At 38.9% G+C, this 58,861-nt stretch overlaps 1 protein-coding gene across 2 annotated transcripts; it reads right to left on the bottom strand.

The window, feature by feature from the left end:
- Positions 1-2,730: 2,730 nt before the first annotated feature.
- On the bottom strand, positions 2,731-52,039 carry CCDC93 (CCC complex scaffolding subunit CCDC93). Of its 2 annotated transcripts, XM_075757155.1 has the most exons (23): positions 51,882-52,039; positions 50,607-50,720; positions 48,810-48,904; positions 46,145-46,256; positions 41,958-42,056; positions 40,503-40,559; positions 36,177-36,277; positions 31,763-31,802; positions 30,464-30,556; positions 29,947-29,997; positions 28,911-28,997; positions 23,099-23,215; positions 18,713-18,775; positions 18,441-18,514; positions 17,808-17,889; positions 16,445-16,516; positions 15,358-15,429; positions 14,990-15,098; positions 11,573-11,655; positions 7,080-7,117; positions 5,564-5,648; positions 4,158-4,271; positions 2,731-2,931 (listed from the first exon to the last, which is right to left on the bottom strand). In XM_075757155.1, the coding sequence occupies exons 1-23, from the start codon at positions 51,921-51,923 to the stop codon at positions 2,878-2,880; spliced, it is 1,854 nt and encodes a 617-aa protein (XP_075613270.1). In that variant the 5' UTR covers positions 51,924-52,039; the 3' UTR covers positions 2,731-2,877. The 2 variants fall into 2 exon arrangements, with proteins under 2 accessions (XP_075613270.1, XP_075613271.1); XM_075757156.1 differs by lacking the exons at positions 2,731-2,931; positions 4,158-4,271 and having other exon boundaries at positions 5,564-5,670.
- Positions 52,040-58,861: the final 6,822 nt, after the last annotated feature.

Raw genomic sequence — 58,861 nt, 5'->3', positions numbered from 1 at the left:
AAAAGACTTCAAATCTCCAGCAAAGCCATGGTACACATTGAAGCTTATTGACTTAAAGGAAAATAACCACTTTAAAGCACTGCCCTCCTTTCTTTGAAAACTCCACTCAGAAGTGACACTGCCCTTCACCTTGACAAATAGCTGTCATCCTTTTGCTGGAAGTCAAAATTCTACTTAGTGGGACTGTCCTGTTCAGAGTGTCAAAACATCCTGGAAACGGTTCCCAAAAATCACCTTCCCAGGAGCAGCCATAGCACGATGTATACTTCTTCCTCCACACTGGGGACAGCCAGCCTGATGTCCCGGGGAAGCCTGACGCCCACCGAGTTCATCAGGCCACTAGAAGTGCCTCTTGCATTTTGATTCCTCCCCAGGTACCAGGAGAAACAGTTCCCCCAACATAGGCAGCCTCCGACAGAAAGCAAGGAACAGCTGATATAACTTTCTTCGGACCTCTCCAGCCTCCTTCCTCTCATCTTCACACAGTACCTGAAAGCAAAGACAGTGTCTGTCTGCCCTGGTTTTCAATCTGTCCTAGAAATTAATTGATCCTTACAGTGAATTATAATCTGGACTCTGATTTATTTCCTCTGGGCAATAACTGGATCGTCACAAACCCCAGGTTTTCTATCTTAGTCAACATCACTAGCTCCGAGCCAGAACAATAGCTCTAGTGTTTTTATATTGCATGTTGAAGTTGCCAGGTTACTGTGTTTGCAACAGGTCAGTATAACTTTAAACTTTATGCTTAACAAATAATCACATCATTTGTTCTACGTGTAAGTTCATTACTTACCCTACCAAGGAAATTTTGCTTGATACCAAAGCAATTTTGATGAAAATTGTAAAACCCAAATTGAAATGCCCATTCAAGTTACTGTTTTAGAAGTGCATGGTATGCAAATATGTCACAGCTTGAATTCACAAACAGGTTATCTTGGTGCCAAGGTTACATAATTTGATTTACAAATTAGAAAGAGAATTACTGTTTTTATAGAGGGCAAAATTTGTAGACATAAATAATGTCTCCTAATATCAAAGCTGACTAAAGAAAGTCTGTAAGTGGCACTCAATGCAAATTTCCTTTGAAGGAACTCTGAATGTAATTTCTTCCTTCTTTGAAGGTACCTAGAATGTAATTTTGCCTTCATTATTTCACTAGCTCTAGGAAGACTGACTCTGAATACATACAAGCAGAGCAGCCTGTTCCTATGCAGTCACTCACTAGGATGGGGGAGTAAGGTACAAGCTGGCTCCGTAGAAAGGTTTTCTTTCTGTTTGTACTGAAAGAACAGGAAAAGCATTTCAGGTTGTCACAAGCCCTGTCTCCTTAATGAGACAGTACATCCCATGGAACTTGCGTACCACAGCTCTGGTAGCTCACTACGCTTTACCTGGACAGAACATCAACAATGTCCCCGTGCACAGTTTAACAAATGCCCACACTTCTCCATTTCCAGTGCTACAGTTTGCATGAATTCACGTGCTCATATCAAACCTTCCGTTGTATTCAAAAGGAGTGGAATCGGGGATAGTTTGTGCCAACTCCCAAAGCACCAAGCTTACCAAAAGCAGCAAGAGAAAACAAAAAGTTACCGGTTGCTGTGTGACACATGAAAACATCTGTGTAAGTGCATATGAAGACACTACAGTGACACAATTCATCTTTTAATGCACTTGTAATTCAAAAGCATACTAAGGCTTCTAAAGCAAATGCCACCTTAAAAACACAATAGCAGAAGGTCACTGGATTCCAAACATTCTTTATTTTATATTTGCTGCCATAGAAATAATCGAATAGCACTGTCATCAGTGTTATTGGGGAAAAAAGAATATGGTTTTGCTTCTCCTGAAGATGTTATGTACATTAAGAAGTCAGTCCAAAATCCTGATGTTAAGTACAAAAAAGCATCTGTTTGAATTATAAAATACTGTACATACAGATATAAAAATGTTTCAGAAAGTGTTCCACAAAGTTTCTAAACTTTCAAAGGCAAATCTTCAGCAGGGTAAATAGGTTGTTGTCTTCAAAGGTGACCAGCAGTTCATTTGAGCAGAATGTCTGAATCTTTATCTTCCTTTATTAGAGGTGACACAGACTTTGACTGTCATCCCAGCTAGGGATAACATGATGGTCCTAGTGATTAACACCTAAGGTGTTTTTCCTGGAGCTATTAATTTAACAAGTACACTCTCTATATATAAAAATGAAATTTCAAAGAAATTTATACAACAGCTAGACTTTATAAAAATATAGATCTATAATTTTACACCAGGAATTATTCAAGGTAAGTTTCCATTCTTTTATGTCTTAACTGTTAGAAATTAATTCTTATTCTTTGGAATTTTATCTATGGCTAGAGTGTAAATTAAAAGAATGTGAAGTTGTTAGCTGGTGAAGAGACTTTCAAGAATCTCATTCTGTGGGTTTTTTTTGGCCAAAATTAACAAACCACGGCACACTGCAGTGCTCATTTTGTGGTACTGGACATATTACACGTACATACCAACTTATTTATTCCAGAATCTTGACCTAATTCAGTATTAAAACCCAAATAAAAAACATCCCTATTTTCCTTACTGTTGAAAAAAAAACAAAACCAAATAAATAAAATTAGACAATATTTCTATTTTGCTGTACTGCATTAACTTTTTACTGTGTAGTGGAGGCAATAAGGAATAATACAGCCACGTGATGAAGGAATGTAAAACTGAATACATACTGGAAAAAAAAACCCAGACTTTTACAGCTGTGTGTATATATTTTTTATATATATATATCTCTATATATATCTACATTGCAGTTATAACTGTCACCTCACAAAAGAGATTCAACAGACTGAACAACCATCTATGAACTTCACCAGCCGGAGTTCTTCAGGAAGAACTCGCTTTCAGCTTGGACAGCAGCATTTCATTCTTACGGCATTCCTGTTAACAGAAAGCAGACAGATAAGGAGGTAGTTGCTCTCAACTCCACTAGTTCTGTCTTCACATCAGCAAAACCAAACTCTTTTATTCTGAAAGATCTCCAAAATCCAAAGTAGTCTGGCGTGAGTGATGAGCTGAAGATAATTCTGATTCATCCATAATGATATTCCAATGGTAATATTCATTAAACTTGATGACATTCAAGCCAAAAGGAACACTGCTTGACCATTCATCTAAAGTTGTTACAAGTAGCTAAAGCAAATCCACTTTTTTTACTTATAAATTGAATAAACCTGAAATTGAAATTACTTCTAGGTGATCTGGAACTTCACAAGACAGTTTGCAAAAACGTCAGTGTTCAGGGAACAGCTCTAGGTCAAGAAATATATTTACATAAGTACATACCACCTGTTTTCAGCACCACAACTGTGACTTCATTTAGTCTTAAGGACAGCAAGGTCAAGTAGAAGTTCCCTCACAAGGCAGTGGAAGAAAAATGGCTTATTTATGCTTCCACAAAAAAATAAAATAAATTCCACCTGTCTTGTGTAACTAGGACGTAAAATCCCGTATGTCAGAAAAGCAGCTGAACAATCCCTGTCGTTCTCCCAGAGTACATTGTCCAAAACAGGAAGGAACTGTCTCCGAACAAAGCAGGACAAGTTACAGAAAAATATTTTTCCTCAGACATCTGAAGCCAAATGAGTTTTGCCTGACGGCACTACTTTGTCATTCATTATCATGGAGACAGTAATTAACAGAAGCACATTATGATGAAAAGCTCAGGAAAAGCTAAATCAATGAAGCGTTAAACAGCGCTTTTGGAGTGGTTAGAAAACAAGGCTGGTTCCTAAAGGTATTTGTAACTAGTGAGACTCAGGATGCCCTCCCTTATTCACACACATTTCCACAGCCCTCTCTGCTCCAACACCTAACTGCTCATAGATCTTCAGGAGATTCTGTGTGGACACCCAAATATACAGCTTGCTCAGTAACAAATTGTCCTTCCCCTGTAACACAGAGGGGTGCCGGTCTATCAGTGAAAAAAGAACTTCCAGAATCAAATTCCAAATCCAAGAATCATGTGGAGATAACCACCAAGAGACATTGTGAACATGGTGTGAAAAGCATCATATTAGGAATTCTTGTGCGTATATTAATGCACAAGTCAAGCCAAAATGGCTCACTGAACACTTCCCAGTTTACATTAGCAAAAATGTTCTTACCTCTTTAAATTCTTTCACTGTTTTAAAGTAAAGCCTCTGTTTCTCTAGAAGCTCTAAGTATTCATCATTCAACTGGTCCCTTCGCATTTTGTTTTCTTGCTTTTTCTTTTCCATCTGTTGGTAAACAGGAAGGATAAGAGATCATATACTGTATAAGGAATACACACACACACACACGTATATACTGTGTAAGAACAACTATCCATAAGACAAAATGGGAGACAGATGCTTCACAAATGATACTCGTGGCTTGTGTGTTAAATACAACAAATGTTTAGGTCAGCTCTTAAGAAAAAAAATAAATTAAAAAGCTAATGCTGAGGTCTCGGTGTCAGTGGCACTATAGGTAGCATTCAGAATTAAACTAAGGCTCGCATCTCTGCAAGCCAGGAATCTTGCTCACGGAACAATCCTACCTCAACAATGACACAGTGAAATTACTTAACAACCCCCCCCCCAACAAGCAAACAAAAAGGTTTTTGATGCACCACTGAGATCTTGATTTGGTTGTTTGTGTTAGTTGTATATAAACAGGGAGGGCAGGAGACGTCTTTACCTGCCTATGCAGTGCTGTACTTGCTCAAGACCCACAACATAAGAAATCTCTTTTCTCCTCGTGCCAAAGTTGTGATGAACGTGACTTAAGACCCCAAATACGAAGAGGATGGGCTAATTATAGAACAGACTGCCTTCCCTCTCAGGGGGAGTTCTAATGAAGTTCTTCCATCACAGCATCACACCCACGTTTAGTGCTAGTCTAGAGAGTAAATTTTCCCTCCCTCCCTCCCTCTGGTGCTATGGTACAACCACATTAAAAAAGCCCTGTTGTATTCCTCTCCCCCAAAATTATTTTTGCATTCTCTTTGACAGAATTTCAGCTCCTAAAGTTTGAAAATAACAAAACCAATAAAAAACTACCCAAGTAGATTCAGCAAGGTGTCAGATGAGCGCTGCAACTGGGAGAAGGGAAGCTGATGGCTGGGCCTCCGTGAGGTGCTGCTGACCCTCTGCAGCAGCAGAAAGCAGCTTCCACCAGCACCGGCTGCCTGTGAAACGGTGCCCGAGGCACAGTGCCCAGGGCACAGCTCTGACTGCGGCCACGCAATCCAATTGCAAAAATGCTCACTGACTCAGGTGACATACAGCTGTTTCAAGCATCTACACCATTCCACTGCCAATAACAAAGTTAAGGGGTATAAGCTTCCTGCCCAGAGAGAAGTGTTGTAATACCTCTGTTCTACTCTATTCATTAACATTTCAGTGGTGAGCAGTTTCTTAGGGGTGTGAAAAGAAGTAATACTTGTTAGTTGCTTTCTTAATTTGCACCTCACGTAATGGATTACTCCAAGAGGCTTTTCTGTAAAAATTCCCAGGTTCTAGCAAAGAAAGTGAGAAGAGTCTCAGACCTTCATCCGATTCTGTTTGATGCCTTCTACAATCTGCTCCATCTGCCGTAAAAACTGCTCACGAGAACCAGAAGATGCCATTGCTCTGGAAAGAAAAAAGATAACAACTGACAGGGATGTGGGACAACATGTCTCGTCTACAGTTGTCTAGCATATTTACCCATGTCCAAGAATTCACATTGCTTAGTGCCCTATGGAAAAATTCATCTTTTTAAGCACCGATTTCAGGTAACAGTGCAGCTCTTTGGCTGGTATAAACTATCGAAGAGATGGAAACAGAGATGGCAGAGCTCAGCACAATTGTTCTCCCTGTTGGTTCAAGTCTGTTCCCTTCTCTCACATGTTGTACAGAAATAAATTGCTATTAACTAACCAAAAGCATAAACTTTTAGGAAAAGCAGCTGTTGTGAATATTAACAAGGTAAGTAGAGGTCTAGTAGATAAGTAAATATTCTAAAAATAATTTCACACCCTAATAGGGAAAGCCCGGAAGTAATTTTAGACTTGTAACGTATCTTAACAGATTAAGAAAAATAAACCAAAGAAGATACAGCCACCGCCCCGCACACCCACCCAACAAAAAACCCCAATCCAAACGCCAGCAGTCAAATACAGCATTGGTTTCTACTGACTGGACAGAATCAAAAAAGTTCTTATCGCTGAGCAACACAGAGCTACAAGCCTGGCTGCAAAGGAAAGCATCTGAAATACTTAATTCCTGGGGTTTTGTTGTAATTAAAAGTTTAGGATATCACAACAGGAAAAAAAAAATCATTAAAAAAATAAAATCAAAGTTTCTGACCAAACAGAGATAAACACAAGTGATAATTTAGAAATTATCTCTGGAAAAAATTTTCTCTGGAAAAAAAAGCAGCTTATAATTTCACAACAGAATTATGAAAAGATGTAATAGGAAGAATTGTTTAAAACTATTAAATGGCCATCTCCTCCCTCATAAATCTACTGAACTGTACTGCTGTGACAAAATTCATACTAGAATTTTTTTTGTGAAGTCAAAAAAACATAGACAAAAAAAAAAAGTCAGCTGCATCATAGACTGATATTTGACCGCAAAGTTCCAAGGGAACTGTGATTTTACCTAAAGACTTCACACTTCATCAAAACCTTTAAATACAGAGTTAGTCTATAATAAACATGTCTGAAATATGTCTGAGTTTAATGTTTTGTACATAATGTAATAACCACAACTTCACAAAATGGAAAAGAATATTTAAATTAATGCCAGGAAAATTATGACTGAATGATTTCTTTCCACAACTGCAACTGAAGAGCCAGATATTAAAAACATATGTTGGCTATAAAAGTTAGGTAATTCCAAGTCTTTGATTCCCCAAACATTGGCTTAAACGGAATTAATAAGCTATTCTATAAAACAGTTTACGTAAATAAAAAATTCTAACAATTATTTAGACTCCATAACTCATGCCCACTCCCATTTTTCCAACCAGCCATGCTACTCACTTCAACTCTCAAGAGAAAAACGATCACTACTTACTGCTGAAAGTTGTCATGAATAGAATTCAGTAAGTTAACCTGTGAATTAGGAGAGAAAAAAAAAAAAGAAATTATACATTTGTTCTTTCTGGTACGAGTTTTCACAGAGAATAAAATGAAATTCAAGTTAAAAAATTTACTATATAGATGTTGCTCTGAAAAGCAGTCAGCTATATGAAAATCACCATGTCTTTTGGCAGAGAAACCATGATCCCACTGTATTAGCAAAATCTATCCCGGTGGAGGAGCCACAGAAAGCAGAAGCAAGTCTTGTACCATAAATGCAATTTTAAATTACTGATGCCCAGTTATACCACTGAGAGGTTTCCAGCATGACAACTTTCCAAACAAAAGCGATGAAGTAAAACAGCATATACATCTGTTCAACATGTGTTGAAACTTCACACACAAGTAACTCACAGGTTACTTATCTGGTGTTCAACAGTGACGGCGCACAAGCACATACTGCGGCTACGTTAGGTTCGCATCATTAGTCTTGTAGCAACAAAGCAGAGCGAAGTTTCACTTAGGCATATCTCTGACTATGCTCACAAGCCAGGCAGGACAGTAAATGAAGAAATATCTTTTTAAAAAACCCCACCAAGCAGTTACTCCCCACCACCCAAACAAAAGAAACCCAGATTGTATTAACAGTATTAAAGATGGAGTTGTTAGCAGCATCGCTCTGTCAAGAGGCTGCAACTTAGCTCACCAGCATGAGCAAAGCATTGCATCAGAAACAAAACCAAACAAACAAAAAACCCCAAAAAAAACACCAAAAAACAAAAGTGACAAACCCCTGCTTTTGCTCCTGAGACTGGAACCAGTATCTCCACCCAATACTGTGAAGACTCATCAAACACTGCCTGAACAGCAGGTGAATTTCTGCACTGCTTTCACTGCACAGGTGAGTTTTACGGATTTCTGAACAAGCCATGCATCGTTACTCACTTTGCTTATATGTATTTTACAGGCTGTTAAAAGACGAACTTCAAAAAAATACAGAATGGCATTTCACATGCATGGCTTCTATTATAAGATACTAACATTGCACTGAATCAAGACAGAGATAGAAATTTATACCAACATCACAGGAATATTTTGTTGCTCTTGGTACAAACTCCACCAACTAATTAAACTATACATTGAATATTTTCTATGCAACCACCTTTGACTTTTTTCTTACTTTCTACATATTGCTGAGAGCACTAAAATTCACCCAGTAGCAATTAATGCAATTCTCTCTCTTGGCTTTGAATACTTCTTGCAAGTCTCCTGTGGTTAAACCTTCCAAGCAGTTTCTCCTTTTGATGAATATTTGAAATTGTTCTGTACTAAACAAACTTAAGTGTTGCAAATGGAATCACTTGCTTCACTGCTATGGAAAGCTAAACTGATCTCTCCCAAATCTAAAATCTTCCATCCGAATGAGACAACAATAAGCAGATGCATGGCAGAATCCACAGTTGTTTCTGACCCTACTTTGAAAAATTCAAACAATTAATTTCTGAACAGACTCCAAAACAGCTGCGATACTTAAGAATTCCTCTTACTTAAAGGAAAGGAATTATTGACCGACTCATCAACATTTGCCAAGTTCACATCTCTGCCTCAAGATATTTCCAATAAGCATGTGTTTAAGAACATAATTAGAGTTTATACCGCAAAACTTTCAAGTCATGAAACACATTCACGACTTGAATGTGTCACAGCTATTGCATAGTAAGAGTGCTGGTATGTTACACTGCAGACAGTAAAATCAGTGTATAAACCCCCAAAATCAAAGATGCTATGAAAAAATGAGTTTAAAAGCATTTTAAAAATTAATCTTTCACAAAATATGATTAAAATATGAACCATATTCACAGAGACCTTTCATGGCACAACTATAACCTTTATAGCCAAAATTTCACTGCATACCAATTCCTGCTATTGTTACTTTAAAGCAATTATTATCAGCATATGTTATTAAAGGGTTAGTTTTGGGGGAAGAAAAAAAAAAGGGGGTGGGGGGACAGGCAAGAAGAGGCACGAGCATATTCCAGAAATCTTTGTGAGGCACAGATGCCAACAGCATCTTTTGTACATTACTAGACAATATTTACTTGCTGAAACCTTGGTTCTAATATTAAAAACAACACAAGGAAACCTCAACTATATAATACATTTAACAGTTAAGACTGCATCGGAAGACATTCAGGCCTCTCTCTCTTGTGACTGACACCAAGCTAAAAGAAACCCTTGATCAATTTATTTGCCATTTGAAATTACATCCATGTAAGTGAAGCTTGGAACTGAAAAAAAAAACCCAAAACTCCCCACAAAACAACAACAAAAAAATCAACCACCAACCCAAACTGCCCAAAATGCATTGAATTATATTGGCAAGAATATTCTCAATTTATACAATTATGAAACACATCTGCTCTGTATTGTCAGCTGGTTTTTATGTGTCCATTTCAAAAACAATCTCTGTGTGCTTTTTAAATTTGCAGGCTTGCCCTCAAAATAAAAAATAAGTAAATCTGTATTAAACTCTAACCTAGGGAAGAAGTAATATGAATACTATAGCTGCTACTTAACATAGTATTTTTAAGTCTGGCATATTGTTATCTGCAACCTGTTGTATTATATATTATGAACACATTTCACCATTGGGAATAAGAAAATAAAAACAATGAAAGACTGCAGAGATGCAAAGCATGTGATAATTTTCTTCCTGACTTAGGTAAGGCGTTTGCCAGTCCCACTGGCAGCCGTTGCACACCTACTCTTGCGCAGGGATGCAAGTTTTGCAGCTAGAGTTCCCAAGCATCCAGTCTGTAACTGACATCACGTGATATCATCATTCCTGGTTTCTAAGAAGTTGATGTTTGAAAAACTTTCCAGGAAAATTCTTAATGGTGTTTTCAAGAGATGAGAAGGTAAGTTACACCACTAATTCCAAGATAATTATTCTACCTGATGGTCCCTAAGATCCTCAAATAAATTTTTAGAATTTATTCTCATGCTAAACTGAAACCTCTCCCAGAAATTACGTATTTCTAGAGCACACTACAATCATCATGGCAGGTTAAACTTTGTTAAGATCCTGCTTTGTATGCATCACTGACCTAACCCCCTCTCTCTCTCTCTCTCTCTCTATATATATATACACACACACCCCTTAAAAAAGCCATAAGGCTCAATTCAGCACAGAACTTGAGATGTTTTCGCATATATTATTTACGTGTGTTGTTAAATCACTAAGTTACAGAAGTGACTTTTAAATTTACTGTGATACAGCTTGGATTCTGACAACATTCATAGAGCAGCATTAATACTTTTCTGCCACAGAAAGTTGGGTTCCCCCCCCCCCCCCAGTTACCATGCTCTTGGACATGCCTAACGTTATTCTAACCTGAAGGGCTGCTGCTTGCCAAAAGTTCCCCTGCTCCCCATCTCCCTCTCCTCCTAGCTTTACCCAGGTGCAGTACGTGCAGCATAGGTTAATTGTTAGAGAATATTTCTGTATTTAAATCTATTCCTTCAGTTGTGTTGTACGGCAAGCAATGGTCAGGATCAATGCCCCCTAAAAAGCTACATAAATTACTGACTTTTCTGAATTGAAAAACTGAAAACTATCTAGCACATGTGTTAGAACCAGCTGCCTAAGGGGAGGAAATGGTTGCTCATCATCTTCAAAAACAGGAGATGAAGTGTCTTTACACAGTCTGCAATTTGACTACTGCTTTTCTCACAAACTAAACAAATATATTTAAGTAATGCAAAACTAACTAATCTGTTTTTATTTTATTAGAATAAACAGAGAAGCCTCACATATCATACGATTATATACTTTTAAAGTAATGTCATCATTTTCATCAAGTCTTGACTGTTCCTATTTCTCCACCTTTACTGAAATCACATGCTTGTCATTGTTAAAAAAAGAAAGTGGAAATCACTTGATTAAGTCATCCCCAAGAAAGAACCAAACTCTACATAGTGGGGAGAGAGGGGAGGGCAAAACCCAAGTCGCCTTCATGAAAACTAGTCTTCTAATCCTGATCCAGTAAAATCACCAACGACCTCAGCGTAGGCAGGCTCAGACCCTGAGAACTGACTCTGATGTTGCTTACAGCAGCTGGAATTCGCTCTCCAAAGGTACCAACTGTAGCATTGGTTCATAATAAAAGATGTTGACCAAAAAGAGAAAAAGAGGGCAATTTTGTCCTGTGATACCAAGATAGAGATATTTCCTAATCATATGTTACTCATGTTCTGTGAGCACAGTGAGTAGTTTAAACATGCTGCACTAATAGCACTTCTTTTACAACACACACCATTTCCCCCTCAACATTAGACATATTCTTATGAATCAGGTGTTGCATTTTTACTTACAAAGACTGTTAACTCTGCTCTGACACGACTGAATATGGTGAAAGCCAAGTAAAAACACTTTATCTCCTTCTCCACAGACTGATTATTTAGAAAACAGTAATAACATTTTCTTACCTCCTTTTCCAAATATACTTTCTTATCATCCAGTGTATTATAAAGAGTAAAGAACTGCTTCGTTTCTTTGTGAGTTGCTGAGACTGCAAACAAAAAAAGGGTAGAATAATAAAAGAGCAGTGAAACGGAATCTGTAATAATACTTTGTGAGCTTTATATAACGTACTTTCCACCATCAATAATGGAACACACTTTTTAATACATTCTGAAAGAGTATTTCCTCTGCACGTAAATCTCCCGCAGGGTTTGCAGCTATCAGATTTTTACAAGAACACCTCAACTCAGTGTTTAAATTAAGCCTCAACTGCTGACCGTCCTTTCTGCAAACATATGCTGGCACGATCAGCTGTGCTTTCTTACCACCTTGTTCTTCCTTCCTTCCTTCGTAAGCTTTACCCTTATACCATACAGGCTGCTACCCTTACACCATACACAACCGCTAAAAGCCACCCGCGCTAGCTTGCCTGTGGTGGCGGGGAGGCACAGGTTAGGCAGGGACAGGTAGGAAAGAGATAATCTGACAGTTATGGGTGGGGAAAAAAAAAAAGTGCATTATGCCATATATTTCAAGCTACACATATGCAAGATACTCAAAGTTTTTCCTGTTTTAAAGCCTTTTTTCCTCTTCTTACAGTTTATTCACGCTGATAGGATTAAACAATACTTTCCTTTCAAATAATGCTTTCTGGTTTAGGTGATTATAGTAGATGTTGGTCATAGTTTGGTGGGGAAGGTAAGGCTCACACATGCATTGCCTTTGAGGGCCTATGAGGTGAAGGCCGATACTCAAATCTGCTAAGTCTTCCTATATTCTTTAGTTCTTCAATGCCTAAGGGAACTTAAGAAATTTGTGATTCCCAAGGAAAGAGTTCAACAGAGAAGGACAGTTGCCAAAAATTATTATGGTTAATATATTAAGCACTGCCTAGAATCCTGAACCTGGAAAAAATGTATGGGTTAAAAGAAATCTAATGATTCAATAAATTATTCCAGAGGTCATGATGAAGCCAGATAAACCTCAGTGAAATCATGCTTATTACATTAAACTCTAAAGGCAAACAAGTTGCTATCTTTCAATAAAACCTTTACTGAATGGATACACTGGGCTAAGCTTTTGAACAGAATAATTTACAGACAGCATGACCTCCTTCCCACGTCACAACGTCATTAAACATCCAAATTTTTAAAGTCCAACTTTGATTTGTACAATTCTGTTCTCCAGCTGAAGCCCAACAGCAACCCACAGCTCAAAGCTGAATGCTTCAGTCACAGAAATCCAGCAGCGGCTACTTCTGCAGCAGCAAGATGTTCCAGACCAAGAGCTTTCCCATTGCCACAGTGTGATTGCAACACATGTTCTGCATGTGCTGTAACCCTGAGAAGCTCACAGAGTACTGGGAGCCTGAAAGCACTGAGGAATTCAGGAAAGCCTGTGAGAGGCTGACAAATTAGTAAGGGCTAATCAGCAGTTCCAGAAGGATTTTCCAAATGCTGAAATCAGGCTGCTGCTTGAAAAACTGTGTGAACAGAATGATCACCAACAGGCTTGCTTCAGGTGTGCTCTCTTAGTTCGTTTTTTGCAGGACTTGCTGCTGCCAAATGGAAGGGGCTTTTCCCAAACCATTTTGTTCCTGCAGCTCTTCCTTTTCTTGCAGCAGCTCTCGTAGTCACAGATCTTTAATGAGTGGATTCCACATACCAACCCAGAAGAGAACTTTTCAGGATTTCCAGTGGGTTAGAAAGATGTACCAGCTCATGGAGCCTTATGGGCACATACCAGAGCCCACGTAAAGTGAGAAAGACAGAGAAAGAAGAGGAAGGAGGAGTCACTTGGCTCGTTGATTCTCTGGAAACCACAGCTTCATGTTTTCAAGAGAAGAGGCTTCAGTTCAGTCAAAAATAAAGCAGGGAATATTGGAACTTAAGAGCAGTCTAGTACAGACTCACTGAGGTTGAAAGGCATCCTGAAGATTGTCTTGTCTACCACCCCTTGGATCAAAGTTCAAAAAAACAAAACAAACGGGTTTTGGCAACTCTGAAGATCTCCTGAATCTGGCCAAATGAAAAGCCTCTAAAAAATTACCACAATTCACAGAAAGACTTGCTAGATTTTCAGCTCATTTTTGCAAAAGCCCAGCCCATATAATGCAAGTTTCCAGCCACAACCGAGCACATTATCCTAAGTTACTGCACGTATTTTGTACTATAGAAAACAAAGTCCCATCAAATTCAAAGCATCTTGAATCTACACCCAAAGCTGCCCACGTCTCTTTGACCTTAATCTTTTTGTACTTCATATATAAATGAAGCCCTCATCTTCTGAGCAGGTAGATGCTCTGACGATAGATTATTTATCTGAATTCACTCACACGTGACAGAGAAAGCAATCTGTAGAAAATTTAATGGAAGACAACAAAGTTGTCTTTGTAGCTGGACTTGATTAAATGAACTGCATGGCACATAAGAAGCAAAGGGGAGGAAGTAAGTACTGGACTAAAGTAGATCTGTTCCATGTACTGAGTTAGACAGCACAAGACTATGTCACTAGAAATGCCTCACGAGGACAAGGCATTTAAATCACAGGTAGATAACAATTTCAGAACCACTCAACCTTCAAGAGTTTGGTTCACACACTTATTTCATAAATGTAGAATATCTTTAAAACATTAGATAGTTCTTCTTGGTAGAAAGCTATTTTAGCTTATGCTAATACACAAGCTACATTAAATTTACACCAGTAAGTATATTGGTTATCAGTTTAATGGAACAACTTGAAAATTTTATTCAGTTTGCATGCTCCATACCATCCATGCACAGCAAACACACGCCTATCCAAGAAGTTAACTAAGCACATTTCCCAATTTTTAACTTATCATAAAAAGAGTTAAAGACAATTTGTACTCCAATCCTACCAAGATATTGCAGGATATTTATAAATCAAAAATGAAACAATCCCTTCAAGAAATCACCTTTACTTTGTAGTTCTTGACATAGTTTGGTTCAGAACCAGGTATCTCACGTCAATGAAAAACAATGAAAGCAATCTAATGTTAAGAGCAATTGTCCTGGCTTTGGCAAGGATAAAGTTAATTAAACACAACTCAAATTTACAGCAACCTATTTGTAAGTGGTCAATTAAGGACTTGTAAAACACACTGGTCATTAATCTAAATGACTGAACCTGTTGCAGATGAAGTTTACTCCAGAGATCTTGTGCCTCAAGTTTCACCCTCAGGAAAGCTCTTACAGCCAGCTTATAAAACCTTGAAAATCAGGTGTATAACATGAATACCAAAAGACCCTTAAAATACCACAAAATTAGCAAGTGCTGTTGTTACATGCTGTATACTTAAAACACAACTGCCCTCCTTCCAGGGCTTTAGCCTTCAGCAGGATATTCCTGCTTGATATACATACCCTGACTGTAAAGTTCAATAAATCTCTTCTGATATTGTGTTAGCTCAGCTCGGCTGGGTACTTCATCAATCTTGCGTTGTAAAATGGCTATTTCTCTGTTTCTTCGTGCCTGAATAGAAAGTTAGGAGGGGAGAAAACAAAGCCTCTTCTTGTTCTCTTCTTAAAATGGATCAAGCCCCCCCCCAGCAGTATTTCTTTACTCAATAATTAACTTTAAAAAGAAGTGTTGGCAGAGGCTCAATTTTTTGTAATTGATTTGTGACAGAAAAACTTTTTAAAGTTAGAACAACAAAAAGAAGTAGTAGAAGTTACAAGATAAGAAAAACATCAATAATTTTGTACAAGTAAATTTACAAAGAGTTACTCACCAATAACAGCCGGATCTTTTGAAGTTTCTCTTTCTCAGTTTTGTACTGCTGTTCTATAATCTTATTCGGCTCCTAGAATTTGAGAACCCAAAACAGTTGTGTGTTACAGTAGCATATGAGAGCTGGAGCTCAAAAACGTGCCGACTGGGTTTGTTTTCTGTATTTGTCTATCTTCCATTTAATGGGTACCACAATAACATCACCATTTGCTGGTTGGGGTTTTTTAGTGTTGTTTTTGGGGTTTTTCTTAACAATTATTCATAATCTGCATTAAAAACTGACATCTTTTACTGTAAGCAAGTGCATTTTGCTTGAAGTCTTTAGTATTTTAGTTTTTAGAATTTGTCAATAGTTTTTCCACTGTGGGGTTAAGGATAAATATGGCCCAGCACAGAACATAATCCCTCTGACATGTATTTCCTGGATTGTCAACTTGAATCTTTAAAACTTTAAGATTTAGGTTTATATTTTAATTTTTTCGCGCTGTGTTCAGAAGGACAGCGACATCCTAGAACCTGTAATCTACCTCATTTCAGAGGCATAAATGTATCAAATGTTTACCCACTGAAACACAAGTAATTCAAGCTGTTCCTTTTCTGTTCATTTGTTATTCATTGCCATCAGCCTGGATGCACTTGTGTTAAAGCTTAACTTCTGACAGCTGCTCACAGTATGCAATGTACTGAGCCACCAAACACTTGTGCTTTCATCCTTCAAATAAATCCACTTTTAAGAAAACAACCAACCAAAACAAACATGCTTTCTGAGGAAGACCTGTTTTTGTCAGAGGTACGCACTGCTCTTAACATCCAGAGATTCTTCTGTGGTACTACAAAGAAAGAAGTAACAGGCACAAAAGGATCTATGAGTTAGCACCACGGGTTCTGCAAGAATAATGAAGGATACTATGAATATTTCTGTGTTTAGTGGCCTGAATTGTGGCTTTACCAGTGGTGCGAGAATAGAATTTTTCAGAGATTACAACAGATACTTTAATGCTTCCAAGAGAGTGCCAGAAGTCAGAAGGCCCTAAAGCAGCATTCTAAAGGACAAACTGAAAATAAACACTTAGACATTTGCTATTTACCTGTTCCTCCCCATTTTCTACTGCCTCGGTTTTCAAATTCTCAATATTTTGTTGAAGTCTCTCCATTTCTTCCTTTAAAACAAACAAACGAAAAGTTTATGTTGCTTTTGAGACCTGTCCTCTTAGCAGGAAGCCTGACAACATACAACTTTTAACAAAATTGTGGAGCTGACCACACACTGTACTTACATTTGTAAGATTAAACAGCATTCCCTGCTTAAGAGTAAGGCATCCATTATCACTCACTGCATAGAGCTGTCTGCTTTTGTCACAGAAAAATTTATTTCTTACTTGCAAATACCCTAGATCCAGCTAAGACAACTAATGAGCAACATAGAAAATGAAATCAAGGAAGCAAAGGAATATTGCAATAGCGATAGCATGACACAGGACTGCAACATACGGCATTTGTAAAAATGAACGAACCTAAAGCTACTTGCAAGGTAGTTTCCATTACAATCCTTTAGAGCTTCCAAAGGGGTATGTATGGGAAAATGAGGTTCCTATGCTCAGTCTATGCCTCAGGGCACTATTTCTTTTTACTTCTTTTCATTTTATTAAATCCCATCCACTATTGTTTAAACTGAATGAAAACAATTCTCTACGATCCTATTTCTAGGCAGTCCAAACAGGACAAGCAAAACAGAGTAATTAAGCAGTAAAACTGAAACATGCTCTGAAAACTGCAATAGCTTCATCTCAATCTTGTCTCTTTTGGTGGACTGCTCCAAATCCAGGGGCCTTCATGAAGCCCTCCTCTTTGGCACTGTACCTCTCCTGGGGTCACTGCTGGCTGCATTATCCAAGAAGCAACAATCCATTTCAGGCTGCAAATAGCACCAGTGGGTATCTAGTGCAGCCCAGTCTCAAACTTACATTTTAGCGCTCCCTGTCAACCCATCCCAAGTTGCTCTCAGCAGAATGGAAACAGGAATGAGAAGAGCCACAACTGTGACCAGTACAAGGCAGATCTGGCATTATGTGTCTAGGAACTGCCCATTATTAAGAGTCCCAGGCACAACAGAACACCGAAGGCCGCGCTAACTCAGATGCCTCAGCAGCCTTCCTTACGACTCCCTGCCTCAGGGCAGGGGGAAAGTTCTCCCCGTGAATCCAGTTCCAACCTCCTTGACCGCCAGCCTTGCTGCAGATGTGATACACTGCAGAACTGGGCAACTGTCCATGATTCTGCCACAAATCAAGCTGTTGGCAATGTTCAGTATGAACCTGGAAATACCAGTAAGTGGTGGGGAGGAGGACTGATGAGGGACAGGGACACACAACGCGATGACAAATCAGGAAGCAGTATAATGCTTATTTACCAAGTTTTAAATGGATCCTTATACAAGAAACTAAAACTTACCCTACAATGTGCTTTGAACTCTTGCTCCTGGCTTTTTAGGTTTTCATTCATGGCCACCAGTGCTCGCAGACTCTGTAATATGCTAAATTTGAAGATCCAGTAAACCACATTAGATTTTTAGTTTCTAATTTAAGCAGATGGAGAACTAAAAGACATTAGAACAAACTTAGTTCTAAATAAATTTCCAATAAAATCTGTGTAAACTAAAAACCTAAATATCACCACTGATATACCAAGGTCAAAATAAAAATGTGTATTATACTGAGTATTTTGATGGTTTTGCTATGTTCTGACCTCATTATTGTGAGACTTTTGAGAGAGCCTCCTATTTATGTGAGATGAAGGCTTCAAATATGAAGAAAATAAAATCAGGAAGGCCTCATCTACTTGTCAGATGTGCCTACGGTTCTTCTGCTTTAAACGCCTACAATTATTTTCAACTACAGATTGACACTTTTCATTCTGACTGAATGCTATGGTAGTATTTTCCTGTCTTTGGAAAGCAAGCTAGAGAATTGTTTAATTTTTAAATGCTAGTTATTTATTTAGATTGACAAAACAGGAAACATTCACTGATTCATTTTAAAACCATCATTTTTCAGAATTTCAAAGGCCACAGAGGAAGAAGCTTACCTAGAATCTGCTTGAGATTCTATTGTTTCCAGGGCTGCCAATTCCTTGTCCAGCTTTTCACCGTAACTCTTAACCTAGGGGTTGCAATTAATAATAAATTGAAATACACTTCCACGCATAAAATGATTCACAATATTCAGCTTTCTCACACCATGGGATCAGTGAGGTAGGTTGTCAAACAGCTTCACCATTTAATACATCCCACTGCATACTGAACTTCTCAAAAATGATTCAGCTAGAATCAGTGCACAGAAAAACAAAAGAAAGATTACCTCAGTTAATGTCTTTTTTGCTTCGGTACATTTTGCCTGCAGATCAGCACATTTAGCTTGCAACTATTACGAAAGAGAAAGAAAAGAGTTTTGATTCTATATTCACGCTAACTCACCTGTAATGGAGAATAGCAGTATTTGTCCTGTTAATAGTGGTTGTCTATTAAACAACAGGCCAACCATCCCAAACACTGTCTTTTCTTGTCATCTACTCTGAGAACATTTGATTGCAAGAATTGTGATTAAATATTTAATTAAAAACAGCAAACATTTACCACCTGACCTTCTAGATGTATTCAGTCCCAGAATAAACAGCAGCTTTTACAAAAGGGATACCATCAGAATGGCAACTTACCAGACAGAATCTCTGCTGAATTGCTCAACATTATTTAGCCTGGTTACACTAGTGTAGTTTCACAGCAGGCTAAGAAGAGAGTCCCATTTTGTTCTTCTCCAAATAATTAGGGTGATTCAAGACTTGCATAAAAGTGCCATGGCACCATTCTATAGTCGTATCCATACCAAATAAGCAAGCTGATTTATGATTTTCTTTTGTGAAACTATGGAAAGTCTAATAAGAAGGCATTTAGCAAAATGCCACTGGGTATTTCACTTGTCAAATAATTTACAGAGACTAAATTTTGAAGAACATCCTTTTCTAAAGTCCTTATGATTTAAGATAACACTGCAAACAGTAAGAACAAAAATGGGACATGGGTTACAAAAGTGGAGCAGAAGTATTACAAATAAAGAATGCACATTTGGCTTTGTTCCACTTCTTTTCATGCTGGTTTAGTTTACTGTTCACAACACGGAGCTGTGACTTACTCTACTCACCTCTTTCCACAGCTGAATTTATGAAAAGAAAGCTTTTTCACTGTTTTTCATATTTTTCACCAATCATTCCCCAACAGACTGAATTCTAACTAGTTGACAAAAAGCCTTCAGTCCACGTGTCATGAAAATTGACATAGAGATTAAAGAACTATTTGTTATAAGAACTTTTGCCAAAACTTATTGCAGTTTGTGAAGCCAGAACTTCACAAACATTTTTTAAAAGGGCGGGTCTTGACTGTCACTGATTTCAAAAGCTGTCTTTAGCAAGTGGGGGGGGGGGGGAGAAATCAGCCAGGAAATTTTTACTTTACTAAAATTATAAAAGGATTATATTTGGCTTATAGCTGTCAGTACTTTTTTCCCCATATAAAAACATAGCACTGAGACTGTTACGTACTGGAAATAAGCAACACAATTCAAGGGTCCTCAGTTGTTAAAACGGCAAGTAGCATGGTAACAGATGAAGTTAGTTCAGCAGTTAGAAGCAAATCTGTAATGAAGTAAGGACGCTACCAATTTTGTGTGATTTACAGCCATGTTTCCTCCCCACCCCAAACTACTTGCTTCTTCTCAGCAGTATGTGGAAAGCAAGCAAATACATTCATTCACATGCCAGGGAAACTGCTAAAGGAAATTATTTGCACCAGGCATAAAAATGTAATCCACTAAACATATATCTGATTACAGGCAAATTCTGTATTACTAATTCAGCAGCCACACTATGCTACAATTCTGTGGAGTATAAAAGCCATCTGCTACAGAAAAAATGCTTTTGAACATTTCAGTCATTGAGACTGCATACAGACATTGGCAGATCCTTTCTGCTTTCCAGATCATAACGACACAACATAGAATAGCTGCAAAAGCTACCCGCAACTGCTAAGCTCATTTACCAGCCTCTCCCACTGCTCAACTAGGCAAGAAAGATCAAGGAAACAGCGTGGCCAGAGAAGTGTGCTAGTGCAATTTTGAAGATTTTCATTTTTTGAAACCTGAGCCAGCTGTTGCAGTTTCCTCATGCCACTCTTACTACACAATTGTACCTAGGCTGTCCTTCCCAAAATGAAGCTTGAGCTGACTGCCGCCAAGAACACAAACTCTTCTCACAATGCAAGGGCTGTGGTGTAGTGTTCTAGTATCTATACACTCAAACTGAGCGCACCTCCGGTATCTCTACATACTGTCTGCAGAAAAACTGCAGATGGATGTGAGCGGGTGGACGTAAGCCAACATCTGTTCAAAATCCACAGAACTGCATTAGAACATCCTTAAACCTGAGCAAACATCCCCTCCTGTATCCCAGGGCAGTGCTAAACCTTTGCCAGTCACGACAGTAAAGCTTCTTATCTGGAACAGGTTTGCAGCCTGCCAGCGCAGAGCGGATGCCGACAGAGCGTGCATCTGTCTCCATGCTACAATATACAAGCAGCACATCTGTATCTCCCTTTGTATATATTTATCTTAGAGCCTTTGCGATTTAAAGGAAGAGTTAAAAGTGTGATAGAAATGTACTGCCATGACTTAGGATGCAGTGAACATCCTCTTCTTTTCCCTACTTCCGAAATTCCAAAGATCGCATTCTGTAATTTGTGTTTCTACTTCAGGAAGAACCCTCAAACTAACATAGGAGCTCCGACAGGATTTAACTGTCTGTAAGCTCATATTATGATTTTTGAAAGCCTGACACTTCAGCCTGCATTTAAATGCTAGGTATTGTCAATATTTTTTTTTTTTGCTAACAGGGCATCAAAGTTATGTTTGACAAACAGTCATGGAAAATTCATATTACCAAAGTGTTGAAAGAATACCAACTAGAGTTAAAAAAAGTGTAATTAATTTCAGTATATCATAATATAGTTATAATATATCATAATACTTTCTAATATTTCACTCTAGAATGGAGAGGAATTGTGACAGACATGGCTTACATTCAATATACAGTGCAAATAATAATTGTAGTGCTATTGACTATGAAAAAATTGTATTTTAACAGATGGGCCATGCCAGAGGGCAACACAGAAACAGAAATGCATCAGTTTAAGAACAATGAAACTAGTTTGACATGTTCCAAAGGAAACGCATTCTAATATTTATGAGTTAAAACAGTGTCATACTCTATCCTCTGAAAGTCCTTTTTTTGTGAAATAAATTAAGAAGAACCTGCGCCTGTTCTTCATAAAGCTCTTTATTAAACTTGGAAAAAAAAAAAAAGAAGGGAGAAATGAAGAACAGGATAGACAATTAGTTGTTCCATTTTTTTTGTGCATAAGTTTTATTTCTATAGCTTTATTTAAACAGTATTACTTGACTGTTAGAGACTTCAAAGACTGGTTCACAGCATATGCTTTGCTGAAAGGAGATTTATTTAAAGGATATTTATCCTCTCAAAACTTAAGACTTTATTGCACTGTTAGAGACTACTTTATTCTCATCAAAAAAAAGTCAGGTCCAGTAAGTGGCTGAAAAGGAAGGTTTAAAACCTAGTGCTCCCATAGTTATAGTAAGTGAAACTTTAAAAGCTATGATTCTTTTACCTCTGTTGTTTGCAAGACTGGACATATCGCTGTCTCATAAAGTGTGCCATACAGACACTTATCTTTTGAAGCCCCTGTACCTCCAAAATTTAATGGGCAAACCCAGTTAAGATGTAAGTTGTTAAGACGTTACCGACAAGAGCAGAGCAAAACAAAAAACAGGTGAAGGCTGCTGGAGCAGTGCTGTGCTTGACAGAGTATCAACCACAGAAGTCAGCAGCACAGTTTTTCCTCAAGTACTACTTGTTTTTTGGCAAGCTCTTCCAATTACTGATTCTGATGCAGTATGTTTTCATCAGATTCTGCAAGCTAAAGATGGCATGGTGCTGATTATAGCAGTATGCATAATTAAAAGCAGCATTTCATTAATGGTATAGCTTTTCCACTTACACTCTTCTGAGTTCAAATGGCAATAGCATAAGTAGGCTGAAATACAAGTGTGGTGGTTCTTACTCTTACTTATATGTAGGAACAGAACATCAGTCACAAATTCAAGAGCCTTTTCCCCCTAAAACAAATGCGAAGATGTGAACCAAGGAGTGCTGTGCAAAAACACCCCCAACAAACGAACAAGCAAAAAACCCAGTGAGACAAGCTGGCTCAAGGACAGGAAGGGATAAAAAGTCATTTATAGCATATTTTAGAGTAACTTCCTAAATTGTTTCAAGAAACAGTGAAAAGAGCCCATTCAGCACTACAGCTAACAAGTCAAATGGAGATAGATACTCTGTTTTCCTCCGAGAGAGGTACAAAAAAAAAAAAAAAAGGAAAGCATATTTTGATTAGCTAGCCCCCCTCCTCACAGACAGGGCTACACAATTTGTTAATATAAAAGCAGCCACATTGTCTTAGTAATAAATGTGCAAGCAAGACATTCAAAGATGCTGAAATGAACATTTGGCATAACAAATTGCTGCTACGGAAGACAGCCTGCAAATCTTTTCTGGATGGCAAAAACTTTGTGATCAACCACATTTGCCAATGCTTTCTTCTTTATTACACACACAATACTTACCTCTTCCAGGAGTTTGGTTTTCTGCAAAATTTGCTTATTCAGAGATGTCACCTTCCTTCTGTGTTGCTGTGCAGCTCCAAGCCTTTCTGGTCGCTCCTCAGCGGAAAGCTCAGATTGCTAAAATAAAAAATAACAACAGCCCATTGGACCTCCTGCCATTACTTTTTGCTTCTTCAGTAGCTCAGGAAAAGCTGAAGTGGGACACACCTGCGATATTCCTTATCAAGAATTGTGTCCCACTGTCCAACAGAAAGAATGACTTACCAATTTATCTCACATCAAGATGAGGAAGCAGCTAAACAACTGAATTCTATCCCAAAGGTAACAGGTAAAGTAAGCTAAAAATAAAGTCAGGTGCCCTGGAATGGGTGGAAAATACTACAGTATAATAGAAGAAAGAAATAATTGTTTGCATCAGCATTATAGTTAAACCTGGTAGAGTTCTTAAACGTAAAAAATACAAACATGCTATAAAACACCTTAAGCAGTGGTATTTACTGAACTTGCTGAATCAGAGATGCTCCATACCTCGATAAGTAGATCCAGAACTTTCAAAGGCCTTGAAGAATTGTGTATTTAGATTCTAAAATAGTGGCTTTGATGCATCTTTATGCTGAATGGCAATGACATACTCAGTGTTGTAGATCCATTTACCACTCTAAGCTTTTTTTTGTGTGTGCGTGTGGTAAGGGCACCAGTCTTTGAAAACTACTCAATCCGGCATGCATTGCCAAGAAAGTGTCTCATAAATACGTACTGAAGACAGCAAGCTGGATCCAGTCTCTTGTTCTCTGTGAACTGTGAAAGAAATCTACCTGGACTTGTGCAAGGCATTTGACACTGTCCCGCACGACATCCTTGTCTCTAGATTGGAGAGACATGGATTCACGGGATGGACCACGCGGTGGATAAGGAATTGGCTGGATGGTCGCACTCAAAGAGTTGCGGTCAATGGCTCAATGTCCAAGTGGAGAACAGTGACGAGTGGCGTTCCTCAGGGGTCGGTACCGGGACTGGCGCTGTTTAACATCTTTGTCGGCGACATGGACAGTGGGATTGAGTGCACCCTCAGCAAGTTTGCTGACAACATCAAGCTGTGTGGTGCAATCGACAGGCTGGAGGGAAGGGATGCCATCCAGAGGGACCCCGACAGGCTGGAGAGGTGGGCCTGTGTGAACTGCATGAAGTTCAACAAGGCCAAGTGCAAGGTCCTGCACGTGGGCTAGCGCAATCCCAAGTACAAATACAGGGTACATGGAGAATGGATTGAGAGCAGCCCTGAGGAGAAGGACTTGGGTGTGTTGATTCATTAAAAGCTCAACATGAGCCGGCAATGTGTGCCTGCAGCCCAGAAAGCCAACCATGCCCTGGGCTGCATCAAAAAGAGTGTGACCAGGAGGTCGAGGGAGGTGATTCTCCCCCTCTACTCCACTCTTGTGAGACCTGGAATACTGTGTCCAGCTCTGGGGTCCCGAACATAAGAAGGACATGGAGCAACTGGAGCGAGTCCAGAGGAGGCCATGAAGATGATCAGAGGGCTCGAGCACCTCTGCTATGGAGAAAGGCTGAGAGAGTTGGGCTTGTTCAGCCTGGAGAAGAGACCTGGGGAGACCTTATAGCAGTCTTCCAGTACCTGAAGGGGGCCTACAAGAACTCTGGAGAAGGACTGCTTACAAACAATAGGACAAGGGGTAATGGCTTTAAACTAAAAGAGGGCAGATTTAGATTAGATATTAGGAAGAAATTCTTCACTATGAGGGTGGTGAGGCTCTAGAACAGGTTGCCCAGAGAAATGGTGAATGCCCCATCCCTGGAAGTGTTTAAGACCAGGTTGGATGGGGCTTTGGGCAACCTGGTCTAGTGGAGGGTGTCCCTGCCCATGGCAGGGGGTTGGAACTAGATGATCTTTGAGGTCCCTTCCAACCCAAACCATTCTAGGATTCTATGAAAGCTGCTAGAAACATTCTTTACCAGGAATAGTATTTATAATAGAAATTGTATATTTGCAGTAGACAAAAGAATGATTAAAAAAATCAGTGACAGCTAGATGTCTAAGTGATTATTTGCCTAAACACTACTTGTACCTTTTGAAAGCCCTCACTGTAATACTTACATCCATCTGTTTTGGTAATTTGCTTCATGCACTCAAGATGTTTTTTTCTAGTTAATTCATTTTCCAATACTTCATTTGAAAACCAGTTAATTTTCAACTGCTTCAGGTGCTAATTTGCAGAATCTGTCAAAGACTTCAATACTTAGTGCTTTTTGGATAATTACCAAATGTTGACAATGACTACAATGTATAATCAGCAAAAATGTTACAAGTATGAAATGCTCTTCACTCATAGTGGCTCCAGGTATCCACTCTAGGCAGATGGGCAAGCAGGTCTTCCTAACAGCTTAATTTTAAATGAAAATGAGGCAAAACCTGTCTTCCTCTTCTCCATTTTCTATGTTATTCATATTAAAGAGCAAGTGAATGACTTGTTATACTTTTACATCTACACCAAGAAAAGACTGATTCTGATGTCTTATCGCAATTCACAAGCTTACTTTCCATTTGTTAGGGAAGGAAAAATGCCTCTAAGCACCATTTGTAACACTGAACTATTCAACAAATACACACTCAGATTTACTTACTCCTCTCATTACTTAGCCAAACCACATTCCCTTATCATGTCATGCATTTCAAGACCCCATCCTTCTCACCATATGATTAGCCTATCTAATATGCATAACATGCAAATCAAGAGAACTGGAAATGCCAGAAACATGAGCTAAACCAGTCTAAGACTGATCTGGCAAAAATAGTAGAAATCCATATGGTACAGCTTTGACATAAAGAAAAGGTCAAGTCTCAAGAAGTGGACCGTTATAGCTTGCTTTTTGAAAATGGGAATAACCATCACTATAATACACAGGTTTCTGCAGAAAAATCTATCTGGTCTGCAAATGAAAAAGCTAGGGTTAAGCCTTGGGCAGTCAAAGCAGGCTAAGGGTCTGCTCTGCAGCAACACTACAGCTTTGAAGTTACTGAGGAACTGGGTTCCAATTTTTGGAGAAAAACGCACCTTTCAGTATAGAAGGAAGCAAGCACAAATTGAAGCTACTTTGCTTTTGACACTGTTGTTGTTACCTGGTCTCTTACTAGACTGAAACAGTACTTGCCTTTCGAACATAATTTAACAAAGCTGTATCTGAGCACTAGCCTCTGTTCGAGGTTATCAATTTGCTACTCTATCTCAAAACAACTTCAATTACACCTGACAAAAAAGGATACCTGGATACATCCTTCAACTTTTCTGTTAGCACACATTATACCCACCACTGACTGAGCTGTGCACTCACTTCTGCGTTCTTCCCCATTCCCTGCAAACGCTCAACTGCCCTAAAAAGGTTTAGCCAATTCAAATAAACAAGTTAGTAGCTTTGTTTTCTATGACAGAATTTGTTAAGTTAAAACTCCATATTAATTATGCATGAGGATCACTAACCTATGGCAGCTCAAAAACTGCTAGCCAAAATAAATGGCTAATTCTTGACTTTAAGACCCTGCCTCCCACTGTTCAAATGTCAAAGCTTTAAAAAGGGAAGGAAATATATGGAATTAATGTTATTCTTTGTAATGAGGTTCTCTCACACACATTAGTGCTACAAACTTTCCAATAATTAAAGAAAGAGAATTCAATCATTAGTCTACAGAACTTCACATTCTTAAAAAAAAAAAAAATTAGTCTTTATACAGAAATACAAACTTTGTAGCAGTAAATAATTTTATCTCTTCGTGTTCAACCACCTCTTACTAGCAAATAGACTTCAGAGGTTTAGTTCTGTCACTAACTCCATCATAGTTGCCTCAATCTGAAGTCCACTGGCTGAAGTCCACGGAGAAAACAAAAACAATCTCCAGCCCTGTAACAGTTCAGATCTGTTTTCAGTCAAGTTCCATGTAGATCTTTAGCAGTCATTTCAATGTAATTTGCTGTCATTTTTCCTTGACATTTTCCCCGAGGCTCAGGAACCCAAAGATAAAGATCACTGCATCTCACCTTATCTTTCAGGGTTTCTTCAAACCAAAAGTTATAAAAATACCTAATTTAATATTTTCCTTGAACACAACCCCTAACCATACTAAACAGCTGAATGCTTATTTTATGCTACTGCAACTGACTGTGTAGGGTACATAGCAATCTCTGATATGGGATTCTAGAAGTCAAAAAATATTCTGAGTCAACTTATCAAGATGTAAGCAACTTGCAAACAGCATTTAAACCGTTGAAGACTACTCTCCTTCAGTCATTTTTGAAGGGGTAGTTTCGAGACAGCACTTCTCCAGTTTTAGTCATTCTTTCATTTTACCAGGGAACAAGCTTTTCCTCACATTCTACTAGCAAAACCATTTGTTACATATAACTATACTTGTAAATTTTCAGAGGAAGAATCCTTCTAACACAGTAAAATCAAAGCTACTTTGAATAATTCGCAGTTGAATTGGATGATCATTGTAGGTCCCTTCCAACTGAAATAGTCTCTTCTATTCTACATTTTAAAAGTGAGGCTTGCCCTACATATGCTGCAGGAACAGCTGCCATTTAGTAGGTTATAATGCATTTTCTTAGAAGTGGATGCTACTTTTTCATAGAGATTTTACTTTGTCTATTCTATTCTAATCAGCCTTAGAAAGCAGGTAATGAATACTATGTATAGTTGCAAGAGTTTAAAGCTATTAGAACTATATCCAAACATTGCTGATGCTTCAATAAACTGTTTGATAACATCCTTAATTCTCTGTTCCTGGTGCATGCGTGCACACACAGATTTATTTTTTTTTATTTTTGGTCACATCCAATAGATTTGAAAAGCAATATATTTTTTGTTTGACTTGAATCAGTTCTTACTTTCCAGAGTATTAATCATCGTTCTACTATAATAGTCAAGGTCCTGCTGTTTTCTCTCAGAACAGAAGAAATGTAACATTGAAATATGACCCTTGGGCTTCTGTTCTTCCAATCCTTTGTAATAAAGAAAGGCCAAGAATTTGCGATAGACTCTGTTGAGTTATAGGGTTTATCTCCCAAATGGGAAAGCTCCATACCTCATATGTGTCAACAAAAAGGAAGAAATATGAGAAGACTATTGGACAAATAAGAGCGACCTATAACTCATAACTGGCAGTGATGTATTGTATGTGTTAATTGCTTGAAGAGCCAGATTTTCTTTTCACATTAGTGTAAAAACAATCACAGATGAACACAATAAATGGAGCTAATACACACTGTTAACTGCCTTGACTTCTAAAAGCAACAAAGGTTTGGTTTTGATGATACTAGATTCAGAACGAGAAATCCAGGGTACGATGGACAATTGGAGCCCAGTGCAAGTAACAGCCCACTGTCTGAAAAGCCGAGTGGAGGAGGCCTAGATTTTGATCTGGACAGGCCCGCAGAACTGTATTTCTGCACTTGATGCTGAACATTTTAAAACACATTTAGAGATTAGGCCACTGGTTGCAATAGATATTAACTCAGGACCTTCTTTATTCATGAAAACATTGAAGCAGGTGCTTAAACCCAAACTACTCATGAAAGCCATTCAGGAATGTGCGCTGTAGCACCAAAAGCTTGTGTGTGTTTGTGTCTCATTAAAATACTTCCCTGAGTTCTGATTGTGCTGTTATCCACAGCATGTATGAAACAGTGTAGTTTCAAAGAATCATGGCAATTAAGTTGGAAGCTTAAGGTCTAAATTAACAAGCTATTAAATATATTTTTGGCAAATATTACTTGGCAAAACATAATCAGGTAACACTTACCTTTTCAGCATATTCTGACACTATTTGCTTGATTTCATCCGACTGGAGTCCAACAATCTGGCCAACTGTGCTTGCTGTCAACTTGCCCTGCAAGTGTGTCAAGAAAATGTTTGGAGTTTTGGAACTGCCTATGCTTTTACATGGAATTTCCCCAAGCTCTAATTTTAACTGAAATGTACAAAACCTTTACACTGGGTAAAAATCTCTAATCATACAAAAATACCAAGAAACATTCCACCCCCAAAAAAACCTTCACTGATGGAAATTTCTCATTTACAACCTTTTAGCAAACTATAGTGGTAATTTGAATACAGATTTTTAAAAACTTACTTCAAATTGTATTCCGTATACAGAATTTTGCACGCACAGTAATAAAACTCACTTTTAGACCACATTTTAAACCAAACTATAACAATCCAGGTGCGTGAAAGAACGCACCTTTCAAACTGGATGCATACAGAAAAACAATTTTCAAGTAGAACTGAATTCTAAAGTGGATTTCAGCAGAAATCATGTCAATCAGCTTTGAGACAAGACTAATTACTACCTTCTCTTCCATTATATCATTGACTACAACCAATATCCAGTATTTGCAGTGTCTTACACTAATGCTGGTGTTTATAAATATTTATCAGTGCTTTGAAAAACACCTTGAAATGCCTACAGTTTTCCTCCAGTCTCCCCAGTAAAATGATTATGCCTCTGGATATCTTCACAAGATGAATAAAGTAAGATCACAATGCATCTTGGGTAGCTGCACTGTGATGTCTTTCCCCTGAAATTCTCCTTGTAGGAACCATTTGAAAGAGGCACTTATTTATATTGCTTTTATCATTTCAAGGCAAACAATTAAGTCAGCCTCATAAAAATTACTGTCTTCCTAATTCAACCACCTTTGCTTGCACTCCCTTAATGAGAAGCTAAATGCAGTCATTCCAAGACTTTAGATTCACCATTAATCTGATTTTAGGAATAACTGCCATAACCAACCATCATTTAAACAAAGCTGTATTGTATGTATTTAAATGCTGCTTACCTCTTCTGTTGCCATTGCAGCCATCCCAGTCATCAGAGTTTTAATGCGAAGCTAGGGCAAAATATGAGGAATTACACATAACAATTTATCCTTTATTATTTATTTCTGCCTAGGGACACATATATACAATTAGTATCATATAACGTGTAGTTTAATGCACGTAATGGGACAGTAAGTCTATGAAAGTTAAAGAAGAGGTGGCTAAAGTTATCAAATGAAGGAAAATTCCTTATAACAGTACAGGTTCATTCAGAGTATTCAGCTCCCACTATCAACTGAAAGCCAACCTCTTAAAAATGCTTGCATTCCAAAACAAAAGTTTATTTTTTTGGTATTAAATATCAACAAATGCTTAATTTTGTGCATCAATTTCAGGTTCCATATTCTCCTGTGGGAAGCAAGTCCCACTGCAGCTAAGCATGGAAATTTTCCTTCTCGCAGGGAATGGCTGGGCAGTGTGAACTGCTGCCCTTCCCCCAAGTTAGTAACATCTATGCCTACTATGTATGTGGCACACCTCTTCAGCGGCCTGAAGGTCATCTTCATCACAAGGCTCAGATTTTCCTGCTGCTGCAAGCCCTGGAGGTAGCGCAATTTTTTTATCTTCAGCCTTTTAAATAAAAATTAAGAAAATATTTTATCTAGTTCCAATAATCTAAAGTATTAAGACAACGAGGAGAAAACAGGAATATAGCTGTTCTGGTTTTATGAACACATTAGCTACTGGAACATCCTCACACTGCAATTCATGCCAACTGAGGGGTAACCCACACTGACTTCAGAAGTACTCCAGAATTCATACCACTAAAATATTGAGAACTAGTGACAGACTAAATTTCTATGTCACTCTATTGCATCACTATATAATTAATCTTCCACTTCTGCTTTACTGGTGACTCCATTCACACAACAGACATGATGACCTTCTAATGTACAATATTCCAAAGTCAGTAAAATTTTTGACAAAACAAAATGAACTATATAAATGTGACTGTAGCCTGGCAGTTACTTTGAGGAGAAAAAGAGGTATGCCTAGATTTGGAAACATCTCAATTTATAAAATTTAAATGCTAAATTTGTATGCGAAATATTGAGATAATGAAGAAGGGCAACCTTAATGTACTCAGTGTATTACTGGGTCCATGACATGCCTAATGCATTTCTTCATGATCTCCATCTGTAATAACAGGTTGTAGCCAAAGTAACATCTGCACTGAAATAAGAAAACCGGGAATATTCTGACAAGGACATTTTATGATTCCATAATCTTCAAAAGCATAGCAAGGATTCTACTTTTCAGGAGGCACTATGATTTATTTATGGCATGGCATCATGTTTGTCTATCACATTAACTAACCTCTTATGTAATAAATGCCTACAAAATTTCTTACCAAGCTGAAAGGTTCTTTAAAAAGAAAAGGAAAAAACCTCTTCAATGATCACATCATGGAATACTTAGTTAAGAGATACTCATTAAACAGACAGATGTATTCATTACTTCACATTAAAAAAAAAAAAAAAGAAGAAAAAATCCCACAAACCAACCCCCTTTCTTCTAAGCGAAAAATGTTTGCAAAATGTGATCTTTGTGTACAGGTGAAGGAAACGCTTTAAAAAAGGAGACAGTAATCAGTTGCATCTTCCATGGCATGTAGATTTTTTGTTCCAGTTAGCTATTTTTAAAAGGTGGTAATAATAGAAGTTATAGCTGTTTATACTATTGTATTCCTTTAAGATCTTACAGTAACCAACACTCCAACAAAACCAATGCAATTCTTCCCACAATATGAATTTTTAAAATTAGTTATATTTTTACCTGTTCTGTTTTTCCTGCTTGTCTGCTAAATCCATATCTCCTAAAAGAATAACAGTAACATCAAAGAAATACATTGTTGTTAACAACTTCCACAAATAAAGTTTCTATCAGTTTTCAACATAAGAAATGCACTAGAAAGTGAATCATTTAACAAAACCAGGTTCAGGTTAGTTTTGGAATGCTTCAAGTAAACTTAATAAGCAGGTACTGCAGCATATTTACAGAATAATTTCAGCTCCATCTACTCCTTCCATTACAATTTGCAAATCTAGACTGTTCATAAAATATTGTCATGTAAAGCTCCTGAAAGGAAAAAGCAATACTCTCTTCCCATTTGGAAGTTAATCCTCAGCTGCTAGCTATGTACTTCTGAATTCTGTAAAGGCTTCAGGAAGTTGTCAGTACAATCTCTTCTCCCAAAAAATAGGCTCATGCTTGTATGCTTTGATGAATCTTCAATTTCTTTCTGAAGCACGGCATTCAGAGCTTAACCATATACTCAAATAACCTTTTTTACTTCTGTTTTTTTTCAGGGAGAGGAAAAATTTACATTTGAGTTACGTTGTTAGTTTGGAAATAGTATCTTAAAGAAAAAAACAGGTAGAAAGACATTTTAGATATGAGTAAACAATCATCTTCAGTATTACAAAGCACTAAAACCAGTACGTACACTGATATGAAAAGGAGCGATGTTCCTCATGGACTAACTTATACCTACAACTGTTTATTGCTTAACTACTGCAGAAGCAGGACTATTTACAAGACTTTTATGGCTAAAAATTAAGTTATCTTCAGCAGCAGTATCAGTTTTCACCAGTTTTCCACTTATTCAACATTCATACTTAGGAGGTAAATTCAGTCATATTTTATTATAGCGTAACACCAAATTTTCAAGAATTCCCCCACATTAAGTTCTCTCTGCATTTTAAAGCAGTACAAAGAACACGGCAGAGTACTACCTTCCCACAGAATACGCACAAAGTTGTATTAGTATAAAAGCATTTGTAATTAGTATTGCCATTATTGTATATCTGTTCTTGGTTTTTGTAGGAGCACAATTTTATTTTCACAGAGATAATTGCATCCAAGTAATGAACTGCACCAGAACAGCAATGACAAAAAATTAATCATCGGTTATATCAACAGAGAACCCAAATGCCTCCCAGGCTTAACATTTCACATCTGTAATAGAAACTGATTTTGTACTTTGCTGAAAACTGATTGAGAATATTAAAGATGTGGCACTGAAAGCCCTTAGCTGGAACAGACTATTCAACTGCGTGGAAAGATGCTCACCAGCATCACTCTACTCTCAAGCCAGATTCCAACCTACCGTATTCAAGCTCATTTGTGAGAACCTCTAAGCTGGAGGCCACAGGATCAAAAAAACAACTTAGAATATGGCACTATCACTGGCTGGATCTGAATAATGCTGCATTGGGCATCAGGACATGGCAAGACCCTACACTATTTGTTGGACTGGGGAAATTACCTTTCATGATTAATATGCTCTGAAAGGAGCCATTTCTTTGATAACCAAGGGACATTTAGGAGGAAAACATTCCTCTACTCACGATTTTCTACAACTGCCATCTACATGCAGTAAAAGAATGAAAGATACACTTTAACTATTTGAATTCTAAAAACATTCAACTCTGTTCCTAAATCTAGCAAAATTTACTATTTGTCTTTTTCAGCAGTGTTCTAATTCCCCTAACAGTGTCGAAGAGCGGACAGTAGTTCCTACTGCCCCCACAGATTTCTCTGTGTATCTCCAGGTCCTTGTACTCTTCCTAGTTTATTACTAGGTTCACAGCAGACATACTATCACCTGCCTTAAGAGGTTCTTTCTCTACCAAAGCACATGAAGCAGATATTTGCGTGGCTCACTACTGTAATTTTCTCCAATGTTCTTTATTTTAGAACTATATCAAAAATAGCGTTCTGATCAAGAGCTGAGTTGAGCTTTGAGAATTCATTAAGAAATCATTACTAGAACACATTCAAGTCCTACAGCTATCCTAATTTTCTCCCACTTCAATTCATGTCAAGCACTTCATATCAAATAGCTAACTGTATTTGTCTTTTAGTAAGTACTGTCCTTCCTTCAGATCAGCAATTTCAATAAATGCCCTTCAAACACCAAACACCTCTTTTCCCTTTGGTCCCTTTGCAGAGCTAGGGCTCTGCAATATCAAGCACTGTCTTGAAGAGGTATTTTTCCTCCCAAAAGCTCACAAGTTCTCAGTCATCCTTCTTATTAATCCCAAACCATTCCTCATATCTATGTACTTATGCATGCTATACAACAGAAGAGCCATTCTGTTACATCTTCAACATCTCCTACTTTTCTGTTATTTCCTCTCTCTGTGCTTAAACTTACTCCATGATCCATTTTCATTATGTTTTGTATTAAAGATTTATCTGTTTTCCAGAAGAACTGAGCTTTACTTAAGTCTCAACTGTTCCATTTTACCTAAAGCTAAAACAATTTGTAAGGATCTGTAGAAAAGATCTTTTATTTATTACAATTTTCAAGCAATATACTGATTTCCAGTTTTGCTTTTTGAAAAAAACCAAAAAACCCTAAAGTTACTCTAGAAAAATCCTACACAAAATTTCCCTTAAACTGCATAAACTATTTTATACTCTTTTTATTTATTAGGAGGTATCTATTGACACCAATATACAGTAACAACTCTGAAACAGTATAAACAGACAAACTATAAATAGACACCAGCATTTTGGTGCACACCAAAAAGGAGCACACCAGCATTTTGTTTTTCCATACCAGCTCTTTGGATTCCCATTGTGAGCACTGATGACGTCTCAATGACCTGATCTAAATCTCAAGATTTTGGCATGCACGTCTTCCCCTAAAGAGTCATGGAAGAACTCCACATGTCCAGTAGAATAATCCCTGTCACTGCTAACTTGCAAACGCAGTTTTCACTGGGGAGGGAGGAATTGGACACTAAAAAGGATGAGGTAAATCCAGCCTAACTCCTTACTAGCATTAGAAAAATACTAAGACTCATTGAAGACTGTGGCCCACAGAATGTGTAAATGCAAACTGTGTTAATAAAATCAGCGGTTTAACACATATAGAAGAGGCACGGCATTTCCTTGTAGCTCTTTGTTTTGAACAGATTAAGCTCATCAGAGCAGCCCGTCATCTTAGGCTTTTAAATCAGCTTAGTGTACTTCAGATAACTGCGCTGAACTCCACTCGTGGTGGAAGGAACGGAAACGTTCTACAGTTAACCATGTGCATATAAAGTTTATGCAACATCAGAAGAGTTCTGCTGAGTAACAGGACACCCAGATGTCTCCGAATAGTTTCATTCCATTAGTAACACACAGAGAATTTCATCCCACTTTGATGGAAAACAAGTTGAAAGATGTTAATTTGTCCATGCTGCCCTCAAAAAATACCACCATGAATGAAGGGGAAGATTACAAGCAATCTGAAGTCAGGACACTTGCTGATTTCAACCGCATGTCAAGACAAATGCATAAAAAGGGTAAAAGGAAGGTACTCAAAATAATAAGACCTCCCAAAAAAGAATTAAAAACATTTATGGTTTTGGGAGAGAGGAAGCCACAGAAGATACAAAAACGAATTCAAATGTCATTTGCATTCATTACGTATTAAGAGCTCAGACAGCAGACAAGCTGTCCATATCACTAAACTATGAAAACTGGAAAGAGAAGCTAGAAACAGAAAGTCTGTAACATCATTTTTATGTGTTTGGAGAGCTCTCAGTAAACCAGAGGGACTTCCAAAGGTAATGGGTAATTGTAAACCTTGGTAATTTCATCTCTACATGGAAGTTTGCAGAAAAGTAAGACGACAGCACTAAACCATGATTCAGCCTCCTGATGTAGCAACCACATTAGAACTACAAAAGAAGCAGTAACAACTCCAGCTCCTTTTTTCCTACTTTCTGGGGATTGCAAAGAGGCAATATTGATTGACAGACACTACCTGCAACCACCATGAACTCAAGCCATTTTCATGAAGCAAAGAACAAGTATGTTAAATAAACATACGCTACTAGCAGCATTAAGTCAGAACTTGGGCTCCCACTGTACAAAACATTGTTATCATAGAATCCTATGATAGAATGGTTTGGGTTGGAAGGGACCTTAAAGATCATCTAGTTTCAACCCCCTGCTGCGGGCAGGGACACCCTCCACTAGAGGAACTTGTATGTTCACACATACAAGGACTGTCCAGTCCCCAGAGAATTTACAGGGTAAGCAAACAAAATCTGAAACCAAACAAGGAGTAAATCCGAAACAGTTTGATTCTCAAGTAGTAGAAAAAGCCCCCCACAATCCAAATTTTGTATGGAATGCTTTTAAATACACACAATACAAAACCCACAGACAATTAAATGAAGCCTTTCACCTGCCATATTCCAGAAGCGTAGCATGAACCTTTGATTCCTCATCTAGCAGTTCTTCAGCTCCCTTCTGACGTTTATATTTTCTCTGGGGTTTGTAAACATCCTGTAAGACAGTAAGTAAATTCAAACCTTGTAAAAGGCTTTTCTAAAATAAATGAAGAATTGTTATCTAGAGTGATATATAATACTGTTTGCTTTCCAACTCAATATACTTACCTAAATAAACATCCTTCACTTTCTCTTTTTGGAATTACGTGATAAAAATCTTACTGAATTTACTTCTAACCCATTTGCTATAGGACACATCTTTCCATGTTTTAAAAAAATTATAAATGGGTATTTAAGAACAAACATGCTTTCTTCAACCATCTCTTCCATCACACTTGAAGAGTCAAAAATAACACAATCAACATCTATTAAAAAAAAAGGCCCTATGATTTAGTTGATAATGCCAGTGTCTAGAAACGTTACCTCCTTTGCAAGTTAATTCTATTTTTAATCTCTTATTAGATAATTAAATGTAATTATTATCTAACTCAGTGATCACAGGTTACAACGGAATTAAAGCAGATTTTATTGCAATTTAAGGAATAAAAATATCTTAAGAAGTTTGGTATTAAAATAATTCGATCTCATGCTATCCCAGTGTTATCCTATAGCTGGACAACAGCCCACCAAATAAAACAAGGATTCACAAGTACTCTTTTGTGCTGATAGAGCTACTTTAAATTTAAAAACAAAATGGAAACAAAAGGACAGTGCAGCTATCCTGTTAACATAGACACAACTGTTATAGCACTATAAACACAGCCTATATTAAAGTACCTTTTCAGTTCCTCCTTCCATATAGATCAACTATGCCACTATAAAAGTCTATATAACATTAGAAAAAATATTCTACCTCAAGCACAACCAAAACAAAATCCAAATATAATCATGAGATCCTCAGCTTTCCCCAAATTAAAAATTGGAATCAAGATAACATTTACTTTGATTGGAGTTATTTTTGCTGTTTGTTAAAAGATTAGGGTGCAGTGAGTCTGTAATGCAACACTTCTGTTGCTGAACTAAAGATTTTGAAGTTAATTAAGTCTAGTATTTAGTGCTATCCTTCTAGCAAGAATACTGGAAAAAAATTAACCAAGAACCTGTGATCTCCAAGATATTTTTTTATTCCAATTGATACTTTTAAAAAAGTGTCCCCCTCAATCAATTAGATGACATATTCTCTTCTTTTTCTGAAATGAAATTCCAGTCCTCATCACAGCAGATAAAAGCTTCATCATCACCACCAAATAGTCAGCATCAATAAGGAACACCCCCCTCTCCTCTGGTTTGTTTTACATTCATGTATTTTAAATCCTTTGAGGGCCAGGCTCAGAATGCTTAGAACAAATACATTATAAAAACAAGAGTTGAAATCAAAGCTTGAGCTTTCCACATACACACTTAACTTAATAAAATCCTATTCACATGGGAACAAAGATTCATTGCAGTAAGTTGCAAAGATTCTAAAAGAAAATAAAAAAGGAAGATTATTTTTGCACAACAAACTATTATTTTCAACGAGCAATTCCTGCACCGTAATGTTGCTGAAATAGCTTTCAATCTTTTTCAAAACACAAGTAATCCCAAAGTAGAGATTTTAAAGAAGTGAAAATAGACAGTATTCCTTGGCAAGTTTCTCCTGAATTTGTCAGTTACCTTTCGCAATTTTGACTTCATTTCTAATTTCAATTTCTGTCATCTTTGTTTCCAACTATTGAATCTTGCTACATTTTTGCCTGTCACATGAAAAAGCTTTTTATGATCAAGAATCTCCCACAAAATGTACTTTCACACTTACAGAAAAGCAATGTAACTCATGAAAGTAATTACAGCTTTTATGGTGGCACCCTGTATTACACCTGTGCTATATAAAGTGTAGGCATCATAGCACAAACATTAGTCTTGGCATCAGATGATTGAGTAGCTGAACAAAACCACTGCAAGATAATCTCAATTCACTAGGCAGTCACCTTTCAGTGGTAATAGTTCTTATTCCAATAACCATTACCGATATTTAATATTCCCTTTTCTAACCTTTAGGCCTGATCACGACCATAAATCTCACTGTATTTTCTCCTTCAGAAGAGACTACCTTGTTTTCCTTGCTTTCCATTATCTGTTCCATACTTGGACCCTGAATACGGAACTATTCCCTTAGCTGCACAAGTAGACACACGCATACCTCATTCCAGGACCGTGACCTATGAATTTTAAAGTAACAGCCCTAATACACTGGGCAAGTGAAAACCAATTCACTGGCTTCAATCAGGTAAGAAACACCTCATCTGGCATACATGTACCTGCTTCACCTTTGCCATGTCATTCTCTTCGAGATCTGAAAAGCCATTTCAGAAAACTTGCAGGTCGTTGTGTAAAGGAAACCCAACCAAGCACCATGGGACTTCAGACTAGGCACTTGAACGGACCTGACACTAGATAACTGCACGCTGAAAGTAACTTGCATTCCTTTTTTTTCAGAGAAGTTGTCCCAAATAAATACATTAATGAAACAGAACAAATTTAAAAAAACCACCACCAAATTATTAGCACAGAAAAACTAAGCCTTGAAACTACCTCTGTTCCTCAGCAATCAAAGGGATCCCTTCATCACTGTTAATCAAATACCTTCTGTTTTTTTAAATGACACTAAAAATTCTAGGTACTGGTGTCTCATAACAGCTTTGTGATTACTTTGTTTCTGTCTTTTCAGTGACAAGGTTGGTGTCAGCCACCTGGACACAGAATTTTTAGCATTATTTAAAAGTAATGCAGGTAGAAATGTGCACTCTTGAAAAATTAGGACAATTACTCTGAAAATTGAAAATAAGCATAAATTCAATGAATTTCAAGTGCTACTTGATACAACACACCTTTGGAATTTGGTTTCTTACATCGACTTGCATTCTCTCCCAATTTAAAGGCTTATATAGGTGCACAAACAAAACAACAATACCCATTTACAACGGGAGCTAACTTGTAAAACAGAAAACAGATCTTAGTGGAAAGACAAGTGTTGCCAGTTGGAGTAAAAGACTGATTGTAAGTTTGTTAATAAGTAAAAAAAAAAAAAAAACCTAAAAAAAAACAACCCACAAACCCTTGGGGAACAACAGAACCCTGGGGAACAACAGTTAAAGACTGTAATTGAAATTTTCAAGGCAAGAGTAATTATTCAAATAGATTAGCAAGGGATTTGCATTGGTCATCACCTGGAGACTTTCATAGCAATGTCTTTCTAAAACATACACTGTAATTCAACCGCATATATTAGGCTCAGCAGCACTCAGGTCATTATGACAAAAGAGAAAGATGACTTGTCTGGTTCATTATACAAGCTATCATGCAGCTCGCTATACTGGCACTTAACACACCTATCCATGGATGAGGAGTTTAGGGTGTCTGGCTAGTGCTACCTGAAATAGCATTGATTTTGTCAAAAGAGTGGTGTTTCACAGCTTATTGAAGAGCCTTGGAAGTGCCCCATTCAAAGAATACCCACATTTCTCATCACTTCTCAAATGCTGGCCTGTGAATTTATCAAGATGGTCAAAAAAAAAAAAAGGTAGCAAACTGTTGGGAGTCAGAAAAGGTGAATTGACAGTCACAAGAAAGCAAGGAGAGAAACTCAAATTGCTAGCTAGGCATCTGAATTCAGGTATGAGACAGTGATATAGCCTATGTATTTTATATGTCACTTCTGATAACATCTATGAACAAGCTTTCAAAAAATATAAACAAACCGTTTATTGAAGAGTTAGAAGATCTGCATCTGAAGAGGAAGAACACAATGATACCACCTTTCCCAAACAAACATTTGCTACTTGAAGAAAGTATTTCCAAAGCAGGGTGTATATTTTCATTGCTAATTACAAGAAGTAAAACTGACAAGTTCTGAAATGCAGACATTTAAATTGAGATCATGACCATTTTGATTAATTACAAGATAAATTGTCCAACTGCTGATAGCTTCAAACAAACAGTCTGCTGAGAGTTTAATGGCCCATAAGCTACCTTGTGACTTTTGTTTGAAAGCGTGGAACTCCACACTCTCTGTGCAGGCAGGTGGTATGGTTTACCTACTCGTACAGTGTACAATTCAAAGATTTTCAATCTGTTATGTTGACATTTCAGACCTGTTCTAAGAATGAAGCTCAATGTGGAACTTAACTGGGACCTTCGCATGAGAAAACCCAGGATTGGCTGCATTAAACAGTGTTAACTGCCACCATTTCATTATTGAAACCACTTGCTTCTTGATTATAAAAATCTAACATACTTACAAAGATATCAGTAACGGTTTTGATAGCCTTCTCTTTTCTTTGCATAAATTCATCATCCTGCAAGACATTAACGGAGGTGATTAAGAATACCAGGTAATGGAGATCAAATCTCAACCACTGCAATGAGTTTAGCAAAAAAAATTGTCAAATAGGTTCTAACTGAGCTGCCCAATTATTTGGTGAAGTGTTAGCAATTTCCTGTAACACAGAAAAGTATTTGCTTCCCTTATCTGATAGGAAGGTGGGTCTTTAAAACTGCATCCAGACCAGCAGTCTTTCTGCTCTCTGCTCATACAGTACCTGCCACAAATGCAATCCCAGCCCACTACCAGGATCTCCAATCATTACTACACTATGAAGAAATGAAGTTGGGATGGGCTTAGTGTGGAAAAGTTTCTCCTACTGTTATTTTAGTTTCTAAGCATTAAACACAATAAAAACATCTAAACCAAAATCCAAACCACCTCAAGCTAATAAAATTCAGCTGTATTTCCCAGTACTAGGGGCATCTACCTTTAATGCTGTTACTGAATTGGAGACAAAACTTGGGTTCTAGGTTTTAAATATGGAATTGCCTTGGGATATGCATGAAGAGAACTGACGGCTCTACACTATAGGCACAAATCCAAGCTCATTCCAGCTCTCCTCCTACACCAAGGAACCTTCATGTCATTACTGCAGAACAGGAAGAAGAGGACTACAACACTGTTCTAAGCATGTAACTTCGAAGCGAGCAGCATGTGACTATTATCAGAAGGAATATGATCAAGGTATCTCAAACAGTGCAAAATTACTCTTACCACTACACTTCTAGATAAAATTGCAGCTCTCACTCCTCTGGCAATTATATTTTACAGAGACAAATCTATTTCCTTTTGACCCAAACCTGTCCCTCTCCGTCTTTCCCCAAGTTGTTTTTCAATGAAATTTTTTAGTAATCTAGTTTTCAAGAATAAATTTTGGGGTTTGGATGCAGGGAGACAAGAGCTGACTTTGAGGACTCTAAAACAAAACCCAAGTATTAACAGCATATCAGTTCTCATTTAGCTGGATCAGCTTCTCCACAGCACGCCAGGTGTTCTCAAACACATTTCAGGCAATGGAGCTCCACTGACATGGTTAGCCTGGATACAGTGCACAGAGCTCTAGATCCACTCCAGAAGCGAGCTACCTGGCAAGCCAGACTGACAGAGAAGTACCAAATATTGCAGAAAAACTAAGGCTACTATTAAGCAAAATTTAACCAGTATCTATGTACTCTCTGTCATAATAACGTTTTAATTTTTTTCCCAGCTGAATTTGTGCATGGAGTCCTGATTGTGCATGGAGGACTGATTAATAAAATGATAGCAAAGGCAACTCTGGTATATTGTGCTAATTTCAGAGCTGTGAAGCTGGTACTGCACCTAGGCATTTGGCATATTATAATAGAAACAAGAACTGGCTTGATCTTACCTCTGGTAGTCTATGAGTTTTTTGAAATTGTGATATAGAGTAAGAACGGATATAATCTCCCATTTCTTCCCTTGTTTCTATTGCACGTTTCACAAGCCACTGGGGAAAAAAACCCACAGTTTGTATCAGTGGAAAGGGGAAGAGTAACAGCAGCAAACACCAAACTACTGCATAATTATTTTTAATACATGATAAAAGCTCACAGCACATTTTAAACACACAAACAAGAACATTTATTTGTAAACATGGTAACTCAGGGACCTATTCCTAACAAAATGATTCAGCTTTTATAAACTTTTGCTCTTCTATGTACTAAAAAGCTTGGTAGAGCAACCGGATAATGCATAAGCTAAGAAATCACATGGCTTTTCTTATAATCAAAGTTTTACATATAAAACCCTAAACATTCTTCATCCTGATGAACTATATCGAACCATACAAACTTCAACGAGCCGTACTGTTCACACTACAGTGGGATTTGATTGTTCAAAGAAGATCTGACTGGCTTCCCTTACAAGCTCCTTGGAGCAGAGCCTGGTATCCCAAAAAAACCACTTTTCTGAATTATTTGTAAATAGTGTATTGCAAAATTAGTTATTCTGTTGCATGATTTCCCCTTTATTTAGTTTGCACTGTAACTTCTCATATACTTAATCGCTTTTACATTCTAATTAATTTTTATAGTAAGTATGGAAAGAAAATTCTATTGCAAATCTCAACTATCAGGAATTCTTAGTTGACGAATTCATTTATAAACAAAAATATATGAAATCTTCACAAGCATAAGCAAAGTTCATTGAAATTCTACCAATATGAACTTCTGTAATCCAAAAAATTGGATCTTCAATAAAATGATTCCAAACAAGAAAATGAAGAGCATCAGTGGAAAAGAAATGGATGTGGGCCACTCTAAACATCATTCTTTTAGTTTGCGTCTTTATGGGGGGGGGAAGGGAATACATTCCCCCCCCCCAAAAACCCCCAAACCCCTGAAGTGGCCTCCCAAAAATCTGAGTGGCATAAACCCTACATCCTAGCACAAGAAATCTACTACTTATGCTAAAAATATGTTTTAATGAAGTACATTTCACCACACTAAGTAGTTATATAAAGTATTCATTGTTATTACTTGTTAAACATTAATAACATTATGTTCTCAAAATACAGAATAGTACATAACATATAAAAATATACACATCAGTAGTTCACAAAACAAAGGAATGTTAATTTTCTGGGTTTTTGTTTCCACCTATACCATGGAATAGCCAGCACACCTCACAACTCACCAGACCAAGAGCTCAGCTGTACCAGCCAACACAACATGTATCCTATTCTACATTCAAAAAACTCAAAACTCTACCGTACTCTAAAAGCTATCAATGTTGTCCTTGTACTGAGCAGGCCATACTGAACAAATAATAAATCCCTCAGTTCTAGGAAGTGTTGGATTTACAGCACGTATACAAAAATGTGCTTATGCTCTGCATGCATACAGGTTCATCCCTCTCTACTCCAAAGAAGCCCTTGGGAGCATACTTTAAAACAAATGGTGGATTGTATACAGTCTGTGGGCTATGGTATGGTCATCCATCTACAAAGCAAGTTTGAACTGTTCACAGCACCCATCTCTATCAGTCTGAGTGGGAGGAGATGGGCTGGAGCTCTGCTGGAATCTGAAACAGTTGAACAGAAAATGTTCTGGGCTCTCAGTGCCAGGACCCAACACTGAACATACATCACAGGTCCATTATACTCTGACAGAAGACACCGCTTGGAACTCAACCTCATGTCATTAATCCTGGTTGTACACCAGGTAGAAGCCATTACAGCTAGGTTATATGTATTTATATTAATTTTTCCTACTACGGATCACTTATTGTTTTCAAAAACTATAGCTCCACTGTGAAAAGACATATCTTCAAGCCTACAAAGTGTTCAAGAACCACCACATGCCCATGTAAGAAAAAAGACTTCTTCTGACATTTATAAGACCGCACAAAAAGCCACAAGAGACTGAAGTACATATTAAATAATGTTGGAGAAGATAAATCTTGTGGGCTGTTGACAGCCTGTGCAGGAGGTCATATAAGAGATCAGATCGATCTTGGGATCCAAGTTTGAACCAGCAACAGTTTTCTGTGCTATAACCATGAACCCCTGGAAAGTGAGGGGAAGATGATGACAGCAAGATGAAAATGCAGACTATTAATTACAAAGCACATCTCAATACAAGATTGTGTACATACTTTTCTGTGAACACAAGCAGAATTTACTAGGAAGAACAGCATCGTTTCTGCCCACTGGTATCTTTTTTAGTCTTAAGTTCTGCTACAGTTTATGGCAGTGAGCCAACTCAATCTAATTTCTTCCTGTAGTGAAGAATTAATCTAAATTCTACCCGTCAAGTTCACCAGACTGGCTTGCACAGTGCAAGAGCTATTGGGACACAATGCCAAGTGGAGGAAAGAGCTTCTGTATTATTTGGGGACTGATCTGAGATTTACAGATAGCCAGTCAAATCTTGAATTTAACAGGGCATTGAGTAAAGTGTCATTATCAAATACATAATTCCTACATGCCATGGTGTGGTCAGCCTATTATAGCTCTTGCATGGTCTTTTTCAGAACACAGTATACTGGTGACATCAACAGAAGTTTTCTGGAAAGCCTATCTTAGTTGGGATGAAATGAGGAACCAACAGTATCTGGAGTAGGCACAACTTCACAGGGACCTGACAGAAAGCCACAATTTCTAAAAAAGATCCTCTACATACAAAAAAACCTAAGCTGATCAAGAAAGACTTCATCAATTATGGATTAGGTATACCACCTACTGGCCAACTACTAATCCTGAGAACCACTACTCTCAGAGAAATTTGGAGGCTGATTTCCTCCCTGCTTACAATTAACGTTTCTCCTTTCCAGAGGTAATATCCCATATCAGGATTTTGGATAAAGCAGGTCAGAAAAAAAAATACCTAGTGCTATCGTTTTTACAGCAGGAGTAATAGTTTATGTTCTCATTTTAGGACAGGAATATTTTTTCCTGTTAGAGAAGTCTTATATTTGATAAATGTAACCATTCATTATCATCATCAGGTGATCAAGTGATCAGGGCAAGAAATTAACCTGGGTTGGGATTTGGTTTGTGGGGGGTTTTTTTTGGTTTTTGTGTAGGAAGATACAAGTTTAGAATTAAAACCTCACATTAACAAGATTCAAACTTTCCACCTTAGGCAGCATCACCACAGCTTGAAAGCTGCCTAACAGTAGCACACATCACACAACTTTTTGTGGGGAGTGCAGTTAAGTGGTTTTCCTCAGGAGCCTCCTACTAGAAGATAACAAGAACGAGACAACGGGAAGTTTTCCCCACTTCTTACAAACTGGAATTTAGATTAAACTCTTACTTGCTAAATCCTTTCACAGGCAGGAGGTAAGGAGACATTTAATGAAAAAGAGCTGGCTTAACAGTCTTCATTTTCCCTATTTATCAAAGATACATTTCTGTGTGCAGATGAAAGCAAAATCAAAAAATGCTAACAACATACCGAGGATTCTCAAGATACCATACGTAACTGGAACACATCACGTGTTAGCTTAAACCTTAATAAAATGTAGAACTATGAACATGCACATGGTCAGTTACCATTGCTCAACAAATACACAGCAATAGGGTCACACATCAGAGCAGTTTTTCCACCCATACAGTTTTTAAGCAATACGTATAAAGGATGAATTATGCTGAAAGAAACCACCTCAGCTGGCTTTCGCCTTATTCATATCCTTTTGATTGAGTGACTATCTGCATAACTTACTCAATAAGCTTAAACACAGACTGCAAGATATTTGTTCTTTTTCTTAGTGTGGCAAAGTAGATTATCAGATTCCAAAACAAACTTTAATTTCTTTAAGCAGACAAATTCCACAAAAGGCAGAATCTGACTATATTGTAAAGAATTTAGAGTTTCTTTCATGTTTTTCTTAAACTTGGCTCAAACAACACTTCAGAATTCTATCATCCATAACGTCACTCCTCTTTAAAAACATTCATTTAAACAACTACTCTGTGATTATTCATTCCAAAGTTAATACACAGCCAAACAACAATACAGACCTTTGTTAAAGTTTTTATGCAAGTTTTATGGCCTTTTTCAGTAAAGTATCAACACATCACAAAATTATTACCTGTACAACAGGAAATATATGAATGAAATCCAGTCCCTGGATCTGATGTGGTTCTAAACGATGAGGACACTTCATTTTTGGTAATACTGACACAATTTTTTCAGTTAAGGCACTATTATAAAACAACAAACACACATATATAAACATCACAATTTTCATTTGTAAATTAGAAATTATTTTTGCAAACAGTAGTTAGAAGGTTCCCTCTAGTGGCTTCCATTGTATACAGCTGTGAAAACCAATCAAACTTTCATTTACAAAACAGCTTTTTTTTTTTTTTTTTTTTTAAATTGCACTATATATATTATTAGTCTGTGAAGAAGTCATTAAACCCCTCTTGCATGCTCCTAGCTTGTGATTTCATTTATATTACACATATAATTTTAAGATCTACCTGTTTGTTCAGGTGTAATGCCCACGTAAGAAATATCTACAAACACCTTTGCATATTATAACATATGCACGCATGAGGAAACAGTAGCTTTAAAAACAATTACACTAAGTAAAAGATACGCACTCAAAGAAAGCCCAGAATCAAATTTAAGGACGTAAAAATTATTTAGCAGAACTCCCAAAATATATCTTGACATTACTACTGAAACTTCATGAGTTTAAAAATATATTACAGCTAAAAGCTAAATACACAGTTTACTCTGTGTTACAACTTCACATGGTTTTGAAGTAAGTAAAACTGAATTTGCTGACAACCATCTCGTTCTACAGCTCAGGTAAGATCTGGTAAAGTGAAAGGATTACCCTAACACAAGGGATTCGTCTAGAAGAACAACATTCTGCTTCCACCAAATCCCTTATTTTAGGGCTGCTTATGCTGTTAATCACATTTTTAAAGCACGTGTCAGCACTAAGGATGAACACTGTACTGGGAAAACTATTTTTCCATGAAGGAAAAAAATTACCAGGTCCAGTACTGACCTCAGTGAAATTCAGTACTGCCGAAACGGACAACTGGTATTCTGGAAGAACAAAAGGGGAGCAAGAGATACAAGACAAAGTCTGGGAACAGAGCCTGAAAAGTTATACTTCTTCAGAGAAGTGAAAACTTTGACATAATTCTTGTAAGGCAATTTCCACTATGGCACCATACTCATATTCTACAACATGAAAACAGAAGCGCCTCTCAGCACAATCAAAGCAAATGCAATTAAAAAAAGTTATATATCCAATAGATGCAAGATCCTCTCTTAATGTATGTTTCCATGCTTATTTCAACCCAGCAATTAAATAATAGGACACCATCAAAATGTCTTCAGAATAATACTGAGAGAACATAACTTAACTTGTCCTTATCTTGAGAACATCAAAGCAGCACTGAGACACCACCAATATAAACATTACATGGACATCAAAACAGCCTGTGCTTGTGTGACTCTGAACACTTTAGATTTACAAATAAGTAATTGTTGCTGTTTCGGGAGAGGAGCCTGGGTTTTGTTTTGCATCCAGTCAGCTGAAAAGATAACAGAACATTTTCAGAACAACTTAACTATTTCCTATCCTGCTGTTCTTAAGGATAACAAAGATGGCAATTATAAGAACTACCACCATCTTCATTCCTAGTCTCTACTTAATTCTGTGCACTTAACAATGCTTTATGTAGTTGGTTATCTATGATGATTTGGGCATTGCCAAATTTAATGGCAATAACCCAAAATCTTTATTTTTAAATGTGTTACAGTCTTTCTGATGCTAAATGACTTTCAAGAAAACAGCACAGAAAGATGTTCAACTACATTGAGCAAACAAGTCTCTTCATGCAACTGTAGCCTGACAGGCTATTCTTACTTCCTGAAAATTTGAATTATGGCTCTTTTATCACAGAAATGCATAAAGAAATCATGTAGTTTAGAATGTATTCCCTTTCTCAGCATAAACAATATTTAGAACCTCCCTAATACAGGAATTAGCTGGTTTATGAGCAAATTCCATCCATAAGAAATGAATCAAACCAAAATGGTTTTGTTGAGTCACTATCAGGAAGGAACTCCTTCTCCTCAGTATAGGGCAGATAACTGTTTCAGCAACAGTGTCATGCTTTAAATACTGTATTACGATGCCTACAATTCCAACCCAGAACCATAAAGGAGAATCAGAGGTTATCTACACAGCAAAACTGCAGACATAGAGAACTCAAGGAAGGTGCTCTAACATTGCACTCCAGTTCCCAGCAGCATGGTCTCCCTCTGCCCTTTGTTTTGGCCTCTGCACCACCCTCTTGTGCCAGCACAAGCATCTGTGCAGCTGCACAGAGAACTGGATCCAGGAACTGATTCATGTTAAAACTATTTTCCTTCCCCCCCGCTTTCTTTTTTGGTAGGTTTTAATCTGGATCAGTTCCCAATCCAGTTCAATGTGGAGCCACATAAATGCTTTCACTGCTTAGTAGGAATACAAGAACATGGCAGCCCAGAGGGGGATAGCACTGTCTTTTTTGGAATAAGCTTCTTTCTAGTTTTAGATTTTGTGGAACTACAGTCTGAAAAACCCAGAAAACAGTGCAATGTTTTGCAAACAGGTGGTCTTGACAAGCAGGAAACTTGGACTATAAATCCTTTTTATAACGAAGCAATCATCAGGTAACTTCCCCTGGCTGCTGCTTCTTTTCCAAGAACAAAAAAATACCACACTTGCCATTTAATCAACTTACATTTTTTGACCAATAGTAGAGTTTTCCTGAAACAATAAATCAACATCAATATCAAAGCTGCAAGTAGTGATACACCATGTCATGCCGCCCACCACCTAGAAAAGGAGCAACAGCAGTGTTAGTTCCATTTTAATTTGAAGAGGTAAAACAAAATAAGTCTTAAAGGCTTTATTCTAGAAACTACAGCTTAGTATTTTCTCCCTCCTCAATATTTTTATATAGAGACTGAAATACGTACAGATAGAATACATACATCAACTTCTATATACAATACACATATAAAAGAAAACAGAAAAAAACAGAGCAGTTCACGACATTTGAAATTCCCCTCAGCTCTCGGATGAAAAAAAAATAGATAAAACACAACAGTATGTTAAATGTCATGATCTTTAAAAAATGACCATATCAAAATTTTATCAAGGATTATAATTTCTGTATACATGTATTTACCTTTATACATACCTTTGCTATAATTATTCTTTGCTTGCTGACACATGTAACACCAAATGCTCAGCACAGTATCAACATAGTAATAGAGATTTCTACAGAGCTGGGGATTTCCATTTCAGGCCCTATTCCTACAAATACTTAGGCATATTTAAACTCCTGAGCCATTTCATCAACTTTACAGAAATTAACGTAACTATTTAAAGACAACCTTGCATAAACATATGCAAGATGACCTAAAAATATGCAAAGGCAAAGAAGAGAAAAAAAGGGATTAAAACATGGAATTACTTACCAACATCACACAGCAAATTAGTTGCGTACAATTATGGACAAGGTTTTGTAACACATTACCCCTCTCACATTCCCGTCTGAAACAGTTAATCAGTATCCCGTTTATACCAGCAGCTAGATCGTTTTCTATAGCAATGCCCATTTTTGTAAAGGTTGCGCATTGTCATGAAATAGTAACTGAGCAATTGTTTTTAGGCAAGTATAAACCTGATGCATCCATTTCTACACATAAATGCAACAATATTACATCCTACTGCGGTCTCCTTGAAACTACTTTGTGTCTGTGTGCACAGCCTCCTGAGCAGCTAAGGTCAGTACCGCCAAGCAGCTTGAAGAAACTAAAATTGTATTGCAAAGTAAGCTGCACTGTGATCAAAGAAACAGCAGAAAATAGAAGAGTCCATTTCAAAGCTGCCATAGTTCTGTGTTTTCAAACCTTGGTTCAGGAATTTCTCACAGAGTCAGCACTAAAACAATTCACAAGTCTCTTTTCAACCTGAACTTTGCTCACTGTCAGTATCACATACTTCCTGCCTAGGACAATGAAAGGTTAACATACGTGACATTCTGAAGATATGTAAAAACAGCCCCAAAAAAGTCTCACCAGGCTAAGTGTTCCATTCTTACACAGACCCTCTCAAGACAAATATTTACTCATTTCTCATTAATGAATACTTCTATTTAAAATTACAATGCTATCTCCAAGTATGAAATCATTCTAGCTATTCTACCTGGCATTGAGAGAGGGGTAAATTTCCCCATACATGACTAACTTAGGCCATAACACCCACAAAAAAGCACACCAGCAATTAGCTTGCATCCAATTGCCTCCTTTAAAACAGGCCTTGCTGCACAAAATAATTTTTCAAGACTGAGTAGGTCCTGTCTGTCTGAAACTGGGTCATTTGCAGAATTATTTACACAGGAAAGCCTCAGTGTTCCAAGTATCTCTTTTTTTTTTTTTTTAATCACCTAGAACTGCTAAACTAATTTGCAAAAATTATGCAATCCTCATACACTTAAAAAAGGTTTTTAAAAATACTGCATTGGTCTCACCTTGTCGAAGGGTGATAATCCTTTGATTCTTGCTCGAAAATACCCAGCAGCCACCAACAGTTCCAAAATTTCAGTCAACTTGATGTTTTGTTCTTCATCTTCTCTTGTTTCAACCTGACAAACGAACAACACAACACTAATTCAGTGTTTCTCTTTCATTCTTCAAATGAATGTTTTCCAAACTTTATTTTAACATAGACCACACAACAGGGAAACCCTTGACTTCCATTAGCAACTTGGTTGTTAATCTGAAAGACATTAAAGAAATAGGGAACGCAGTTCTACATGGATTTAACATCACATCTTTTTCACCCAGTTAAATACTTTAATCTCCTTTTGCTGTTCAAGCTCCTGGTCCACTGCTTGCCTCCAGCTCAACAGATTGCTCCTATTGCCATAAGACAGTTAATTTATTTTCCATTTTGCACATTTCTTTCAATTTCAAAGTTCACAAAATTGTACAGCTCACATTAACACTTTCATAATCTTTTTACAAAAACAGGAGGAGAAATTCACGTGGAATTCCACTTTTTGGGTAATGCAATTTTACGCAAACTCCAAGTACAGCAGTAACAAAAAGTAAACTCCAACGGGCAGCGTGGATAGTTCCAGTGCTCCAAAGCCTCATCAGCACAGCACCCTTGTAAAAGCACTTTTGTCCCTCTGTGACAGGATGAAACCCCACAGCTCCAAGAATACATGCAATTTACTAGAGGCAGAGAGCACCCCACCATCTCAGACCCAGGCCAGAGAGATGGCTAACAGAGCTTTAGGTCCCCCTCAGGGCTGCAGGGACCGGCCATTCGCACCCTCCTCTTCCCCAAAATCTTTTCGACTGCCTTCTCCTCTCCCTCCCCCGGAACCCAAGGAAACCTGAAAAGCCTCGCAAGCGTGGGGACAGGGAAACGTAATGGTGCACAGAAGGTGACCTACACGGTCGCTGCCTGCAGCCCTACAGGGCCTCCCCCCGGAGCGGGGCGGAGAGGGGCCCGGCTCCCCGCGCCCCGAGAGACCCCACCTCACGGGGCCGCGGGCCGCACGCAGGGAAGGCGCTGGGCCGAGCCCGCAGGGACCCCCGGGCTCCCGGCGCAGCCCCAGAACGGCGGCGAGGGCCGGTCAGCACCCCAGCCCGCGGGGAGGCGAGGAGGGGAAGGAGCAGGCAGGGAGCCCGGGGAAGCCAGTGCAGCGGGGCCGCAGGAACAGCGGGCGGCCGCCCCTTCACCAACGCCGCTCTGCCCGGGGTGGGGGGAGCTGGGAGAGACGCCGCAACGGTACCTCCTGGGGGGCCTGGTGCTCCTGTCCCCTGGGGACGACCATCGCCCTCCGTCTCCGGCAGCCTGCGCCCAGCCACTCAGCCTGTCACGTCCGCTCCCCCCGCCGCAACGCCCGGGCGAAGGGGTGTTCCCAGCCGGCGGCTGCCGGGTTCCCCCGCCCCCGCTCAATGGTTCGCCCGCACCCTCCTTGCGTACAAGCGCATCCGGGCCGTGCCATTCACGGCCAAAGGGGTGCGGGGGAAGGAGGGCGGGGGCTGCGCGGCTCCCCGGCGGCTCATGTGACTGACTGTATGGAGCGCAACCGCCGGAGCGCCGTCCCGCCCCCGCCCGGCAGTACCTGCGGGCGGCGCCGCAGGGGGGGCCCGGGGTGCTCCCAGGGTGCCCCGCTGCCCGTGGTGTGGGACGCGGAGCAGTCCCCGCACAGCCCGTGTCCTCGCTGCTGGCACCCCCTGGGCCCGGGCAGTTCCCCTCCGTTTTACTGCCGCTCGCCCTTGTCTTTTTTTCTTCCTCTTTTTTCTTTTGCACGGGGACCTGAGGCCTCTCACCAGCATGGAGGACGAGTTAACTGAGTGCTCCATGACCCGAGAGATGCCTCATGGCCTCTCACACCTCACGGGGCGCTGACACTCCTCATCAGCAGCTGGGGCTCATGTGGTGACCTAACAGCTGAGGGGGCTTTAACTGTATTTTTTCTGGCCTGCACACGGGTCCTGTGCTCAGGAACCTTTGCACCCCCTTAATCTGGTGCTATGTCGTGGGCCCGTGTCCAACCACAGCGCCATTGAGAAGGCAGGCGTCCGCTGGCAGGGACTGGGTGAGCTGGAGCCTGGCCTCCCACCCCGCCTTCGGCAACACCCGCGGCGCCATGGGTGTAGGTTGGCAGGGCCAGGGGCTGCAGAGCTGTGGTCAGACACCGGCTGGTCGCTAACATGCCTTGGGGTTGTGGATAAACTTACACCAATGCACAAGGATTTACTGGGTGGTAACAGCCTGCTGGTAAACTAATCCACAGCTTGGAGGCAGGGTAGCCTTTTGAAAATACCTGAGAGTGGTCTCTTTTTGAGCCTACCCCAGGCGTTCACTTTCTAGGCTCTTTGCTGTATGCAGAGCATTATAAAAAATAAACTCTGTGTTAAGCTGCAACTAGAGATGAAGGAACAAGAAAAGCCATGCGAGAGCATCACCTCCACCCGTTGGAGGGCAGCAGAGCATGCAGCAGCCAGCCCGGACCCACTGCTGCCCTGACAGAGCGATCAAAACAATAATAATAAAAGCAAAAATATGCCAGACTGGCTCAGGCTGCGTACTGGTGTAACCACAGGCCACGTCTTAATTAGAGTTGCAGAAAACTGTTATACAGCCCCAGAGGCTAACATGCTCACCAGAGCAATACAGGCTTTCTGCTTTTTGTCTCCTCACAGGGAACTGTACGGCTCTAATTTGATTGTCACGGAGAGGAAGATTGGAACAAACAAAAAACAGGGGCAAGAAGAAGGGTTGAAACAGAGGAGTGTTAGGAAGGGGTGCGTGTGACCTTCAGAGACAGAGGCCTGCGCTGGTTATGCCGTAACTGTTGAATCATCAGCTTGGAAAAAAGCTTCCTCAGCCACGATGGGGTCATAAAATTCCTTTTCAAAGAAACATGTCCAAGAAAAAGGATAAATAAAAAGCCAGGGGCAGTATAAACTAGGGGCTTAAGTAGTAACTGAGTATCAGACAAGGGAGGGATCAAACCCACCCTGGAACACTTCACTGTTTCTCTGGCTTTTTAAAGCACAGTAAAGGAAAGGAGGGAGATAGGGCTAATTAACTCCTAGGCAGTTTAAAACTCATGTAACTGGCACCCAAAATGACAAAGCTGGGTTAAAGTTATATACTTACAGATATGTAATAGGTTCTTTTAATTTGCTTTTTGTCTATGGGATCACAGGGACTGGAAACATTTTTCTCCTTTATGGGGAAGGCTGGAATTTTCCTTCACCTGAGATACGGTTAGGAAATGGAAAGGCATGAAAATACAAAAATGTATCTCTATTGTCATTTCAACTCATCTTTGATGACTTGAACCTCAATAAAATACTCCACAAAGGCATTGCTTCCCAATACTTAATTGTGATGCAAATTCACCCAGTTATCCAGACAAAGCCGTTGTCCCCTATGACATTCAGATAATCAATCTTCTAAATACCAATTAGATTTAAAAAAAGTCCCAGAGAGGCATTGTCTAAAAAGAAAGACCTGCCTTCCTTCAGATCTTTAGATTTTGGCTTGCAAATCTCTAGCAGGTTCAGCTTTAGTCTTCATTTTCCCTTTCCCTGCTCTATTTTGATCTGTGAAGGTAAGCCAAATTCTGGCTCTTGGTGCAGCTGCTTTGAACAATTCTGTCTTAATTTTTCTATTTCATTAATCCTGACCCCATGAAACTGAGCTAAAGAGCTTCCTCCTTTTTTGTAACCACACGATTTATTTCGCTGTTCAGCCTGCACTTCTGACAGCATCAGACTTGGTCACCACTGAAAATGTAGCAATAGGTTTCCCCGTATCTTTCAGCACAGTTTATTTTTTCTTGTAACGAGAATTAAAATGTGAGATGGGGTTATAACAGCATCAGCGAGGGCTCCACTCGTTGTGGGGCAGGCACAGTTAGATGAATAAACAGACTTAACGTAATTTTCCTATTGTCTCTATGCTGAGGAGGCCTAAGAGATAGATTTGTTTCCATAAATTCTACATGATAGGTAAAATAAAGATAAAAGAAGTATAACTCCCTGTGCAATGGTCCTTTGTACAGTCTCCTTTTGTTAGGGTACAGCGTTCTTTTATGTATACCATTAAACAAAATGTCATGGACAGATCTTGGAGTAAATGGGAAAGATCCCAGTGATTTGATTGGACTATGGACCTCAGTAATGTCATAATTGCATCTTTTGAGTTGCATTCCTAATTTCAGGAGAAACTGAAGCCAACTGTGGGGGACTAAACCCAAACCTTCCAAAGTCAGAATCGATTTTTGCATTTTTTTCTGTGGCTCCTATCTTGGGTGAGCTCTGTTTTCAACCCATTTTGTTGCCTGGCAGCTCCAGCACAGAGATCACTTCCATCCTGATCCATAATGAAGTGATTCCTGCCACGAAGGTTCAATCCAGATTTCTGGAATTAGCAAGACTGCCAGGCACAGCAGCAGTATCTTCCTCGTATGCATTTACTCTTCTTTCTCGTTTGTTGTCTTGGTTGTATCCCGTTTCCTTACAGTTACTAAGCCCCCCTTCATCTATTGCTTGAGATGCAGTAGGCACGAGGAACCATTCAGTAGGCAATTGCAAATTCCCAAATATCATCTGTGGAAGAGAGACTCTGTGCACTGTGAAATGAAAAACTCACAGGCCTGTTAGAGTAGCCATTGCATTAGAGGCTGCAGCAGACCATTGCATCCCATCAAACAGGCTGATACGTTTTGCAAGGTACAGTGTCCTTTCAGCCACCACATGTAACGTTAAATAGTGATGTTTTAAACATGCCCCCTATCCCATCCATTAGTGACATCTAGAAGGTACAGGCTAGCTGAGATCCTGTTCAGTCTCTCCTTTGAACAATTCCTATTCTCAGCATTTAATAGTTTAAAACATATAGGGAGACAGGAAGACAGTTTTCTTGAAGATTATGTTTGTGTTGTTTTATTATTGTTTTACTAAGATTGGGAACATTAACATGAATATTTTTAGCTTACCAAGCTGCTACTTCATCCCAACCAAACCCAAGGCAAACACAGGTAAAACAGGTGGGAGTAATGGCTGAGAAAACAGAATAAGCTCCTGTTCATGGTCACCTTCTTGGTGATGTAGTTAGCAAAGGGCCATGCAATAATTCCTTTTTTTAGCAGGAGGAAGAGGAAAGACTTTCTGACCTGTGGAATTTGTAGAGGACAAGACAGTCCCATGGTGAAAATGCTGATGTTCTGGTAAGAAAAAAAACACAGCTCCCTCATAGTCTACATGACAAAAGTTGACAAAATTGGTGGCTGGTCCTCTCTCAATTTCGTCCATGAAAGTTCTCTCATAGCAGTCTGTCTGGAGAATAAGAGCATATTATAACTATGTGATGATTAATCCTGAAGCTTTTACCAGACTTATTTTTTGTAGTGTGGTGATTTTGGTCACATCACTCTAAGACTGTGGTCAGAATATTCAAGTAACTCCATTTTGGGAACTTGGATTTTTGAGAAATTTTATGAGAGGCTAGATTTTCAGAGAGCGCCTACTGTGCCCTCTTTGAAATTCAGGCTACCGAGGAGTTTCTGGGTTTCTACATGGGTACACATTGCAAAGTCCAGGCAAGGGCAGGCACAGTACACCCTGACACAGGTGGGTAATTACCCATCGTGAAGTTTGTTCGGGACGGTGCCGTTACTCATCTTCTCTTCTGAAAGTCTCAGGGCATCTGTAGCTATTACAGATAGGTCAAGAGAAATTAATCTATGGGAGAATGAAGTGGGTTTTTCTGACTCACCCATGGAACAAGTAATTAAGTCTGAGTCATAGAGCCTTTACCTGAGAAGGTACAAAGAAAATGAGAACAATTGCACTGTAAGTGCGTCACGCAGTCCTCGATTTGGGCCAGGATATAAAATTTCAGATTGGAGCTGTATCTGTGATGCTAGCACCAGGAAGAAATGTTTTGTTTCGGTTTTATATTTAGACTGAGCAAATCTGATTTGGAATTGTTGGAAAACAAAAAACCCAGGAACTTATAATATACTTTTAAAGGGTAAAACTTTTCCAAACAGAATCAGGCTTTAAGATTTACTTGATGTTCAAAGAACAGAGGAATATAAGTTGTTGGGTCACTGGCTATCTTGGAACAAATCCTTACAAAGGGGCAGAGAGGTATATATTTTCACTGTGGATTTTTTAGGCAAGATACATGGATTTGCCTTCTATGTGTCATAATAGTACGGCACATCCTTCAGTTAAAATAGCTGGAAGTTAAGTTATCCGATGGAGTCAGATAAACTGAAACAATTGACAGACTTCTCACAGGTAGATCTCACTCCCAAGAGAAAGATGGTTTAAGGTGGAGGAGCTTCTTTGGCTTTTCTTCTTCCGTGTCAGTTTTTTGTGAAAGAGAACTGAAAAGGCAGAGTAGTAGTAAGATGTGATGTAGAGGTAGAAAATGGAGAGAGGTAGAGATGCAAGGCAAGCACTTGAAGTGTAACCATGAACAGAGCTAGAGTGTGTTGGTTTTGCGTGGCAAGGTTTTGATAGCAGGGGGGCTACAGGGGTGGCTTCTGTGAGAAGCTGCTAGAAGCTTCCCCTGTGTCTGACAGAGCCAATGCCAGCTGGCTCCAAGATGGACCCGCCGCTGGCCAAGGCCAAGCCAATCAGCGCCTCTGTGATAACATATTTAAGAAAGAGAAAAAAACAGTTAGAGAGCGCTTTTGCAGCCAGAGAGAGGAGGGAGAAGATGTAAGAACATCTGCAGACACCAAGGTCAGTGCAGAAGGAGGGGGAGGAGGTGCTCCAGGCACCGGAGCAAGATTCCCCTGCAGCCCGTGGTGAAGACCATGGTGAAGCAGACTGTCCCCCTGCAGCCCATGGAGGGAGGATGAGGGGGTGTAGCGATTCCACCTGCAGCCCGTGGAGGACCCCACGCTGGAGCAGGTGGAGACACCTGAAGGAGGCTGTGGCCCCGTGGGAAGCCCGTGCTGGAGCAAGCTCCTGGCAGGACCTGTGGATCCGTGGAGAGAGGAGCCCACGCCAGAGCAGGTTTGCTGACAGGACTTGTGACCCCGTGGGGGACCCACGCTGGAGCAGTTTGCTCCTGAAGGTCTGCACCCCGTGGAGGAGACTCACGTTGGAGAAGGCCGTGAAGGACTGTCTCCCGTGAGAGGGACCCCACGCTGGAGCGGGGGAACAATGAGTCCTCCCCCTGAGGATGAAGAAGCGGCAGAAACACCGCGTGATGAACTGACCGTAACCCCCACTCCCCGTCCCCCTGTGCCGCTGGGGGGGGGCGGAGGTTGAAGCTGGGAGTGAAGTTGAGCCCGGGAAGATGGGAGGGGTGGGGGGAGGTGTTTTTAAGATTTGGCTTTATTTCTCATTCCTCTACTCTGTTTTGCTTAGTAATAAATAAGATGAATTCCCTCTCTAAGTTCGGTCTGGTTTGCTCGTGATGATAATTAGAGAATGATCTCTCCCTGTCCTTATCTCGACCCGAAAGTTTTTTTTTCATTGTACCTTTTCTCCCCTGTCTAATGAAAGAGGGGAGTGATAGAGCGGCTCTGGTGGGCACCTGGCCCTCAGCCAGGGTCAACCCACCACAAGCAAAAAGGAAAATAGGCTGAAGAGTGAGTGGAAAGGCATGTGAAGTACAGAATGAAGGCATCCCACTTATCTGATTGCTGTTTTATTTAAGTAAATAGGACTTTGCCTTTTCTGTGAATTACAAGCCCTGCATCAACAATTATTTCACTTCATTAACTTTAAAATAATCTACAGCCTTTTTTGATGAAAAAATTTGGATGAAAAATGTTAACATTTAGAAATCCTCCATCATCTTCTTGTACTAATATCTCATTATGACACTAATAGCACGCCTTTAAGATATCCAGGACCACTTATGAGCTAGTTTACAATGCAGCTTCCTTGCAGAAGAAATCAGCTGTATACTGTCTGAGTAATCATCAAGTTTAATTGGATTAATTTCTACATGTATCCATTCTGAAATGAAACAATCCCACAGAGCAATGTTTTTTAGGAATTTTAGCCTGACAGCAGCTTAACTCTAAATGAAAAGCAAACTTTGCTAACGTTCAGTCTATTCCCTCCAGCTTTCGACTACTTCTAAGCAGGGGGTTCTGGCATAAAAAACCTGCCATTAGAACAACATATCTTTTTAAAAATGAAATCTTGCTTACGTGAAGACAAACACTTTGACAAATGGTGGAAGAGCACCATCTGGTGACACCAGGCACATCACTATATT

Source organism: Balearica regulorum, chromosome 6 (assembly GCF_011004875.1).
Source record: "Balearica regulorum gibbericeps isolate bBalReg1 chromosome 6, bBalReg1.pri, whole genome shotgun sequence".
NCBI lineage: Eukaryota > Metazoa > Chordata > Aves > Gruiformes > Gruidae > Balearica > Balearica regulorum.
The sequence above is the reverse complement of the archived record's forward strand: the minus strand, read 5'-3'. Positions and strand labels throughout refer to the sequence as shown.

Excerpts from the sequence above, each read along its gene's own strand:
- CCDC93 (XM_075757155.1), bottom strand. The coding sequence starts at position 51,923 with ATGGTCGTCCCCAGGGGACAGGAGCACCAGGCCCCCCAGGAG. Across the intron at positions 30,557-31,762 it reads AAGCAGGAAAAACAGAACAG|GCTGAAGATAAAAAAATTGC; the intron begins GTAAAAATATAA and ends TTTATTTAAAAG. Across the intron at positions 23,216-28,910 it reads TGTCAGAATATGCTGAAAAG|CAATCTGAGCTTTCCGCTGA; the intron begins GTAAGTGTTACC and ends TTTTTATTTTAG.